The sequence below is a fragment of the Arachis hypogaea genome, chromosome 16 (assembly GCF_003086295.3).
Source record: "Arachis hypogaea cultivar Tifrunner chromosome 16, arahy.Tifrunner.gnm2.J5K5, whole genome shotgun sequence".
In the NCBI taxonomy this organism is placed as follows: Eukaryota; Viridiplantae; Streptophyta; class Magnoliopsida; order Fabales; family Fabaceae; genus Arachis; species Arachis hypogaea.
Genome location: NC_092051.1, coordinates 139,452,277 through 139,524,365, shown reverse-complemented (window position 1 = coordinate 139,524,365; position 72,089 = coordinate 139,452,277). Strand labels below are relative to the sequence as shown.

The 72,089-nt window shown below is 37.2% G+C and overlaps 1 protein-coding gene across 8 annotated transcripts; it reads left to right on the top strand.

The window, feature by feature from the left end:
• The first annotated feature begins 20,364 nt into the window (after positions 1 to 20,364).
• Positions 20,365 to 44,286, top strand: LOC112755296 (probable helicase CHR10). 8 transcript variants are annotated; one of them, XM_072221317.1, is made up of 17 exons: positions 22,745 to 22,854; positions 22,959 to 23,020; positions 23,249 to 23,327; positions 23,432 to 23,589; positions 23,708 to 23,836; positions 24,309 to 24,489; positions 24,879 to 25,014; positions 29,491 to 29,608; positions 32,692 to 32,781; positions 33,263 to 33,370; positions 33,455 to 33,658; positions 38,970 to 39,095; positions 39,174 to 39,823; positions 41,121 to 41,266; positions 42,281 to 42,445; positions 43,722 to 43,836; positions 43,963 to 44,286. In XM_072221317.1, the coding sequence occupies exons 3-17, from the start codon at positions 23,249 to 23,251 to the stop codon at positions 43,985 to 43,987; spliced, it is 2,430 nt and encodes an 809-aa protein (XP_072077418.1). In that variant the 5' UTR covers positions 22,745 to 22,854; positions 22,959 to 23,020; the 3' UTR covers positions 43,988 to 44,286. The 8 variants fall into 8 exon arrangements, with proteins under 8 accessions (XP_025659070.1, XP_072077420.1, XP_072077421.1 ...); XM_025803285.3 differs by lacking the exons at positions 22,745 to 22,854; positions 22,959 to 23,020 and adding an exon at positions 20,365 to 20,726; XM_072221320.1 differs by lacking the exons at positions 22,745 to 22,854; positions 22,959 to 23,020 and adding an exon at positions 20,387 to 20,737 and having other exon boundaries at positions 23,246 to 23,327.
• Positions 44,287 to 72,089: the final 27,803 nt, after the last annotated feature.

Below are 72,089 nucleotides of genomic sequence, written 5' to 3'. Positions count from 1 at the left end.
TATTAAGAGTTTGGAGCTTGCTGGTGCTTGTTGGAGCTACAATAGTGGTTGGATTTTGGTTGAAAGCTCATTTGGTTCATAAAAAGAATCGGCCAAGGTATGGTTTCGATTTCCTCTATGTAGTATATAATATTCATGGACACTTAGGCTAGTGACCCATAGGATAGGATTGGATTTGAATGGTTGATGAGTTGTTGGATGTTATTGTATGATGATGCTTGATGAAATGATGATTTCTGGAGTTTGATATTGATGATTAATAGTGATATGATGAGGATGATTGATTTGTGAAGTTGAGGAGTGAATTATGTTGATAAATGTGATATTGGTGTTGATTGATTGGTAATGTAGTTGGAAAATTGTTAATGAAGTTTGATATATGAGATATATTGATATTGGTGTTGTGGATGAGGAAAAGTGTGGTAATTTTGGTAAAGTATGACATAGAGGGTTGATTTTGATGAAAAGTGGAGTTTGGAATGGTTTGGTTTGGTTTTGGTTGTGTTTTGCAAAACAATTGTGGAAATTGGGATTTTGGGTAAAAGTTGTTTTTTTTATGAACTTTGTCGGATCATAACTTTTATCTCGGTTTTCAAAATTGGTTGAAACTAGTTTAGAATTAAAGATCATTGAAAATCCTTTAAAACAATATAATATTTGTGAAATTTGAAATTTCGTAGAGGGAATTATGATCATTCGAAGTTGGTGTTGAAAATTTGAAATTTTGCAAAGTTACAGAATTCTGAGTTTTCTGGTATGTGCGCACGCACACTCTGCGAAAATTATGACCTGTGCACACGCACAAACCTGTGCATCTGCACACGCAGAGGCAGGCAGTCTGCTTGCAGTGCTGGCACAGCTTGTGTGCGCGCACACCAGTGGGAAATTGCAACCTGTGCGTATGCACAAACCTGTGCGGACGCACACGTTGGGAAGGCTAGTCTGTTGGGGGCGCTGGCACAGGTCGTGTGAGTAAACAGACCATTCTGAGTTTTGACACCCGTGCGTACGCACACCCCTGTGTGTACTGGTGCACAAAATTGTGATCTCTGGTAATGGCTCCAAAAACTTGGTGCTCTAATCTCAATTCATAATTTGTCACAACTTCGATACAACTAACCAGCAAGTGCACTGGGTCGTCCAAGTAATAAACCTTACGTGAGTAAGGGTCGATCCCACGGAGATTGTTGGTATGAAGCAAGCTATGGTCACCTTGTAAATCTTAGTCAGGCAGATAATAATTGATTATGGAGTTTTCGAAAATAGTACTAATTAAACAGAAAATAAGGATAGAAACACTTATGTAATTCATTGGTGAGAATTTCAGATAAGCATATAGAGATGCTTTCATTCCTCTGAATCTCTACTTTCCTGCTGCCTTCATCCAATCAATCCTACTCCTTTCCATGGCTGGCTTTATGCAAGGGCATCACCGTTGTCAATGGTTACATCCCCTCCTCTAGTGAAAATGGTCCAAATGCTCTGTCACAGCACGGCTAATCATCTGAGGTTCCCGATCATGCTGGAATAGGATTCACCCTCCTTTTGCGTCTGTCACTACACCCAGCAATCGCGAGTTTGAAGCTTGTCACAGTCATTCAATCATTGAATTCTACTCGGAATACCACAGACAATGTTTAGACTTTCCGGATTCTCTTGAATGCCGCCATCAATCTAGCTTACACCACGAAGATTCTGATTAAGAGATCTAAGAGATACTCATTCAATCTAAGGTAGAACGGAAGTGGTTGTCAGGCACGCGTTCATAAGGAATGATGATGATTGTCACGTTTATCACATTTAGGTTGAAGTGCGAATGAATATCTTAGAAGCGGAACAAGTTGAATTGAATAGAAAAACAGTAGTACTTTGCATTAATCTTTGAGGAACAGCAGAGCTCCACACCTTAATCTATGGAGTGTAGAAACTCTACCGTTGAAAATACATAAGTGAAAGGTCCAGGCATGGCCGAATGGCCAGCCCCCATGATCTAAGAACCAGACATCCAAAGATGTCTAATACAATAGTAAAAGATCCTATTTATAATAAACTAGCTACTAGGGTTTACAGAAGTAAGTAATTGATGCATAAATCCACTTTCGGGGCCCACTTGGTGTGTGCTTGGGCTGAGCTTGAAGTCTACACGTGAAGAGGTCATTCTTGGAGTTGAACGCCAGCTTTTGTGCCAGTTTGGGCGTTGAACTCCACTTTGCAACTTGTTTCTGGCGCTGGATGCCAGAATTAGGCAGAGAGCTGGCGTTGAATGCCAGTTTGCATCATCTAAACTTGGACAAAGTATGGACTATTATATATTTCTGGAAAGCCCTGGATGTCTACTTTCCAACGCAATTGGAAGGGCGCCATTTTGAGTTCTGTAGCTCCATAAAATCCATTTTGAGTGCAGGGAGGTCAGAATCCAACAGCATCAGTAATCCTTCTTTAACCTCTGGATCTGATTTTTGCTCAAGTCCCTCAATTTCAGCCAGAAAATACCTGAAATCATAGAAAAATACACAAACTCATAGTAAAGTCCAGAAATGTGAATTTAACATAAAAACTAATGAAAACATCCCTAAAAATAACCAGATTCTACTAAAAACATACTAAAAACAATGCCAAAAAGCGTATAAATTATCCGCTCATCACAACACCAAACTTAAATTGTTGCTTGTCCCCAAGCAACTGAAAATCAAATAGGATAAAAAGAAGAGAATATACTATAAATTCCAAACTATCAATGAAACATAGCTCCAATCAGATGAGCGGGACTTGTAGCTTTTTGCCTCTTGAATAGTTTTGGCATCTCACTTTATCCATTGAAGTTCAGAATGATTGGCTTCTATAGGAACTCAGAGTTTAGATAGTGTTATTGATTCTCCTAGTTCAGTATGATGATTCTTGAACACAGCTATTTTATGAGTCTTGGCCGTGGCCCTAAGCACTTTGTTTTCCAGTATTACCACCGGATACATAAATGCCACAGACACATAATTGGGTGAACCTTTTTAGATTGTGACTCAGCTTTGCTAAAGTCCCCAATTAGAGGTGTCCAGGGTTCTTAAGCACACTCTTTTTTTGCTTTGGACCTTGACTTTAACCTCAGTCTCAAGTTTTCACTTGACACCTTCACGCCACAAGCACATGGTTAGGGACAGCTTGGTTTAGCCGCTTAGACCAGGATTTTATTCCTTTAGGCCCTCCTATCCACTGATGCTCAAAGCCTTGGGATCCTTTTTATTTGCCCTTGCCTTTTGGTTTTAAGGGTTATTGGCTTTTTGCTCTTGCCTCTTGGTTTTAAGAGCTTTTGGCTTTTTTGCTTGCTTTTTCTTTTTTTCTTTCTATTTTTTTTCGCCTATTTTTTTTTCTGCAAGCTTTGTTCTTTGTTGCTTTTTCTTGCTTCAAGAATCATTTTTATGATTTTTCAGATTATCAAATAACATGTCTCCTTGTCATCATTCTTTCAAGAGCCAACATATTTAACATTCATAAACAACAACTTCAAAAGACATATGCACTGTTTAAGCATACATTCAGAAAACAAGAAGCATTGTCACCACATCAATATAATTAAACTAAGTTCAAGGATAAATTCGAAACTCATGTACTTCTTGTTCTTTTGAATTAAAACATTTTTCATTTAAGAGAGGTGATGGATTCATAGGACATTCATAACTTTAAGACATAGTTACTAACTACTAATGATCATGTAATGAAGACACAAACATAGATAAGCACTTAACATAGAGAAAATGAAAAACAGAGAAAGTAAGAACAAGGAAGGAGTCCACCTTAGTGATGGTGGCGTTTCCTTCTTGAGGAACCAATGATGTCCTTGAGCTCTTCTATGTCTCTTCCTTGTCTTTGTTGCTCCTCCCTCATTGCTTTTTGATCTTTTCTTATTTCATGAAGGATGATGGAGTGCTCTTGATGTTCCACCCTTAATTGTCCCATGTTGGAACTTAATTCTCCTAGGGAGGTGTTGATTTACTCCCAATAGTTTTGTGGAGGAAAATGCATCCCTTGAGGTATCTCAGGGGGTTCTTGATGATGAGCTTCTTCATGTGCCTGTTGAGATCCATGAATGTGCTCTCTTGTTTGCTCTATCCTTTTCTTAGTGATGGGCTTGTGAGATAAATCTTTCCATCTCCCATGGCTCAGAGGTGGAAGCAATTGTCTTTCCTTTCCTCTTCTTGAGGTTTCTCTGGCCTTAGGTGCCATTAATGGTAATGGAAAAACAAAAAGCTTATGCTTTTACCACACCAAACTTAGAATATTGCTCGCCCTCGAGCAAGAGAAGAAAGAATAGATGAAGAAGAAGAAGATATGGAGGAGAGGGAGAAGGGTTGTGTTTCGGCCAAGAAGGGGAAGAGAGGGTTATGTTGTGTGAAAATGAGGAAGAATATAGGGCTTTATATAGGGAAGGGAGGGTGGGTTAGGTTCGGCCATTTAGGGTTGGATTGGGTGGGTAAAGAGATGTTGAATTTTGAAGGTAGGTGGGTGTATGGATGTGAGTGGTGAAGTAGTGATAGGGAAGAGTGTTTATGGGATGGTGTGAAAGAGGGGTGAGAAGAGGTGAGTGGAGGTAGGTGGGGATCCTGTGGGGTCCACAGATCCTGAGATGATCCTGTGGGGTCCACAGGTCCTGAGGTGTTCAAGGATTTACAATCTTGCACCAAATTAGGCATGTAAAATGCCCTTGCACACAACTCTGGGCGTTCAGTGCCAGGTTGGTGCCCATTTTGGGCGTTCAACGCCCATTTGTTGCCCATTTCTGGCGTTGAACGCCAGAACCATGCTTGTTCTGGGCGTTCAGCGCCAGCTCTTCTCCAGGGTGCAATTCTGGCGTTCAGCGCCCAGATGCTGCCCATTTTGGGCGTTCAGCGCCCAGATACTGCCCATTTTCGGCATTCAGCGCCAGAACCATGCTCTGTTCTGGCGTTGAACGCCAGACAGGTGCTTCCTCTAGGGTGTGATTTTTCTTCTGCTGTTTTTGATTCTGTTTCTAAATTTTTCGTTTATTTTGTGACTCCACATGATCATGAACCTAAGAAAACATGAAAAACAAAAACAAAAATAAAATTAGATAAATAAACATTGGGTTGCCTCCCAACAAACGCTTCTTTAATGTCAATAGCTTGACAGTGGGCTCTCATGGAGCCTCACAGATGTGCGGAGCTTTGTTGAGACCTCCCAACACCAAACTTAGAGTTTGGATATGGGGGTTTGACACCAAACTTAGAGTTTGACTGTGGGGGCTTTGGTTGACTCTGCTTTGAGAGAAGCTTTTCATGCTTCCTCTCCATGGTTGCAGAGGAATGACCTTGAGTTTTAAACACAAGGGGGTTCTCATTCCATTGAAGGACTAGTTCACCTCTGTCAACATCAATCACAGCTCTTGCTGTGGCTAGGAAGGGTCTTCCAAGGATGATGGATTCATCATCATTCTTCCCAGTATCTAGGACTATGAAATCAGCAAGGATGTAAAGGCCTTCAACCTTTACTAACATGTCCTCTACTTGTCCATAAGCCTGTTTTCTTGAATTATCTGCCATCTCTAATGAGATTTTAGCAGCTTGCACCCCATAGATTTCCAGTTTCTCTATTACAGGGAGGGGCATGAGGTTTATCCCTGAGCCAAGGTCACACAGAGCCTTTTCAAAGATCATGGTGCCTATGGTACAGGGTATTGTGAACTTTCCAGGATCCTGTTTCTTCTGAGGCAATGTCAGTTGATCCAGATCACTTAGTTCATTGATGAACAAGGGAGGTTCATCTTCCCAAGTCTCAATGCCAAATAATTTGGCATTCAGCTTCATGATTGCACCAAGGTACTTGGTAACTTGCTCTTCAGTAACATCCTCATTCTCTTCAGAAGAAGAATACTCATCAGAGCTCATGAAGGGCATAAGGAGGTTTAATGGAATCTCTATGGTCTCTAGATGAGTCTCAGATTCCTTTGGTTCCTCAGAGGGAAGCTCCTTATTGATCACTGGACGTCCCAGGAGGTCTTCCTCACTGGGATTCACGTCCTCTCCTTCCCTTACAGGTTTGGCCATGGTGATCAATTCAATGGCCTTGCACTCTCCTTTTGGATTTTCTTCTGTATTGCTTGGGAGAGTACTAGGAGGGATTTCAGTGATCCTTTCACTCAGCTGGCCCACTTGTGCCTCCAAATTTCTAATGGAGGACCTTGTTTCATTCATGAAACTCACAGTGGCCTTAGATAGATCAGAGACTAAGTTTGCTAAGCTAGATGAATTCTGCTCAGAATTCTCTGTCTGTTGCTGAGTGAATGATGGAAAAGGTTTACTATTGTTAAACCTATTTCTTCCACCATTATTAAAGCCTTGTTGAGGCTTTTGATCCTTCCATGAGAAATTTGGATGATTTCTCCATGATGAGTTATAGGTGTTTCCATAAGGTTCACCTAAGTAATTCACCTCTGCTATTGCAGGGTTCTCAGGATCATAAGCGTCTTCTTCAGAAGATGCCTCTTGAGTACTGTTGGATGCAGCTTGCATTCCATTCAAACTCTGAGAAATCATATTGACTTGCTGAGTCAATATTTTGTTCTGAGCCAATATGGCATTCAGAGTATCAATTTCAAGAACTCCCTTCTTCATAGGCGTCCCATTATTCACAGGATTCCTCTCAGAAGTGTACATGAACTGGTTATTAGCAACCATGTCAATGAGTTCTTGAGCTTCTGCAGGCATTTTCTTTAGGTGAATGGATCCACCTGCAGAAGTATCCAATGACATCTTTGATAGCTCAGATAAACCATCATAGAATATATCCAGGATGGTCCATTCTGAAAGCATGTCAGAATGACACTTTTTGGTCAGCTGCTTGTATCTTTCCCAAGCTTCATAGAGGGATTCACCTTCTTTCTGTCTGAAGGTTTGAACATCAGCTTTAAGCTTGCTCAGCTTTTGAGGAGGAAAGAACTTGGCTAAGAAAGCCGTGACCAGCTTATCCCAAGAGTTCAGGCTGTCTTTGGGTTGAGAGTCCAACCATATTCTAGCTCTGTCTCTTACAGCAAAAGGGAAAAGCATGAGCCTGTAGACTTCAGGATCTACTCCATTAGTCTTAACAGTATCACAGATCTACAAGAATTCAGTTAAGAACTGAAAAGGATCTTCCGATGGAAGTCCATGAAACTTGCAGTTCTGCTGCATCAGAGAAACTAGTTGAGGTTTCAGCTCAAAGTTGTTTGCTCCAATGGTAGGAATGGAGATGCTCCTTCCATGTAAATTGGAATTTGGTGCAGTAAAGTCACCAAGCATTCTCCTTGCATTTTTGTTGTTGGGTTCGGCTGCCATCTCCTTTACTTGTTCGAAATTTTCAATAAGGTTGTCTCTGGATTGTTGTAATTTAGCTTCTCTTAGTTTCCTCTTCAGAGTCCTTTCAGGTTCTGGATCAGCTTCAACAAGAATGCCTTTTTCTTTGTCCCTGCTCATAAGAAAGAGAAGAGAAAAAAAGAAAAGAAGAGGAATCCTCTATGTCACAGTAAAGAGGTTCCTTATTGTTAGTAGAAGAAGAAAAGAAGAGAAAAAATTCGAACACAGATAGAAGAAGGGGTTCGAATTTGGTGAGTGATGTGAGGAAGAGATGTTAGTAGATGAATAAATAAATAGAATAAGATGAGGGGGGAAGAGAAATTTCGAAAATTATTTTTTTTTTAAAGAGTTAGTGATTTTCGAAAATAGTTTTTGAAAAAGGTTAGTGGTTTTCGAAAATTAAAATCAAAAAGTAAAATAATTAGTTAATTAAAAAGAAATTTTTGAAAAAGAGAGAAGATATTTTCGAAAATTAGAGAGAGAGAGAGTTAGTTAGGTAGTTTTGAAAAAGGTAAGAAACAAACAAAAAGTTAGTTAGTTAGTTGAAACCAATTTGAAAATCAATTTTGAAAAGATAAGAAGTTAGGAAGTTAGAAAAGATATTTTAAAATCAATTTTTTTTTTGAAAAAGATAAGAAGATATTTTTGAAAAGATATGATTGAAATTAGTTTTGAAAAAGATTTTATTTTTAAAATGATAATTAATGACTTGATTCACAAGAAATCACAAGATATGATTCTAGAACTTAAAGTTTGAATCTTTCTTAACAAGCAAGTAACAAACTTAAAATTTTCGAATCAAAACATTAATTGTTATTGTTATTTTCGAAAATTTGATATAAAAATAAGAAAAATATTTTTGAAAAATATTTTTAAAAATTTCGAAAATAACTAAGAAAAAATGAAAAAGATTTTATTTTTGAAAAAGATTTTTGAAAAAGATGAGATTTTTAAATTGAAAACTTGATTTGACTCATAAAAACAACTAGATTTTTAAAATTTTTTGAAAGAGTCAAATTTAATTTTCGAATTTATGAGAGAAAAAGGGAAAGATATTTTTTTTATTTTTTTGAATTTTTATGATGAGAGAGAAAAACACTAAAAATGCTCAATGCATGAAAATTTTTAGATCAAAACAATGAATGCATGCAAGAATGCTATGAATGTCAAGATGAACACCAAGAACACTATGAAGATCATGATGAACATCAAGAATTTATTTTTGAAAATTTTATATGCAAAGAAAACATGCAAGACACCAAACTTAGAAATCTTTAATGCTTAGACACTAAGATTTCAAGAATGCATATGAAAAACACCATACAACAAAAAACACTAAAATATCAAGATCAAACAAGAAGACTTACCAAGAACAACTTGAAGATCATGAAAAACACTATGAATGCATGAATTTTTCGAAAAATGCAAGATGAATATGCAATTGACACCAAACTTATAACATGACTCAAGACTCAAACAAGAAACATGAAATATTTTTTTATTTTTTTGATTTTTTTGATTTTTTTGTATTTATTTTTTTTTTTGAAAATTATTATGAAAAAGAAAAATAAGGATTCCAAAATTTTTAATATGAATTCCAGGAATCTTATACTCTAAAGCTCCAATCAAAGGGTCAGGCATGGCTTAATAGCCAGCCAAGCTTTAGTATGTAATTCAGACATGACACGCCTAACATGCCCTACAGTCATGGCTTTACAGCCAGCCAGGCTTCAATGTGCTTTATGAAACACTAGAATTCATTCTTAAAAATTCTGAAGAAAATTATATTTTTGAAAACATTTTTTTTTAATTTTTTCGAAAACAAAGGAGAAGTTTTTAAAATTTTTTTGAAAATTTTTTTCAAAAGAAAACAAAAAGAAAGTTACCTAATCTGAGCAACAAGATGAACCGTCAATTGTCCAAACTCGAACAATCCCGGCAACGGCGCCAAAAACTTGGTGCACGAAATTGTGATCTCTGGTAATGGCTCCAAAAACTTGGTGCTCTAATCTCAATTCATAATTTGTCACAACTTCGATACAACTAACCAGCAAGTGCACTGGGTCGTCCAAGTAATAAACCTTACGTGAGTAAGGGTCGATCCCACGGAGATTGTTGGTATGAAGCAAGCTATGGTCACCTTGTAAATCTTAGTCAGGCGGATAATAATTGATTATGGAGTTTTCGAAAATAGTACTAATTAAACAGAAAATAAGGATAGAAACACTTATGTAATTCATTGGTGAGAATTTCAGATAAGCATATAGAGATGCTTTCATTCCTCTGAATCTCTACTTTCCTGCTGCCTTCATCCAATCAATCCTACTCCTTTCCATGGCTGGCTTTATGCAAGGGCATCACCGTTGTCAATGGTTACATCCCCTCCTCTAGTGAAAATGGTCCAAATGCTCTGTCACAGCACGGCTAATCATCTGAGGTTCCCGATCATGCTGGAATAGGATTCACCCTCCTTTTGCGTCTGTCACTACGCCCAGCAATCGCGAGTTTGAAGCTTGTCACAGTCATTCAATCATTGAATTCTACTCGGAATACCATAGACAATGTTTAGACTTTCCGGATTCTCTTGAATGCCGCCATCAATCTAGCTTACACCACGAAGATTCTGATTAAGAGATCTAAGAGATACTCATTCAATCTAAGGTAGAACGGAAGTGGTTGTCAGGCACGCGTTCATAAGGAATGATGATGATTGTCACGTTCATCACATTTAGGTTGAAGTGTGAATGAATATCTTAGAAGCGGAACAAGTTGAATTGAATAGAAAAACAGTAGTACTTTGCATTAATCTTTGAGGAACAGCAGAGCTCCACACCTTAGTCTATGGAGTGTAGAAACTCTACCGTTGAAAATACATAAGTGAAAGGTCCAGGCATGTCCGAATGGCCAGCCCCCATGATCTAAGAACCAGACATCCAAAGATGTCTAATACAATAGTAAAAGATCCTATTTATAATAAACTAGCTACTAGGGTTTACAGAAGTAAGTAATTGATGCATAAATCCACTTTTGGGGCCCACTTGGTGTGTGCTTGGGCTGAGCTTGAAGTCTACACGTGAAGAGGTCATTCTTGGAGTTGAACGCCAGCTTTTGTGCCAGTTTGGGAGTTGAACTCCACTTTGCAACTTGTTTCTGGCGCTGGATGCCAGAATTGGGCAGAGAGCTGGCGTTGAACGCCAGTTTGCGTCATCTAAACTTGGGCAAAGTATGGACTATTATATATTTCTGGAAAGCCCTGGATGTCTACTTTCCAACGCAATTGGAAGGGCGCCATTTTGAGTTCTGTAGCTCCAGAAAATCCATTTTGAGTGCAAGGAGGTCAGAATCCAACAGCATCAGCAGTCCTTCTTCAACATCTGGATCTGATTTTTGCTCAAGTTCCTCAATTTCAGCCAGAAAATACCTGAAATCACAGAAAAACACACAAACTCATAGTAAAGTCCAGAAATGTGAATTTAACATAAAAACTAATGAAAACATCCCTAAAAGTAACCAGATTCTACTAAAAACATACTAAAAACAATGCCAAAACGTGTATAAATTATCCGCTCATCATGTACGCACACTTTTAAAAATTTCCTGGGCGTGCGCACGCACACCCCTGTGTGGACGCACACGCCCTGTTTCTCAAATTTTGCCTTGTTTTCAACTATTTCACCTTCCCGACGAGGTTGTAAGCTTCCATAACACTTTTTTAAGACCTTTGGGCATATTTTTGGATATTCAAACAAGGAAAAAGATTTAAGGGTTTTGGATGCTATTATTTGGAAAAAGTTAGCAAATGGAGTACTAGGTTTCTGTGGTATTGGGGAAGGGTGGATGATGTGTGATGAATGGTTGATGAATGAGATGCGAAAATCAAGGAACTGAAATGTGAATGAACAGTGGTTGAACAGAGTCGAGGATTTTGAATGAAGTGATGGATCCATCTTGTACTGAAAATGTTTTTGAAAACCATTGCACTACTTTTTCATTGAGATTATGAGACGCTATGCGCCCGGAAGGGGCCGAGGTTGGATCCCGCCTGTCGAGGTAGCGGCGGCGGCGTAAGGGTGGTGGTTCGTCCCGCTTGCGCTTAGATGTGAGGTCGGTGGCAATAGATCCCGCTCACATCCCTTCGGATCATCAGAGCGTACAGATGCAAAACCCTGGATAGTGATCTGAGCACTATATGTCGGGGGTTCCCACACCATGATTTCGAAGGACAACATCTCCATGGAGATGTGTCGGGTTGGCAGTTGAACCGACAATGTGATATCACAGCCAATAGGACAGACATTCATCATGTGTATTTTCTATCTGTTTGTATGCTTTGCCGACTTGATACTGTTTTCCTATCTGTATAACATGTCTAATTGCTATTTGACTTAATTGTTACATATGCTTCTATCTGTGTTTTACTTGTATTGTATATAATTGTGTTTTTCACTGGGATTGAGGAGGTTCGGAAGGTGGAGGCGAGGGGATCGCATGGAGGGTAGGCTGGTGAAAGTTGTGGGACAGCGGTGTTGGTTTAGATTAGAAACTCCCCTAAGATGTAGTACCCGGTTTATTTATGTTAAGGTTTTGTATAATTATGCTTAATTGTTTTAGTATGCCTTAAGTTTGAATCTTGTGATGGATATGGAGCTTAGGATTGCCTTTGGCATCCCGGAGTCTTATATCCTACATCACTGGGCACTGTTACCATACTGAGAACTTCCGGTTCTCATACCATATTTCTGTTGTATTTTTCAGATGCAGGTCGCAACCCACCTCAGTGAGTTGTTTTGGATGGTGACAGAAGCAGAGGATCTTGGATTCTTTTGTATTTTTGGTTTATTTTGTTTATATGTCTCTCACTTTTGTATTCTTGGTTTTGCCTAGAGGCTTGTATTTGAGAGAACAAAACTGTATAAGCTGTTTTTACTGTCAGGTTTTTGTATGGTCTGTATATGGCTAGCCGGCTTAAACTCCGCGAGTCGTGGCTAGATTTCTTATGATATTACACTATTATACTATTATCTTTGTTTATATCACACCTGTTTCTTGTGCTTTAAGTTAGATGCTTCGTAGTACGTTTTGCACTTTTAAATCCTAACTTTGAGCTATATCTTTCATCGGGCTTCTAAATTATATTATTCCTTATATATATATATGAGCTTAGAACTGTCGTAAGCTCTGATTAACCTTTGCTTTACGACGCGAGGTAAAGTTTAGGCTAATTAGGGTGTTACATGCTTCGCCATCCACACCTTTCTGTAGGAGAGTTTGAAGTGATAGCTCTGTCGGACCGCACCTTGCAGGACAGGAATACTGATGGATGCGTTGGACTGTATCAACGGCAGGGTGACCTTGTAGATGAGACTACTATCCAACTGTCGATAGTGCTGGGACATGGTGGGTGCTAAATAAGTGTGCGCTCCACCAACCCTACGGACCTCCCTAACAAAATAAAGCAGCCATTGTTGAAAACTACTTAATATATAGCAACCATAAATGAATAAGTATGCCTCAATTAAACTTGAACTCACCAGTATCCAAGGTTTTGTCGAAGGGCAAGATATAGATTCCATAGACACCCATTTGCAGCTTGACGACAATGCACATGGTACTTTAATCGGTCCGATTCGATCACCCGGTACTCAGCACTCCTGCGAATACTGTAGTTCTTCACACCCTGCATCACTGCATCTCAGCATTTGAATCTGTGTTTGACCCAAAACTCTATACCGCCGTTTAGGTTGTAATCCTCTTTCCCCTTGTTGGAAAACAGAATTCTTTCATCCATGACATCCAAATCCAATGTATGATAGTGACTTAGTACATCTGATAGCACTGGAATTGGGTGGGAGAGGGAGGCAAAACATGGCCCACCACTGTCTCGACGGGTGTCTCCGGTACAAACTTATTCTCATCGCCCCCTTCAAAGGAATCACTATCGGCACTATCGGCACTATCGGCAACGTACTCTTCGTCGGAGTCTTCCTCACTCACCTCTATGTCTTCCACTATAAGGACGACATGAATGGGTGGTGGTACGAGAGGTCGGTCGTCCTGCACATAGGTCGAGTGTACAGAATCACCGCCACCAACATCTCCAACCTCGGTATACAGCTCCATCACTTGATCTACACTCAAATATCACCCCACTGTCGCAATTTCTCATACGACAATTGGGGTAAACACACACAACTATGTATACGCTATTACTGGATATTTTTCCTTCTTTTTGTGAGAAAAATGGAAGAGAAAAAGATATGAAATGTATGTGGAGAATGTCAAGAGTTGCACATTTTTTATAGCTGCTGAAAATTTGTCTTATTGTATCTCGTTTACACTGTAAACACATTGATTTAACACGTATCTTGTTTACAATATAAACGATATAACTTTACACGTATCTCGTTTACACTCTAAACGAGATATACACGTATCACGTGCATGTGTCTTATCTCGTTTACACTGTAAACAAGATACGGTTAACGGCTTGAAACAGATTTTGGTAATAATTTTTAAAATTATTTATTTCAGTAATTAATATATTTATTTAATTTATTTAAAAAAATTGATATTTTTTGGTGCATGTAGCCAATTTCATGGACTATTTTGGAATTGAACTCGTATTTATAGTATTAAAACTTATAATTTGTACTTATATTTACGATAATTTTGCACAAATATCAATATAGTTTGTATTTACATTTTTAAAAGTTTGTACATATTAATTAGTAAATTTACTTATTAAAGACATTTTAGTATTTGTATTAGTCAATAATAACCAAAAATACTAAAAAATTGATGATTCCAAAATTTTTTTATTTATTATTTATGAGTCTTGTTATCTTAATTAAAAAGTAATTACAAATTAAAGTCTAATTTTATCATTTTAAAAGAACTTAATCCAATAAAAACCTAATAATTCTTAATAAAAACATAAAGAAATTTTAGATAATAATAGTTTTTTAACTTTTTGATATATTTAATTCATCGAAGTATAAAATAATTATTTTTAAATGATTTTTAATAAAATATTTAGATACAATTCTTTAATTTCTCAATTATGCAACATCATCACGAATATTAAATTGGTAGAAACTCAGGTGTAGTCAATTTCATATGAAATTGATAATTAAGAGTTATTAAATAATTTGACTGATTTAACTAAATTTTCAAATAATGGCTCTCACTTATCAACTTCACATGAAGTTGCCTGCATTTGAATTTTTATCTATTATGGTCCAATTTGGATAAACAGCTTAATTAAGTTCCTTTTGAAAAAATATTTTAAACAATAAATAGTTATATTAAAAGTAATTTATAATTAAATTATTTTGTATTTGAATTTTTAATTTTAAAAGTATTTGTTTTATAAAAATATAATAAAAAATAATAGTATTATAAAAAAAATCATTTTTTTAACTTCTCTATAAACTCTTAAAACTTCTTTAAAAATTATAATTTAATTTTAAAAATTACACTAAATATTAATACTACTACTTTTCATTGGTCAAAAGCTTAAAAAATGTTATAAAATAACTAAATAAGGAAGATAAAATAAAGAAGTGTAAATGAAAGACTCTAGTATTAATATTCACTAATAATGATAATTTATATATTAATATTGTATTTGTAGTATATGAAAAGAGAAAGAGAAAGAAAGTTTTATATTGTACGTAGAGAGAGAAGAAATGCTTTATTGATGTGTGAATTTCTTTTGCCTCGTTCATGCTTTTATAGGCAAACAAATTCTACTTTTCAAACTTCATTAATTGTGCTTTGTCATGAGAATTGTTCCTTTCAGCATAGGAAAACTAAGCCTTACATGGTCATCCATTTCATTCTTATCGTAACACTCCCCCTTGGATGACCATTTAGGATTATTACCTCGTTAAAACCTTACTAAAGAAAGATCCAGTGGGAAAAAAACCTTAGTGAAGGAAAAAGAGTACAATATCCTTTAGTGATGGGGACTGCCTCATTAAAAACATTGTCAAGAAAAATCTGATGGAAAAAAATCTGACCAAGGGAAAAAGAGTACAATCTCCCCCTCTTGTCGATATCAGTTGATGTCTCGAAATCGGCGCATCCCAATCTCATGTACCAATCTTTCAAAAGAGGATTTTGGGAGTGACTTTGTGAACAAATCTGCCAGATTGTCACTTGAGCGGATCTGTTGGACATCAATTGTCCCCTGATTTTGAAGATCATGAGTGAAGAAGAATTTGGGAGAAATATGCTTTGTTCTATCACCTTTGATATATCCGCCTTTAAGTTGAGCAATACATGCTGTATTATTTTCAAACAGGACAGTTGGAGCTATCTTATGGTCAATCAGTCCACATGATGACAGGATATATTGGATCACTCTCCTTAGCCAAAAACACTCGCAACTAGCTTCATGTATCGCTAGTATTTCAGCATGATTAGAGGATGTTGCTGCAATCGTCTGTTTTGTGGACCTCCATGATATAGCTGTACCACCATATGTGAATATGTATCCTGTTTGAGATCTCCCTTTATATGGATCAGACAAATATCCAGCATCTGCATAGCCAACTAATTGTGACTTGGATCCATAGGGATAAACAATCCCATATCAACCGTTCCATGAAAATATCGAAAGATTTATTTGATTCCACTCCAATGTCTTCTGGTTGGAGAGGAACTATATCTTGCTAGTAAATTCACAGCAAATGATATATCGGGTCGCGTATTATTAGCAAGATACATTAGTGCTCCAATGGCACTAAGATATGGTACTTCAGGACCAAGGATATCTTCATTTTCTTCCTTAGGACAGAATTGATCCTTTTCCACATCCAAAGATCTTACGATCATTGGAGTACTCAAGGGATGTGACTTATCCATATAAAATCTTTTCAAGATCTTCTCTGTGTATGTCGTTTGATGAATAAAGATCCCATTTTTCGTATGCTCGATCTACAGGCCGAGACAAAATTTAGTCTTTCCAAGATCTTTTATCTCAAACTCTTCTTTTAGAGTTTTTATAATCGTTGGAATCTCTTCAGGAGTCCCAATGATATTTAAATCATCAACGTACACAGCAATTATAATGAATCCATATGTAGATTTCTTTATGAAAACACATGGGCAAATATCATCATTTTTGAATCTATTTTTGGCCAGATACTCAGTAAGACGATTATACCATATTCGTCCAGATTGTTTCAAACCATATAAAGATCTTTGCAATTTGACTGAGTATAACCCTTGCGAATATTCATTGGATGATTTAGATATCTTTAGTCCTTCAGGGACTTTCGTATAGATATCCCGATCTAATGAGCCATATAAGTAGGCTGTTACCACATCCATTAAATGCATATGCAGTTTATGATATGCAGATAAACTGACCAAATAACGCAATGTTATTGCATCCACTACAGGGGAATACGTTTCTTCATAATCTATACCGGGCCTTTGTGAAAAACCTTGTGCCACAAGTCGGACTTTATAGCGCACAACTTCATTTTTCTCATTTCGTTTTCTCACAAATACCCATCGGTATCCAACAGGTTTTACATCTTCAGGTGTACGGACTACAGGTCCAAAGACTTCACGTTTTGCAAGTGAGTCTAATTCAGCCTTCATGGCTGCTTCCCATTTTGGCCAATCATTTCTTTGTCGACATTCTTCGACTGATCTTGGCTCAAGATCCTTACTTTCATGCATGATATTCAATGCCACATTATATGCAAATATTTCATTGACAATTGTCTTATTTCGGTCCCATTTCTCTCCTGTAAAGACATAATTTATCGAGATCTCGTCATTTTCACAATTTTCAGGTACCTGAACGTCTTCTGGCGTTAAAACTATATCAGAATTTTGGACAACTGCAGGTGTCTTTACTGTGTCTTTTTCAACAGGAATCGTATTTACCTCTTTTCTCTTTCGAGGATTTTTATCTTTGGAATCGACAGGCCTGCCACGCTTCTGGCGTGTATTTGTTTCAGTGGCTATTTGTCCTACTGGGACATCAATTCGAATTTGGGCATTTTCCGCCCTGCCACGCTTCTGGCGTGAATTTGCTTCAGTGGCTACTTGTCCTACTGGGACATCAATTCGAATTGGGGCATTTTTCACTGGTATATAAGATTTGGTTATCCTCTTTGTATCGGAAAATACATCAGGCAATTCATTTGCTATTCTTTGCAAATGTATAATCTTTTGAACTTCTAGTTCGCATTGCCCTGATCGAGGATCTAAATGCATCAACAATGATGCATTCCAATTAAGTTCCTTTTCAGGAAGCTTATTCTCTCCCCATAATGTTGAAAATTTTGATTCATCAAAATGACAATCCGCAAATCGGGCTTTAAATATATCTCCCGTTTGTATCTCAAGATACCTCACTATAGAGGGAGAATCATATCCAACATATATCCCCAATTTTCTTTGGGGTCCCATTTTGGTGCGATTAGGTGGTGCAATGGGAACATATATCGCACACCCAAATATTCTTAAATGGGAGACATTTGGCTGCTGGCCAAAAGCTAATTGCATATGAGAGAATTGATGGTAACTCGTTGGCCTCAAACGAATAAGTGCTGCGGCATGTAAAATAGCATGCCTCCAAACCGAGGTTGGGAGATTTGTTCTCATAAGCAAGGGTCTAGCAATCAATTGGAGACATTTAATAAGTGATTCTGCTAACCCATTTTGTGTGTGAACATAAGCTACTGGATGTTCAACACTTATTCCGTTAGCCATACAATAAGCATCAAAAGCTTGGGAAGTAAATTCACCAGCATTATCAAGACGAATTGCTTTGATTGGATTTTCTGAAAATTGTGCTTTTAATCGAATAATTTGAGCCAGTAATCTTGCAAACGCCAGGTTGCGAGAAGATAATAAGCACACATATGACCATCTCGAAGATGCGTCTATCAGGACCATAAAATACCTAAAAGATTCACATGGTGGATGAATAGGTCCACATATATCACCTTGAATCCTTTATAGGAATTCAGGGGACTCAAATCCAATCTTTATTGGTAATGGCCTTAAAATTAACTTCCCTTGAGAACATAAAGCACAACAAAATTCACTAGATTTAAGAATCTTCTGATTCTTTAGTGAATGTCCATGAGAGTTTTCAATAATTCTCTTCATCATGGTTGTTCTCGGATGACCCAATCTATCATGCCAAGTTATGAATTCATTTGGGCTAGTAAACTTCTGGTTTACAATGGCATGTGATTCAATTGCACTAATCTTGGTATAATACAATCCAGATGAAAGTGGGGTAACTTTTCTAATATAACATTTTTATTTAAATCATGAGTTGTGATACATAAATACTCATGATTTCCCTCGTTCATTGTTTCAATATGATATCCATTTCGGCGAATATTTTTGAAACTCAACAAGTTCCTCAGAAACTTGGTAGATAATAGTGCATTATTTATTACAAATTTTGTTTCTCTAGGAAACAAAATTATAGCTCTTCCGGAGCCTTCTATCACAATGCCCGAGCCAATAATAGTATTAACATACTCTTCTTCTGGCATAAAATGGGTAAAATATATATCACTTTTAAGAATAGTGTGCGAACTTGCACTATCCGCAAGGCAAATATCTTCAGGATATGTCCTTGTCATTTTTCTTCAAAGACAAATAATAATAATAATAAAATGAGTAGAAGTACATACACAGTAAAATTATTAACATGAATACTTAACAAACACACATATTAAACTATTCTATCATTGATCAAATAGCCAATATTTCCTTCAAGATTCTCAAAGAAATTAGATACATCATAATGAGTGGTGGAATTTTTATCATTTGAAACAAAATTTGTTTCCTTTCCTTTGTCACCCCTTTTCAAGGATGCTTGATAAAAATCAACTAGGTGCCTTGGGGTACGACAGGTACGTGACCAATGGCCCTTTCCACCACAACGGAAGCATTTATCCTCAATTGATTTACTTTGCCCATTGTTTCTTTCTTTATCCCACTTCTGGTGAGATCATTTTTTATGAACATAATTTCTTTTCCTTTCATAATTTTTCTTGTTATCAAAATCTTGCCATTTACCTCTTCTGTGATTATAATTTGCCGCATTTGCTTCAGAAAATAGGGCGGCGCCAGCTGGACGCGCTTCATGATTCTTTAAAAGCAATTTATTGTTGCGTTCAGCAACAAGAAGGAAAGAAATTAACTCAGAATATTTTTAAATTCTTTTTCTCGATTGCTACTAAAGGAGCACATTCGAGGCATGGAAGGTCGAGAAAGTTTTCTCTAACATATCGGGCGTGAGGAAGTATCACCGTCTTTTCATGATTATACCTTTTTTCAAGGTATTTCCACAGATCTGCAGGATCTTTTAATGTGGGATATTCATTTTTCAATCATACTTCAAGATGATGACGAAGGAAAATCATGGATTTGGCTTTATTCTTCTGGGATGTATTATTTTCAGCCTTAATGGTATCTTCAAGATCCATTGAATCAAGATGGATTTTAGTATATAATATCCATGATAAATAATTATTTCTAGATATATCAAAAGCATTATATTCAAGATGAAAGACTTTCGACATAATAAAAATTTGTTACCTGAAGTCTTCCTAAAATTTTGTTAGAGTTTCGTATTGATAACGTGTTATAAAATAACTAAATAAGGAAGATAAAATAAAGAAGTGTAAATAAAAGACTCTAGTATTAATATTCACTAATAACGATAATTTATATATTAATATTGTATTTGTAGTATATGAAAAGAGAAAGAGAAAGAAAGTTTTATATTGTACGTAGAGAGAGAAGAAATGCTTTATTGATGTGTAAATTTCTTTTGCCTCGTTCATACTTTTATAAGCAAACAAATTCTACTTTTCAAACTTCATTAATTGTACTTTGTCACGAGAATTGTTCCTTTCATCAAAGGAAAACTAAACCTTATATGGTCATCCATTTCATTCTTATCATAACAAAAAAAAAAAAATTATTTTTAAAATTTCCGAAACGCCCTAAATTTGATCGACTTTTGGAATTGTAAATTCTAAAAGAAACATGAAATTTCCACACCGCCAAAGGGCAGGGCATGTTTGCTTTCCCTCTCCCTTCGTCTTTCAAAAAAGCCTCCTTCTTCCCCCCCACCCACTCGCTGACTCACTTGCTCAATCTCTCCCAACGGAGTTTCCGAGTTCAGACTCAGCATTATCATGGACTCCATAAATCTGAGCTACGAGCAGAAGCTTAAAGTTGTGGCACGAATCGTAGACGAATACGACGCACGCGTTTGCGACTGGCCGCCCAGTGAGGTAGAGCTTGGGCTTACGGCGACCCTCAAACCCCACCAGGTTGAAGGGGTTTCATGGCTTATATGGAGGTATAAACTCGGGGTCAACGTCGTTCTCGGTGAGATTATTGTATTGCATCCTTCACTAACAGTTTTTTTTGTGTTTAATTTGGTTCCTCTGGAAAGTTCTTATAATTCGAAAGACAAATTGATTTATTGATGGGGCTTTATTGTTCCATGCCCTTCTACTCTGTTAGATATGTTAAACCAAGCTTTATCACGTGACACAAGAACGCATAAGCTTTCTTTATCTTATCAATTTGCCAAGGCACATGGAGCTCACTTTCACGAAGGATAAAAACCGTTATTTGTGACTTCAATTTGATGATATTTATATAAGTAGTCAACTATGAGCTTTGAGATTTTGACCAAAATAAAGCAATGTTTAGACAGTGTTATGTTACTTACATTGTGAATAAAAATAAATGTGTTTTTTGAGTTGGAAAGAAAGTCTCTTGACTCTCTTCCTCAATTCCTCTCCTCATATATGTTATGTGAAGTTACGAGAGAGTTATTTGTGTGAGGGAGTTATCCTAGGCCATTAGCTTGTGGGTTTGGGTTTATATATTCCACTCATATCCCCTTAGATTGTTCCAAACATAGCCTGAAGCCCTGAGGTATCAAGTATCAATTTAATGGTAGTGTGTGAAATGTGGACTAATTATGGCGTGGGCATTTTCAAAGGCCAAAGTCCATATTAGCTTACTGGTTCAACTTTTGTTCAATTCCTTTTATAGTTTTAAGTGATACCCATATGGATGGAATAAACAATATAGTTAGCATGACCAGATTTTTATGTAAAATCAGCCTGAATATATTGATGTTTAAATTTGAATGAATACACGGGCTATTTTACATTTCTTTGTAGCCAAGAAGAGTGAATATTGGGTCGCTGGGTGTTGACAGATTCATTTTTATTATGTTTTGGGTATTTTTTACACTATAATGTGGGTGAGTTTCAATAATATTTATTTATAAATGAATACTGTTAATTATGTTTGTGATCAGAATGTTTCTGTTATTTGCAGGGGATGAGGTACTTTGTCTTCTATTTTGTACCAGAGCCTATGTATTCTGAAAGGCAAAATTCTACTGTTAGTGGTATTTTAGCCATTTGAGTTGATCCTTTACTATGATTAACCGGCAAATTATTCTGTGCATTGTGACAAAAGTTAGGAAGTCTCAACCTCTCAGGCTAAGCTAGGCTTAGAGAAACTACCTTCTGCTAGCTTGATCAACTGTAACTAAGGAGTGAAAAGCCTAGACTACCCCTAGGTAGCTTGTTAGGGATAAGACAGAGTCGAGGCGGAAGCGAGCCAAATAATTTATGTGGAGACTGATGGGATTAATATGCGAACAAAATAGGTCAAGGAAGAGAGAGAGAGTAATACTAATGTTTTAACGTGGAAAAATTCCCAAAGTGAACGGGGCAAAAAATCACAGGCCAACACTCCGAAAAATATCTATTATATTTGAAAGTAGTTACAATATAGTGTATCACAGTAAGACACTCTTATACGATAATTTGTAGTACCTAGTGAGTACTAAAGAGTATAATCAAATTCTAGTGTATAACCCTCACTACACTAAGAATTTTGTCACACTCTCTATAATATTATACTCACTATATTACAAGAGACCTCACTCAAGTTATATATGAAGCTTTGCTTCGTTAAACTTCTTTCCTCAATATTTTGTGTGTTTGTTGTGGTACAATAAGCCTTGCTCCAAGGCTCTATTTATACTAATAGGAGGCTGAGATTGTGCATCAATATATATATTATAATATTGACATAATTGATGCATGATTTCACTTGCTCCATACCTTCATCATTCCTTCAACGAAGTGGAGTGGTTGAAAGGAGACATAATTAAAAAATGCAAGCCATCACTTCACATAGCTTACTTATTGAGAACCTCAAAAATCAAAATTATAATATACATATTCACATAATCTCTCTCTCTCTCTCTCTCTCTCTCTCTCTCTCTCTCTCTCTCTCTCTCTCTCTCTCTCTCTCTCTCAGTTTTCTATTATATTGTCATGTTTTTTATTGATTAATTGAAGGTAAATTTAGTCAAGGCATGTAAAAGATCTCAGCCTTTGGTTTTCTGCTTATGGTCCATAAGAGTTTCTTTATCTGATATATGAAGCTATTGAGATGCTTTGTTGCATAGTTTCTCCCTTAGGTTGGCTGTATATTTTTGTCCCTTTGGTAGAATGTGATTGGAAGTTTAAGGTTCTTTTTAATGAGGATTTCTCATCGTGTTAAGTAATCTTTTCTTCTCTTCAGATAAAGTTACCTTTCAATAAAAAAGAGCTCTTCTTGTGTTTTGGTTGCTTTTGAGCTGCTTGGTTAGTCACTATTCATTCTCTATCCTTTGTTCATATACAAAAAGCAACATTAAACTTAAATTGATTAACTTATAAACAGTGCATTTCTCTTTAAATATTGTTTAGTCTTGAACTTGGCTTATTCAACAGATGCAAAACTGTGAATGAGGTCCATATGCTTCTCCTTTGAATGCAAATGACATTCTAGGTTTATTTATTTTGTTGTATTTCTGTTTAAATTATGAGCAGATGGGACTAGGCAAGACTTTACAAGCTATCGGTTTTCTATGCTATCTAAAAGTGTACCGATTATCACCTGGGCCATTTTGTGAGTGAAGTATATCTTTCTTGATTTGAAATATGATTCTTTTATTTAATATCTATTCACATAGTGCTTAACTTTTTTCCTTGGTTTTGTATTATCATTTACAGTGGTTATATGTCCTCTAAGTGTGACAGATGGTTGGGTGTCAGAGATAGTGAAATTTGCCCCAAAACTAGATGTCTTTAAATATGTTGGTGATAAAGAATACAGGCGCGATCTGCGTATGAAAATATACGAACATGTAAAAGGGCAGCGATCAACAGATGTAAGTGCATTTAACTTCCATGAGCTCATTGAATCTCAGTGACTTTACTTTTAAACTGCAGTCTCTGTTATCATAAGCATGCCTATTGATATTTGATTTAGAAGAAATTTTTTGGCAGGTATTGTTGCCATTTGATGTGCTGTTAACAACTTATGAAATTGCAATGATGGATCAGGACTTCCTTTCTCAAATACCATGGCATTATGCAATTATTGATGAGGCTCAAAGACTTAAAAACCCATCAAGTGTATGTCAAAGATTATGTTACATGCCTGTATAGTATTCAGTTACTTAACAGTATGCTTATCTTTGTTAGACTTGCCTAAATTACTACTCAATTGAATCAATTCTAAGTTGTGGTATATATATTCATATTTCTTTGGTGAAGATCTTATTTGGACGTGACCAGGCACTCTTTACCTGTATGATATAAATAATTGAAAATGAGACAAAAGGCAAATCTGGAAAATCATCTCTGTTGGTGCTGAATGAGTTCATAAATATTTTCTATATTACTTGAAAATATTATCTATATCTATATCTATATTATGTTGTATAATTCTCTTTATCTGTTATCAACTATCCAGATTATATATAATAGATAAATATAAAATAAGAATTTAAGAATGTTTAATGATGAAAACTGAAGTTATTTCAATCATATACCTTTTGAGAGGGTTTGTTCTGGTTGTTGAAACTTAAATCTCAGATCTTTGCAGGTTTTATTTAATGTTCTCAAAGATCACTATATCATGCCAAGACGGTTGTTAATGACTGGCACACCTATTCAGAATAACCTCTCTGAGTTATGGTCCCTGATGCATTTCTGTATGCCTGTTGTCTTTGGTACGCTGGATCAGTTCCTTTCCACTTTCAAGGATATCGGTGAGCTTACATCAGGTCAGTATCATGGTTTTTGTTAGTTTATCATCATTTGCTCTTCTTGAGGTTAATTTTGGCGGTTGGTTTTCTTATAATTTTTTTTTAGTTGTTTTCTTATGGAGGATATCTTATTCTGCTGTCTTTGTATTTCTCTTCATTCATACATCTTTGAATTGTAGAGTTTTGATTCTTGTTAGAAGTGATTGTCTTTGTATTTCCCTTTGTTGTGTAGTAATGTAAATTATTCAAAGACTGCAAAATTATCAAATTTCCTTATTTAGTTTTTGTTTATTTAAGAAATTATAAAAAGATAGTGGCCATAAGTGGAAAGCTTATTATCATGCAGAATTGATTTGTTAAAAGGTAACAAATTAAATTATTTCATTTATCTGTTTCTATTTTTGCAGAAGTTCATAATCCAAGGGCAAAAGAGCAACTTAAAATTCTGAAAGGATTATTGGGAGCCTTTATGCTTCGACGTACCAAATCAAAGCTTGTTGAGAGTGGAAATCTAGTGTTACCACTCCTCACTGAGACAACCATGTAGGTCATAATGCTTTTATTTATTTAATTACTTTTATTAAGATCTTCATATGAACATTTATAATGTCATTTATGCTTAAATATTCTATGAATTCTGTTTAGACAATGATTTAATGTGAAAAGCTTGAGGTTACTGAACTCTTCAGCTCATATATTTATATACACTAATTAATCATTACAATACCTACTAAAGATAAAACACAATTATTCATAATTGATTCTAATCTAACATAAACTAACCTAGTTGACACCTAACAACTAATTGACTGATTATTTGAATATAATATTAACATCCCTCCTCAAGTTGGAGCATATATATTATATGCACCAAGCTTGTTACAAAGTAATTACTACAAGGACCTTTGAGAGATTTTGCGAGAATATCAGCCTATTGTTCACTTGAATTAACAAATTCCGTGACAATTTCTTTAGATATAACCTTTTGCCTTATGAAATGACAATCCACCTCTATGTGTTTAGTTCTTTCATGAAATACTGAATTGGAGGCAATGTAGAGTGCTGCTTGATTATCACAATATAACTTCATTTGGTTAACTGTCCTGAACTTCAACTCTAAAAGGAATTGCTTGACCCATATTAACACACAAGCCACTAATGCCATGGTGCGATACTCAGCTTTTGCACTTGATTGGGCAACAACACTTTGTTTCTGACTTTTCCAGGATATAAGGTTTCCACCAAGAAAGACAATATCCAGAAGTAATTCGTCTATCAATAGGAGAACCTGCCCAATTGGCATCACAATAGCCAATGACTTGGGTATTTCCTTTATCTTTGTATAGTAATCCTTGGCCTGGGGCTTTCTTGATATATTTTACAATTAGTAATCTTCGGGACCCAACCAACTCCCATGTACCACTATACTCTAGAGCATTCATTTCATCAATCATAGCTCGTCTCCACCTTGGATGAGAGAGTGCCTCATTGACACACTTAGGAGTAGGTATATAAGCTAATGTGGAAACAAAAACATAGTATGGTGGGGATGATCGATGAAAGCTCAAGAAATTATAAATTGGAGAGGATTTCTAGTGGTACGATTACCTTTCCAAAGAGCAATCGGAAGCACATCAATAGATACAGTTTGATCCGTAGTAGGGGGAACCAAAGGAGTAGAACATGTGCCACCATCCTCTACCATCTCAGACTGTGAATGATTTGGCCGTGGGCAATGGTGATAGACAATTAATGGTTGTTTTCGTGGACTGGAAGTAATGGTTTGAGGGATGATGACACTATTAGCCTTAGTGGAGGAATTGTTTGTGGTGGTGGTTGGATTTTCTGGTAAGGGGAATAAGGGTGGACCAAAATAAGAATTGGAAGAACTTCTGAGACATTAGAGTCAACATGTGAGGTAAAGTATGGTGTGTCTTCCAAAAAAGTCACATCAGCAGAAACATAGGGACGATGAGTAATAGGGGAGTAACATCTATACCCTTTATGGAGCCTAGAGTACCCAAGAAAAATACATTTAATAGACTGAGCAGATAACTTATCTTGACAAGGAGAGAGATCATGAACAAAACAAGTACACCCAAACACTCAAGGAGGAACATGGTACAATTTATCCTTATGGAACAAAATGGAACGAGGAACTTGGTTGTTCAAAACAGAGGATGGCATATGGTTAATTAAATAACAAGCTGTTAAGACTGCATCTCCCCAAAAGCATATAGGGACATTAAAATGTAACAATAAAGTACGGGTTGTTTCAATGAGATGTCTGTTTTTTCTTTTGGCAACTCCATTTTGTTGTGGTGTATGGGGACATGTAAAATGGTGCAAAATACCATGAGATGTCATAAGAGAAGAAAAAGATTTGGAAAAATATTCTCTAGCATTGTCGTTACGGAGAACCTTAATAGTTTTATCAAACTATGTTTGAATTTTGACAACAAAGGAAGTAAAGATGGAAAATAGTTCGGAACGATCTTTCATTAAGTATAACAAGTACAACGAGAAAAATTATCAATGTAAATAACAAAATACTTAAAGCTTGAAGAAGACACACGACTAGGACCCCATATAACAGAATGAATAAGAGAAAAAGGAGATGACTCGTATTGATCCTTATTGTGATTAACAAAGGAAGACCTAATATGCTTTCCAAGTTGGTAGGATTCACAATTCAAAGACTAACATAGCATAAGTTGGAACCATAGTTTTAAGTTTTGACAGACTTGGACGACCTAACCGATTATAGAGGGGATTAGGTGATACAATAGCCATACAGACCATGGGATGAGTTGACCTAAGATGGTAGAGACCTTGTGACTCATCCTGCACCAATTGTCTTCCTCGTATGACGGTCCTGTATAACAAAGGAATTAGCATCAACGATTAAGAGATCGGGTAAGCTTGCTGGGTGAAATTAAATTGAATGAGCAGTTTTTGACAAATAAAACTGAGGTTAAAGACACATATTGAGTAGGTGAGACACAACCAACTCATGTGGCAACAACTTTGGAGCCATCTGTTAAAGTAATAAACTTAGGAAAGGCAGATGAAGAAAGAGAGGCAAAAAGGGATTTGTTACCAGTAATGTGATCTGAGGCATCCGAATCAATAACCCAAGAACTTGAAGTATTACCAGATTGAGAGATGGATGATGTGGAATGATTCGAGTGAGTAACAGTGGTACCAGGAGATGGATTCTGTTTTGCTGCCTGTAGCTGATGATATTCATTAAATTCTGTTGGAGAAATGGTAATTGGTTGATTGCTAGAACGTGCAGCAATTGTTTTCCCCTCAAATTTGTCGAACCCGGTCTGAACAACATTGACAGTTTTCTCGGGAAATCCATGAAGAGAATAGCATGTAACTTTAGTATGCCCAAGTCGCTTTGCAGTAGGAGCATTGGGTACGACTAGGACGTTGGCCTGCTTGACTTCCACGTCCTCCTTGAGCTCCACGAGTTCCTCGATCACCAGGAAAACATGATGAAATCACCATGGCAGCGGCTTCAATTGAATTTGAGGATGAATTAAAGATTTTTGGTAGAGGAACTAGAGTAGGCGAGTAGTAAGTCTTCCATTGTAGGGACATTCTTGCTAGTAAGGATTTGATCACGAATATGTTCAAAGTTTGGGTGGATTGCACCATCACCATACACAAATTTTCCAGCTTTGATCACGAATATGTTCAGAGTTTCTATGGTGCCGGCTTGTAAAAACAATTTTAACTCCTCCATTGTAGCTTGGGCCTGAGTAACAAAGCTGGTCATATCATGATCAATCTGCTCAAGGGAAGCCAATTTCTGAGCGGAATCATATAGACGCTGAATATTGTTCGCAAATAAGCTGCTAGTCTTTTTCCAAAAGGAAGAACAGGTCTTAAAAGACCTTAAATTAACCAAGATTGCAGGATCAACTGACTGCCATAATAATGCACACAATTGATAGTCAAACCTTTCCCATTGAGTTCTATTTTCCTTTGGAATTTCATGGGCAGATTTAGTGAGGTGGTCTGAGGGACCTTGACCTAAGAACCATAATTCAACAGATGCTGACCACCCAAAGAAGTTTTTACCATTCAATTTTTTAGATTCTATTGTGGGAGTACCAGAAAAGGCACAAGTAATTGGTACAGTATTGGATAGTTTTGGATGAATATTTGGGGTTGTTATACCTTCTGCTGTAGTATTTGCACTAGCAGCGGACATTCTGAATTAAAAAAAAAAAAACCTGAATTTTAAGGTTCATCAGTTGTACAAAAAAGGACTATTTTTTGTAATAGAAGAGGCTAAGGGACGGTTCACAAGGAAGAAAATCAGAGGAATAAAACCAAAATTTAAGAAGAGAGATGAAAACTTAACAGGGGATGAACAGGGGGAAGAATTATGTGAAATTGGGCTGAGAAGGGTTGAACAGGGGCAGTGAAATGGATGGTTTAAAAAGATAATGATGTTTGGTAAAAAAAAAAAAAAAGATAATGATGGAGTGACTTTTGACTGCCACCGGTGCCGGATTTGGAACCAGGGATCGCCTACGAGTTGAACGGCGTTGACAGCACCAGAAACAGAGCTCCGGAAGGTGGCGCGTGGGCTTCACACGCCGGCGGACTGATTGGACAAAAGCATCGCGAGCAGCTCGTTGGAGGTGGGTTTCTGTGAGGTGACTGACTGGAACCTTCTGTGGTTGACTGTGGGCTTGATTTTCCCATATAAGAGCAGCGAACTGATAGAACACCACAGACAGTGGTGGCTGAAAAACCAGAAAAGGGCTGGAAAACAGAAAAGAACCCTATGCTCTAAATACCATGTTTAGACAGTGATTTAATGTGAAAAGCTTGAGGTTACTGAAATCCTCAGCTCATATATTTATATTCACTAATTAATCATTACAATACTTGCTAAAGATAAAACAGAATTATTGATAATTGATTCTAATCTAAATATAATGTCAACAGATTCAAATGCATTGTTGTATTGATTAATGGAATTCTATGCCATGACAGGTTGGTACCCCTTACTAGCCTGCAAAAAAAGGTCTACATGTCAATATTGAGGAAGGAACTTCCAAAGCTACTTGCACTATGTTCTGGAGCTTCAAATCATCAGTCACTACAGAATATTGTTAGTTAGTCTCTTGTCTTGATATTATCTTTGTTTTGGCCCTTTGTTTTGTGGTGTTTATAAATTCTTAAGGGGCATGAAGTAGTTAGCTCTCAATTGGAATTCTCCATAGCATGATTAGGCAATTAAATTGATTGATACAAGCAATCCTCAAACCTTAGGTTCCCCATGATGAATCAATTGTGTCAGGCAAAATGCCGGGGCTGGAATGCAGTAGGCGGTGGTCCTATGAATGGGTTGACAAAGAGAATAGAAAGTCTATGGTTAGGTTAAATAGTATCCAACAAAGACCATAATTACATACCTAACATAGTCATAGCGGAAACTATCAAAACGAGTAAGCTAGGTTGCCTGTGCCTAAAGCATGTCTACTCCTTACATAACATTTTTCTTTTCCCCGCTTATGGCGTCTTACGTATATAAATAGAAGTTGGTTCCCCTATTTGGAAAAGCATGGGGAGATATGGATCCACCAGATACAACTCGACTTTTTTTCAAATAGAGCAAGCAATTCACCAAAAAGAGAATGCAAAGCTCCAACAAAAATAAACCTCATGGGTTTTTGGGAGCACATGCCTCCCGTTGATCTGGAGATCCTTGTAAAAAGAATACAAAAGCTCCGAGAGAGCATTACTTGAGTATCCAGATTAGTCTGTAGCGAAAAGCCTTTCTCAAAGGCAAGGGAGGAGTTGGTGCTATTGTCCATCCGAGTATAGACTAGATACTTGCTTTATATGGTAAACTAAGGAAATCAAGCTAGACCATATATAGGAATGAAGGATGTTGAATTGGACGGAAGGAAAAGGTCCAGGGTGGAATCCTGGAATTAAATTATTGGAGTTAAAGATCCAGATTGAGCATGTCTCTCTTGTGAAAGGGTCTCATGCAGAGGGGATCTGTTCCTGGATTCATTATGCTTTGGTCTACTGAAGTAGGACCATTGGAAAGAGTAAAGCTCACTTTTTAATCAATGTATATATGGTTAGAAATCTTGGATTCGATTTGAATCAATGACCAAAAGTAGGGATTTGATTGATGGAACGCCTTTGTGTAGCCTAGCTTTGTTCTGTGCCCTCCCCTAAAGAAAAAAAAGCTTATATGATATTCTTTTACTAGACCCTTTTTATCCGGGAAGGATCGTAAAAGACTAGATGGAAATCACTAAGAGCCTTGAGTTCTCTCGGGACGGGACCTCAATAGGGCATTCGGGACGAAGATAAGTGAAGTGATCCCTGTGGCCTATACTAGAAGAGAAGAACATACCTGCATCTCCCCTTAAGATGTTGATCGTGAAGTAAGAATTTCCAGTTTGACCCATAAAGCAAGGGGATAAAAATCATAACATACCTTTAGATTGGTTTCTTACTAGTATATCCCATATTGTCTTCCAGTGCTTTTGAAGAACAGTAGTTGAAGAAATTGTTTTGGGATCATTTTTCTGGACTGCCTTAGGAAATGCTCCTTCGGCTACGTGGAAATGTTGTCCTTATTGATAGAAAGACACCTGGGAACTCTTTCCGAGGCAAGCATTTCGATATCTAACCACACTTGCCACTAGTTCTGCTAGAGAACCCTAAGAAAGTGGTAGGATCATTGTACAAACTGAACTTTTTGATCTCCAAATGCACTACCCACCATCGGATGGACTTATTGCTAAGTACCTGCTAACTCTTTAAAAGAAAGTAAATCTCTTTCAGACTTTCATATAGGAGAAAGATGAATTTTCTCTGAGCTGGGGTAACAAACACGAGATCCCTCGAAAATTGGCAATTAATCGATGGAGATAGAGTGGGCATGGAGCGGCCAATGGAGGATTTTTCCCTCCCCCGGATTCATCTTAAACCAACCGATATGTGGAGATGACATCCAGTACGAAGGCAAGGAAAATGATTTTACTCTTATTTCTCGAGGCAGATGCTAGATTGATTTATGCTGAGATTATGGGTTTTAGGTAGGAAAGGAAGATAATGGGGATTGGGATGTTGCTAACTCCATTAAAAGAATCATGGGGACATTGTTAACTCCATTAAAAAAAATCATGATTACCAACATAAGCTGAATCTCGATCTACGAAAGGTTTAATTGTGTATACAAGAAATTGGTTGGAACAAAGATGTGGTTTCAGAGTGTTTATAATAGATGGGAAATCTTGGAAATGTATGATAATATATGACTGAGAAGAAAGCATAGTAGAATAATTGTTCAAAGAGAAAATTAGAGAGAGAGAAATTCTGAGAGACTGAAACTTTTCTTCATTTAACATAATTCTAATATAATTTTAAACACTGCTATTTATACTACTAATTGTTAACTCAACTCTACTAGTTGGCTATGCCCAATTATACATGTTACATGGGGTCACCTAGTTGGTTGAAGACAAAAGTGCTTGGACAATTAATAAGAAAATTATCAAGGCATAAGGAAACATGGACATCAGCAGAAAAGTCATAACAGATAACCCCTAATCAATGGATACAAGCTGTAGCAGTAAGTGTCAATTGTCCTTTTGGGAGCTCAATCACAATTTTCTTTTTGGTACTGACAAAATAGGCCATGGAAGATGGTACCACTCCTTGTATACCATGTCAAGGTTATAAGTCTTGGTTAAGGAAGGAAGATAAAAATACAGGCAGGGAATAATAAGAAAATATATTGATTTGATATGTTCACATGTTTTAAGTGCTATGATTTTTCTGTAGAAAAGTAATTACATACTGAATCGTCAAGAAGTAATTAAGATATTAAGATATCTTTTTACATTTTTAAGATATGATCTAAAAAACTGTATGATATGTGCTGATAATCAGATATTTATGTATTGTAACATGTTTTGAGTGCTATGATTCTTCCCTATTATGGTAACTGAGGTTGAATTTTCAAGAAGGTATTGGATTGGGCTTGAGCTTGGACTTTGTTATTTAATGATTTGAATATTTTGAAGTCGTTCCATTCTGAATATGTATTGTATTTGGGTTTTTATAGATTTATGATTTATTAGTTCTGTTCTTGTCTTCACCAAATCATGCTTTTAACATTTGTTAATGTCACATTTACTTAATGGTAGATCTCTTTGCTTATTTTAGGTGGTACAACTTAGAAAAGCATGCAGCCATCCTTATCTCTTTCCAGGTATCGAGCCTGAACCTTTTGAAGAAGGTGAACATCTCATTCAGGTAACTACTGACTTATGTTTATTTATACCTGATGACTTGGGAATCCTTCTTTGGGAGCTTAAGACACATGACAGCCAAATTATGAAGCTTATTTTTATTTGATCTTGTACTCTAAGGATATTGTCTTGGGACGAAATACAGAGACATAAAAGAAGAAGTCTTTGTATCTTGTTTGGTGAAAATATTTGATACAAGACATTTTTAATATATAAAATATCATTTTTCTAGGAGCGCGGTATCTTCAACCTTTTCTTAACCCTCCAAAACAAAGATTTTATTTTTTAAATTTTGAAGTTACTTAAAAGTTGAAAGAACCGAGATTGTGTTGACATGTTTTTATAAACTATTCTAAAAATATTTTCCAAGCACAAAATATATGTTCAAGAGAGACAAAACACCTTTTCTTGCTGGACGCTATTTGCATACTATACACTTTGCTCTATTCTTGCTTACCACCTTGTATCATTGTTTGCTTTATCAGGCGTGTGGCAAGCTGCTGATTCTGGACCAGCTTCTTCAGAAGCTATACTCTTCTGGACACCGTGTTCTTCTTTTTGCACAGATGACTCATACACTTGATATTTTACAGGTCAGATTTTCTACCAATGTGTTGAATGCATTATTATCTATGCAAATGTATTGGTGAAATAATTTTCAACTTATTCTGAAATAGGATTTTCTGGAGTTAAGGAAGTATTCCTACGAGCGTCTTGATGGTTCAGTTAGGGCTGAGGAGCGTTTTGCTGCAATAAGAAGTTTCAGCAGCTCATCAGCTAATATGGCCTTAAATTCTGATCCTGACAATCATGGAGCTTTTGTTTTCATGATTTCAACAAGAGCTGGGGGAGTTGGGTTGAATCTTGTGGCTGCTGATACTGTAAGCATTGTCAACCTAAACTCTAACCTGTTTTCTAATTCATGTACTTTTTTGCATGAATTAGTACTTGGGAACTTATTTTCTACCTTTTTATTTGACATCTTTCAAAGTTTAAGTTCTCTCGTATCCTTAAATTTTGAGAATCTAGGTGATATGAGAAACAATAAAAAAAGAAAATGGAAGGTGGTAGAAAATGAGAGAGGAAGAGGGAATCCTATGGTTTACATTTTTCTTTGATTTCTCCATTTTTTTAAAATAACTTTGCCTATGCTACATTGTGGTACATAGCTGGTCCCAAGCCCGGATAAAGGAGGAGGGTTGTGTTAGGCCTTTAACAGCCAATATAAAAACTTAGTCGAATCTTCTTGACATGAATTAAAGACGTTATTGCGGTAAAGCCAGGTCGTTAGGTCGTTGCCGGAAGCAACGCGTTGTATGGCTCGCGTATAGTGTGAAATGAGCAAGAGTCGCTGCATTGGTACCCGGATGTAGTGTTAAATAAGCAAAGGTTCTTACGTTTTCATGAACGAACGAGGGTAAATAAGCTAGTTCACAAAGAAAAAGATAAAGATAAAGGTCGGAGCGACAAAAGGTTGAGATTTGGGGCATGTAACATAGGCACTCTAACAGGAAAATTCATGGAGGTGGTGAATAACATGACAAGGAGAAAGATTAACATCATGTGCTTACAAGAAACAAAATGGATCGGTGCGAATGCTAGGGAGTTTGATACCTTTGGGTTCAAACTTCGGTATACAGGAAAGGTGAAAAATAGGAATGAAGTAGGTATTATTGTGGATAAGCAGTGAAAGAAGGATGTAATGGATGTTAAGAGGGTGGGTGATCAGATCTTTATCGAACATGTGGTGGAAGGAGGTACTTTTCATGATTAGCACCTATGCATTGTAAGTGAGTTCGGATAAGCAACACAAGATAAGGTTTTGGAAGGATCTAGAGAGTTTGGTCCAAGACATTTTTAGGAGATAAATTTTTTTTTGGAGGAGATTTAAATGATCTATTGTAAGAGAAGTGACTGGATATGAAAATATTTACGGAGGCCATGGTTTTAGGGTGGTTAATACCGAGGGTAAAACTATTTTGAACTCTTCCTCAACCTTTGACTTTCTTATTACAAATACATGTTTTAAAAAAAGAGACGAACATCTTATAACCTATAGAAGTGGCATAACAAGCTCTCAAATCAACTTTTTGTTGAGGAGAGTCGACCGAAAATTTTGTATTAATTGTAAAATTATTCTGAGAGAGTTTAACAACACAACATAGGATGCTTGTCATGGATTTTTGCGTTAAGTAAAAATTGAGGAAAAGACATCATACGAAGAACCCAAGGACGAGGTGGTGGCGGATAAAAGTTGAGGAACAAAGAAGCTTCCTAAGACGGGTAGGAGAAGAGGCAAAGTGGAAAGGGGATGGAAGCACGGAGGAGATGTGGAGGGAGAAGGGAGAAGTTATTAGAAGAACAACAAAAGAAAGTTTTAGTGAATCTAGAAGGATAGGACTAAGAGGTAAGGAGTCCTGGTGATAGAATGTGAGTGTACAAGAAAAGATAAAGGCGAAAAAGAGGTGCTTTAAAGAGGGGTCTTTGTACCGCAATGCAGATAATTGGAAAAAAATATAAGGCGGTTAAGAAAGAGACAAAAGTGGCTGTAAGTGAAATAAGAACAAAAGTATATGAGGGTCTTCATCAGTCTTTAAGCACGAAGGAAGGAGAAAAATGTATATATAAAATCGTAAAGAGCCGTGAAAGAAAAATGAGAGATTTGAATAAGGTTAAGTGCATAAAGGATAAAGACGGAGAGATTTTGACTCAAGATGAGAAGATCAATGAAAGGTGGAAGAACTACTTTTACGAGTTATTTAATGAAGAACATAAGACTTTTTTGAGCTTTGGTCTGTTAAGCACGAGGGGAGAAGATCAAAACTTCGACTACTATCGAAGGATTTGAGACTTCGAGGTAAAATAGGCTCTAAAGCGGATGAAAAATGGCAGGATAGTAGGACCTGATAATATTCCGATTGAATTTTGGAAGAGCTTTGGTGAGAAAAACATAAGTTGGTTACTAAGTTTTTTAATAAGATTTTAAAGTCAAAGAAGATGCCAAATGAGTGGAGAAAAAACACCTTGGTATCTATTTACAAGAATAAGGGAGGTATACAGAATTGCGAAAACTATAGAGGAATCAAATTCATGAACCATACCATGAAGTTTTAGGAATTGGTCATAGAACGAAGGCTGAGACAAGAGACACAAGTAATAGAGAATTAATTTGGTTTTATGCCAGACAAATCCACCATTGAAGATATATATATGTTTAGAAGGATGATGAAAAGATATCGTAGTAAATTTACATATGGTGTTTATTGATTTAAAAAAAAGCGTACGACAGGATACCAAAGGAGGTCTTATGGAAGGTTTTGGAAAGAAAGAGAGTAAGGATCATATATATTCGTGCAATTAAATGCATGTATGATGGTGCTACAGCTAGTATGAAGACTCAAAGTGGTATAATAGAGGAATTTCCTATTGTTATAGGATTACACTAGGGTTCATCCTTAAAGTACATACATTTTTACATTAGTCTTGGAAAATATCGTCCTTATGGGAGAGTCAAGTAAAGACTTAAATAAGAAGTTGGATTTATGGAGATAGCCTTTAGAAGTATATGGTTTGCACACAAATCAAATCAAGACAGAATATATAGAATGTAAGTTCGACCGCTGAAGGAAAAACCTTAATACAGAGGTGAAGATTGAAGAAAACATCCTACGAAAAGTTAAAAGTTTTAAATATCTTGGGTGCATCATACAGGACAATGGAGAGATTGAACGGAATGTAAATCATAGGATTCAAGCAGATTGGTCAAAATGGCGAAGTGCTTCTGGTTTTATATGTGACAAAAAAATGCTTTTAAAACTTAAAGATAAATTCTAACGCACTGCTATCAGACCGGCTATTCTTTTTAGTACAGAGTATTGGGCGGCCAAATTGGAGTACACACAGAAGTTAAGTGTGACAGAGATGAAGATGTTAAGATGGATAAGTGGTCATACACGATTGGAAAGAATAAAGAATGAAGATATAAAAGAGAGAATTGGAGTAGCACTTATTGTGGAAAAGATGGTAGAATTGCGTCTAAAGTGGTTTGGACATGTGAGAAGAAGACCAACAGATCACCCAGTCAGGAGAGTGGATGAGATGGAAGATGTATAAGAGGTGAAAGGCAGAGGAAGACCTAAGATACCATCCATGAGGTGGTCAAACGAGATCTATATGTAAATGGTCTCTTTGTAGATATGATACATGATAAAGCTCAATAGCGTCGTTTGATCCATGTAGTCGACCCCACTTAGTGGGACAATGCTTTGTTGTTGTTGTTATTTCTCCATTTTCTTAAATAATACACCCAAGATATGTAAATCACTCTACTTGCGGTTGGGTGTTTTTCCAAATTTCACTTCTATGTTAGTATTTCCCTCCTTATGGCAAACTTACATTCTATAGATTTCGCTTATTGTGGTTTATGCGCAAACTATACACTCTCTGCAAATCTAACTAATGAGTTAAATCACTTTACTTGTGGTTGGGTGTTTATCCAAATTTCACTTCTATGTTAGTAAAAAATATGCACTATAGTATGGGCTTTTGGATATACTCGATAAACAAAAGATATGGTATTAGAGGTGACCCTTAGTATTGTCCTACACCACTGTGAAATTTCTCTGTCATACCACTTGGAGTCTTCACACTATTATAACCCCATTGTACGTGTCCTTAATTGAACGTATATATATAATTCTTATTCTTTTCTTTTCTAAAACCTTCCATAAGACCTTTATTTGTATTCTATTGTATGCCTTTTCTAAGACAATAAACACTATGTAGATCCTTCTTGTTATTCCGATAATCATTCTTTTTAACAAATACATAGTCTCAATGGTGGTTCTACCTGGTATAAGACCAAATTGATTCTTTGAAACTTGTGTATCCAGTCTCAATCTCCATTCTATTACCCTCTTCGATAACATCACAGTATAACTCATGAGCTTGATCCTTCTGTAGTTTCCATAATTTTGTATATCCCTCTTATTCTTATAGATAGGGACTAAGATGCTTTTATCCATTCATTTGGCATCTTGTTAGACATTAATATTTCAAACCAACTTTCTAGCATATTTCCTTTAGTTTAATTCGTTTTGTTGGTAGTAATCTTAAAGAAATTCGAGCTTTAGGGCCTCCTTTAATTGAAAATCTTATTTGACATTGAACTTGAGCCATACAAGGGAGAGAGTTGGAGTAGCACCCATTGTGGAAAAGATGGTTGAATCGCGTCTCAGGTGGTTTGGACATGTGAGAAGAAGACCGATAGAACATCCAGTCAGGAGGGTGGATGAGATGGAAAATGGACAAAGGGCGAAAGGCAGAGGAAGACCTAAGAAGACCATCTATGAGGTGGTCAAACGAGATCTACATGTAAACGGTCTCTCTGTAGACATGATACATGACAGAGCACAATGGCGTCGTTTGATTCATGTAGCCGACCCCACTTAGTGGGACAAGGCTTTGTTGTTGTTGTTGAACTTGAGCCATACAACATGTTGCTTCTGGAAAACAGCCTAGCTTTATGTTCACTGTCGAGAGTCTAACACCATCCTCCCCCTTTATCCAAGCTTGGAACCAGCTATAACATAGGCAGAGTTACCTAACGTCAAATCAAAGAGTAAATTTTTTATCTAAGGGGTTACAAGTTACAAATTACAATACAGTCGTATAATGGCTTTAGAATCATTGGTAAGAGATTTTACTTAAACTAATTCAGATCTAACAACCTAAATGTCAAGTGAACTAATGTTGACATCTTAGCCCGGTGGAGTGGCCACCTGGACTTGTTGCTCACTGATGCGCTCTAACAGGCCCATGTAAACTTATATTGATGTCTGATTTCATCTTTAGATCTAAGCCGTTTGGCCCGTTTGATAACTGTCTCATGAAACTACGAAGACATTGACATATACAAACTTGTTTGGTGAGGTATGCAAAGTATCCCTTTCTTGTGACAAAATTTGGCCATTTTTTGTCCGCCTAAACACTGGAAACAAAGACAAAGATAGAGAACCAATTTTTCTGTTTTGTTTCGGTCCTAATGTCTATTTTTTTTAGCTTTTGTTTTTATTTTTTTTTGTTTTGTTTTCTTCTCTCTCTCTCTAGATGCTTACCAAACACGACAATAGTTTTTCCTGTATAAATTTGAATACATATTTTGATAATGTAATGTTAAATGTCATTTTCTAGGTTATATTCTACGAGCAAGATTGGAATCCTCAGGTGGACAAGCAAGCTTTGCAGAGAGCACATAGAATTGGCCAGTTGAACCATGTTTTATGTATAAACCTTGTCACAGAGCATACAGTGGAGGAAGTATGTTTCTATTATATGTAAAGTTTATCTATGGATACTATTTACATATAATGCAGAAGCTTGATTGTTGAACTGTAGGTAATTATGCGTAGAGCAGAGAAAAAATTACGGCTAAGCCTCAATGTTATAGGTGAAAATGTCGTGGATCATGAAGAAAATGAAGCATCTGGAGTTGGAATTAGTGATTTGAAATCCATCATATTTGGGTTACACCCCACTGAGATGAATGACAGAAAACATGGGGACATTAGCGTACAAGAACTAAATGCTATGGCTGAAAAGGTGATTGCTATGCGTGATGAACAAAATTCTGACAAGGATGACAGGAAACTTGAGGTCAATGCAAGAAACCTTTTGAAAGGACATGAAGATACAGAAGTTTCTGGTTCGCTATCTTGTGATCTTGGTCTTGATGAGGCTTCATATCTCTCTTGGGTTAAAAATTTTGAGGAAGTGTCTAAAACAAGTTGTGATACGATGTTGGATTCAAGGAGCAGAAGGAGTTCAGATGAGGATAAGAGTTCAAAAATTGAGTCTGCAAAGAAGAAGGCAGAGGAAAAGAAGTTGTCCAAGTGGAAATCTGTTGGATACCATTCACTGACTGTTGACGACCCTATCTGTCCACAAGATGGTGATATTATATCAGCTGCAGGATCTGTTCATTTTGTGCATGGAGATTGTACAGCTCCGTCAAATGTTTCTCTGTCTGAACCTGCTATGGTATTCAGGTATAATTATTTGCCCCACTGCAGCTTTGCTCTGAAGCGTTGTGTTTTAAATTTTAAAGACTGTAATCGATTTTCTGTTCCAGCTTTAGTTTCAAGCAATAGCATTCTGTTTCTGTGTTGCTTGCATGATATTTGGGAGCTCTAATAATATTTACACGTATACAACCGATCTCCTAAACGTAATGATGCTAGAAAGTTTTAACAGAAACTTACATGTTACGGAAGTTAGATTGTTTTGCTTCAACTTGAATCCGTTCAACTTGGCTTTGATAATGGTAAAAGAATTTGGTCTAGAATATTTTGGATGTGATGTTCTGTAAATCTTATGTTCAGGTCTTGGCCAAATTCCCTTATCTAATCTTCTTTGGACAAATCCTTCTGGAAATCTGATTCTGTCCCTAATGGTGAAATCCTTTGTTTGGGTTTCTGCTCTTGGCAAGAATGCTGGAAAAGCAAAGGCCTGCCAGTGCTTTGTCTCCTCATATGTCTGTTATACGTAGGGGTGAACGCAGATCGGATCGGATATGGCCAAAATCTAGATCCGATCCGCACTAAAATCATCGGATCGGATCGGATCCAATATCAAGCTTGGATCTGATCCGCACATTTGCGGATCGGATCGGATTTTGAATATATCTTTGCAAAACATAAAAATATTTTAAAAAGCTTATTTTCATTAAAAAATTATCAATAAAATCCCTTTTTTTCATTCTTTTAAACATGTTTACTCTTAAAATATTATTAAACATACTTTCTTAAATAATAAAAATAAAATAATACAACATATATAATAATTATTAGTTGAAATAAAACATAAAAATAATATTTACTTATTTATTTATTTTTGCGGATCCGCGGATATGCGGATACCTACATGAAATCCGCAATCCGATCATGTTAATGTGCGGATCCGATCCGATAGCCTTGCGGATCGGATCAATATCCGCAATTTTTTTATCGAATTCGGATAAACACCGCGGATATGTGGATCCGATTCGATCCATGAACACCCCTAGTTATATGGTTTATGCTATTTTACTTTGAAAACCTACTTCTTTGTTATTGTTGTCTCCTAATAAGTGTTTGGAGAACCCTTTCTACATGGGCTAATTTTTTAGGCGCAATTAGGCCTATTCAATTCTAATAGAAACCACAAATAAACTTCTTTCTTTGCAACATATTATTGCCAGTTGTCTAGTTGATGAAACTTTGTGACCATGATACAGAATCAGGTGGTCCTTGTTGTCTATGTCATTGATTTATTGTTAACTTTGAATATTTAAATCTGGTTTTACAGCTGCGTTGATACCTCTGGACGCTGGGGTCATGGTGGAATGTTTGATTCACTGACCAGACTTTCTACAAGTATTGGTTATGCATATGAATGGGCTTCTGAAAATGAGGACCTGCATCTTGGTGATCTCCATCTTATAAAATTAGAAGGTGTGCACTGATACTAGTTAGCAATAATTTATTGGTCTATATAGAAGCTGAACCTCACACCTATAAGGTAGTTCGTCAGTGCCAATTCTATAATCATTATGCTATCCTTGACCAATAGCAGGTAGCCTTATCTCCTTGCAATATCTCAGTTACTATGACACTGTCTTCTGATGTCATCAATAAGCAGAAACAACAATTATTCCAACTTGAAGATGTTATGTTATTATCTGCTATAGCATGTTAGATTGATAAAGTCCCTTTTATTTGTCTTGATATATTATTTATCACGAACATAGTTCCAGCAAATTGATGGTCGATAACAATTGGCCTCATAAATTAATAATGCTAAATACCTCCACTGTTTACTATTTCTTAAATGGTTGTGCAATTTTGCATGAAAGTGCACAAAATTGCAAAAAATTGCAGAGGCCAAACTGATCACTTTCAAGATATATAAAATGAATAAAAAAGATGGGCTAGCTCATACATTTACTGTGCAGTAATAACTGCAATAGCTACTTGCAAAACTGGTCATTTTTAAGGAAGGAAGCTAGAATCTGGATGGATGCCTTCATATATCATATCCACAGGGTTTGGTGTTATCCATGTTGATCAGTCGGGCTATATAGTTCCTATTCTATGTTGCAGTATAATACAATGAAGAGACCTGCTAAGCTGATACAGCATTGGAGGTTTGCTTGGCTAGCCTCATAATTCTCTGTGAGCTGTGAGGTGAATGCTGTGGGAAGCTGCCCGGAGTGTTGGGCAGGGTAGAATGGGTCATCCCGTCATTTCTGTACCCTTAGACATAAATTACTTGAAGATCTAGAGCGATTTGTTGCTTAAATCCAAACCTTCACCTTTTTCTTGCCTTGGCTTCAGTTTTTGTTGATGATTTAATTTTTTTTCGAAATATTAAAACATAAAATGGTCATTCGCTTATTATTTGATTCTGTTGAATATTTACATACTGTTCATGCCTCTTTTTGTTCACACATTCTTCATGTCATGTAGATGGCCATGATGAACAAAACATGGACACAAATACTGTCAAATGGGTTGCTTTAGCTGTGGTTCAGTCATACAATCCAAGGCGTAAAGTCCCCCGAAGTGATATCTCACTTCTCCACTTGGAGAAATGCTTAGCAAAGACAGCATTCTCAGCTGCTCAAAATTCTGGTAATGACTCTACATTTATTCAGGGCATGATTGATGCAATAAAAAATTTACTGATCATATCATCCCTCATAATGCAAGGGATTGCGGCATTCCAACAAATTAATATTCGATAGCATGATGCATTATATTAAGGGTAAATTGCACATGATTTGATGGTCTCCATGTTTCACAAATTCTCATCTATAAATATTTTATTGCACATTGTGACTTCATAATATGTGTATGTATGTGCATTGTGTGCATGTTCAAGTCTTGTAATTTTTTATATTTGGTGTTTTTCATGTGTGTCCATTTCTTGTCATTCCAGTCATCCATATCAGTACTCGTTCTTATAAACATACTTCATCGTATAACAGGTGTTGTTTGAACATGCAGCTGACTTTGCCTAGTTAGAGTTTTTATTTTTGGGTATATTATACTTACATTGCTTGATATTTATCAAAATTATAGATATCATCATTCTAGTTCACCAGGATACACTCACCTCCCTTGAATAGTTGAATTAAATCACTGTGCATGTAAACATGACACTTAGGCTGCGTTTGTTTCCTGGGATTGGGACCGAGACTGGAGGATTGGGAGTCTGGGACTAAGTATTGTGTTTGGTGATCAGAGACTGAAACTAAAATTTCAGTTTCGTGACACAAAATTTCAGTCATTTTAGTACCTCCAGATAGGGGAAACACAAGCGACTAAAATTTTCAAGGACTGAAACTTTTATAATATTTCTTTCCAAAAACACTCTCATTTAACTGTTGAAATTCTAAATCTATCACTCAATCTCCATATTTATCTTAAATCAAACATGATACTGAGACATAATTCAATCTAGTATATTTTACAACAAACACAATACACATAATTTAGTTTTTATCTCTCAGTTTCTGTCTCTCGGTCATCTCCCTTCCAAACACGGCCTTAGATCCTTTGCTTTAATCCAACTAATGGATCTTTATGCATGTGCCTCTCACGTGTATATAGAAGGGTGATCTATATAGTTTTGATAAACCAAAGGGGATGTGAATGTAATTCACGTTTTACCTGTGCATGTATCTGCTATTCACATTTTATCCTTTTTCTTTCTGTAAGAAAAGCTTCTTGAAAAACAGAGATAGTATTTATAGACTAGGTGTACATTAAGTAATGAGGTGTAGTATGTTGGATAGTTATAAGCATTCAGCTGTTGCTTTCTGTAGAAGAAATTAATGTGTACGATTATTATTTTGAATTGGCAATCAAAACTAATGCATAATTCTTTTGATCATTTTGCAAAAAGCATCAATCCACATGCCACGCATTGGTTATCAAGATGGTTCTGAGCGTTCTGAGTGGTACACCATTGAGCGGCTACTAAGAAAATATGCCTCCATTTACAACATAAATATATATGTGTAATGCTTTTTATCCCTCAACATTCATCCACGCATCACTGTTAGATTTGTTTACAGAAACTCATTTGGATAGTTATGATGTGTCTGTCGCCAACATTTATATTGACTTTCTACAAAATTTTGCAGATACTATTATCGAAGAGTGCGCTAAGACTCCGGGCTCAGATAACTTCCTCGTGTTGTTTTGCTGAATGTAATATCAAGTATAGTTTGAGTGTTCGATCCTATGTATATAACTAAGATGGTGTAGACAAGTATAGAACATGTTATGTGAGTTTCCCAAGATGAACTAGAATATAGGTATTAAGAACCTCTGACTGAGAAGTACTAACTATTAGTGAACTGCAAACTTTAGAACTTGAGAATGAGAAACTTGGGAACTCCGAGATTAAGATGTACTAAGAATGTTTTTTTTTTTTCAAAACATTTGTACACTTTTGGTTCTGGATCCTCTTCTTGCTTCGTTACTTCTCTCTCCTTATATAGAAAGAGATAGAGGTATTTGTGAGTGTAGTAGCTTCAATAATTGATGCTTATAGTGGATTGAAAGTTTGGAACAGTTCCTGGGAGTAGGTAGACTTGTGTGGGTGCCTTTTTAATGACCAGTTCCAGTGTCTTCCACTTCGGTGACCAGTTAATGACCGGTTCACCCGATCACTAGCTATTGCTTATTACAAGCAGCCTCTTAAGGCTAATCTTAGTTTTCCCATACCCTCTTAAACTTAAACTATCACAGACCATTAATGGGTAAAATTTGATCTTTTCTAAGGAACACTCAAATATTTCTTTTCACACTAAAAAAATATTAGAAGCGATGAATTTCTAGGTGAAGATGATATTTTTAATGAAACAAGAGATCTCTTTGAGCTTCATAAACTGGAAGAAGCAAGAGTCATGAACTTCAAAACATTTAAATTTACATGCTCGAGTCATGTCTTTGCTTCTAGGCTCTGGTTAATTGATACAATGAAATGTAGACATAGACATAGATATAGATACATAGACATTAGAGATAGATGTAAATATTGTCTCTATATGGCAAAATTAATGAACAAAATATACAAATATTCAAAAAGATTATATTTTTTTTATTCAACCGTTAGCTCCACCACCAACAGCACTGTCACCGTTGCCAAAATTACTACCATTGATTTTTTTAAGAATCAATTCCATCAATTCTCATTCTATCTACTTGTTTCGTCACGGCTCAACTCTAGATTCTAGCAATCAACATGGTCATCAACTCATCTTCATTAAACTATAATTTCAACAACCGTCTAATCCTTAGATCACTATATAAACCACATGCAATCATGCAAACAATTATATATCGCCTTAAATATTGTAGTTATTAGAATCGAATTGGTAATTAAATCGATCAAATTATTGGATAATTAGATTATTAGTTCAACATGTGAGTCACAATTGAACTGTTGACTCAGTCATCATTATGTAATTATATAAAATCTTTTTTTTTATTCTTCTCATAATACGTGTCTTTTTTAGTTTTATTTTTGTATCAAATTAATTGTTGTTTTTAAATTTTAATAATTCATCAATTAGTTTGTATTCTTATTATATTTTTCAAGTATTTAGTGAAAAGAGAATTAATAAAAGGGATATTCGTTTTCTTTTAAATTTTTATGTATTAATTTAATTTTGGTCATGTAATGTAATTTAAAGAAATATTTATACAAAATGCAGTTTAGCTTGATGGTTGGTGATGCGCTGTTTCCATGATGATGATGTGGGTTTGAACCCCATTGCCTACCATTTTGCAACATATAACATAATAAAACAGGCCCTGAACGCGCTGACTCATGTGACCCGCGATTCAATTGGTCCAGGTCTGATCAGTATTACTGAATTTGACCGATTATAATCGGCTAAAGGTTCGATTTACCAATTTTTTTAGCGGATAGGCTGGAGGTAGGGCTGGCAATGGGTAGGGTAGGATAGGGTTTGGACCCTACCCTAACCCTACCCGCGGGTTGAGAATCTCTCAACCCTAACCCTGCCCGCATCCTAAAATTCGAAACCCTATCCTACTCGCAAAAATATCAAATTTTTTCAAAGTAAATATAAAATTCAATCATTTCGAATTTTATACATATTAATAACATAAAAAATAAAAAACTAATGCTCTAAATTACTAAATTAACTAACTAGTTTTAGTGGTTGTTCATTTATTGTAAGTCATTACATAAAGGAGGTTGTGGGTTCAACTTTCACTTCCTTCACTATATACCTAATTTTTATAAAGTATGTATTACATATGAGGTGCGGGTAGGGTAGGATAGGGTACACCCTAAACCCGTACCCTACCCTACCCGCAGACATACCCGGACCGTACCCTACCCTACCCGAACGAGTTGGACCGGGTTGGGTACCCGCGAGTAGGGTATGAATTGCCAGCCCTAGCTGGAGGTCTGGTTTATTGGTTTTTGATAAAATCGGCTGGTCTGATCCAAGTTTAATGACACTGCTAAACATTACATGCATTTATTTATAATTAATTAATATAGAGAATCCGACTTGTCTATGAGGCAAATATGAACTTTGTTGATAGAGATGGTGGTGGGCTGGTGGCTCGGTGGTGTAGTAGCAACGGCAATAGCAACAATTCCTCTTCATTTTCTTCCTTATGATGGTCACTGAGAAGTGGTGGTGTTGGTGAAATCGGAGAGTTTCTCTCATTCCTTTGTATATTTATAGCCAAATGTGAGTGGAAGGTTTGACATGTATTACCAAGTGCCCTTCACTTATCTTACACTGTTTTTTTTTTACTATTTCACACGTTTTTTGGTAAAAAAAAATTAACATTTCATTTTGATCTATTAGCTATAACCTGACTCAATTATATATATATAAACTGAAATATGAGCAAAATAAAATAAACATGTGCCTAGTTAAAAGGAACAAACTTCCTTTTCTAACGAAATTCATCCGCACAGAGTCAAATACCACTCAAAAGCAGTTACCACAAAATCAGGCCGATATACTTAACGGTTAGCTGGATACGAATAACCATCTATAGTACAATAACTTTAAATAAGAAAATCTAAATAAAAAAAATGTACGCTATTCACTCTGAACATTTGGCGAGTTATACATTGGGACCGGCTATCTACACAGGAACATTTGGCGTCCACCGTGGGGTTCGATTTACTTAACACCACTTTCATTTTTTCTGTCCGATTATTTACCCTCTTTTGTAGGACGTAACTTATGGCAGACGAACCAAGCAATCTCCCTCCTTCCCCTCTCAAGTTGAACTATTGGCCATCAACGAATCCCTGCGAGTAGAGAATAAAAAAATGGCCGATCTATTATGTCAGAAGCAAAACAACCAAAGTAAGGGGAGGAGAGCACAAGAACACTGAGAACAAAGATGACCAAGACGAACACTCGTCGGAAGCCAAGCCTATAATAACAACCTCCACGGAGCCAACGGTGAAGAGGACCAACCCTTTTTCAAAAGACATCATGAGCTTTCAGATGCCCAAAAACTTTACCTTACCAATGACACTAAAACCTTATGAATGAATTGACGATCCCAACATACATGTCACCAAATTTTACATAATGATATTCATGAACGATGCATCCGATCCAATACTCTGCTGCACATTCCCTACCTTTTTAGATGGTGCTACCTTGATCTGGTTTTTAATTTGCCTGCAGGTCTATATCAAGTTTTGACGAGCTGGACGATCTCTTCGTCAACAATTTTGCCGCATCAAAGATCTATGTGCATGACTCAGACTACCTCAACACTATAAAGCAAGGAAATATGAAAGCCTTAAAGACTACATGACGAGGTTCGCCAAGGCAACTATGGAGGTACCCAACCTCAACCCTGAAGTCCACTTGCATGCCCTGAAAAGTGGACCCCGCCCTGGAAAATTCCAGGAAATCATAATTGTAATGAAACTGAAGACATTGGCCGAGTTTTGGGAAAAGGCAACAAGTCAGATCGAAATAGAAGAGCTCCAACAAATCTAGAAAGCAAAGAGGCCTAACCCTAACAGAGAGAAGGAAAAGCGAAACAAGTACCCGAACAATAAAATATATCAAAAGCCCTTCAAACTAATGCTAAAATTTGATATGTACACCCCTTTCAACACCAAGAAAGAAGAAATTATCAAAGGCATCTTACATTTAAAGTTGATCAAACCCCCAAACAAAGCAGGGACATACCAAGATCAGCGATAGTGGACAAGTCCAAATATTGCACCTTTAATAAAAGATATGGACATAACATAGACGACTGCGTTATAGCAAAGGACCTCCTCGAAAAGCTAGCTCGCCAAGGCCTGTTAAACAAATACATTGACAGCCGAGGACACTGACAAAATGCAAAAGACCTCGTCTAACACTCCAAATCGAATGACAATCAAGAGACAAATGAAAAAAGGAAGATAAAAACTCTAACCCACCTTGCAGAATTATTAACTGTATTTCTGGTGGTTTCGCAGGTGGGAGATGTAGCAACTCGGCCAGAAAAAGGTCCTATAGGACCATGATGTCAATCACCAACTCTGCACCGACCTATACTACCCACATGGATGTCCAGACGTCACATTTAGTCTTTCATATTGCAAAATAATAGACAAGAACCTGGACGACCCCGTGGTTATCTCACTTCAAGTCGACGAGCCATTGGTAAAAAAAAGTCCTTATAGACCCAGGCAGCAGCGCCGACGTATTGTTTTATTCTATATACCAAAAAATGAAGCTAAGTGGCAAAGCTCTGTAACCATCTACAGGGGAACTGGTAGGTTTTTCAGGTGAGCGCGTTCCAATCCGAGGTTATACATGGTTACAAACAACACTAGGCAATTATCCTGATTGTAAAACTCTAGACATTCAATACTTGGTCGTGGACTACAAAAGCCCATACAATATCAGTCTAGGTAGACCTTTTTTAAATGCTTTTCATGCTATTGTTTCCACTGTACACTTGTGTGTCAAGGTTTTTTTCACAGGATAACAAAGTCATCACCATCCATGCCGACCAGAAGGAGGCCAGACAATATTATAACGCCAACCTAAAAGAAAACCCTTTGAGACAGGTCGATTAGCAGTATGTACAAGCAGTCTATAACTCGGAGAGTCTGCCTGCCTTGACAGACTTGGATCCTCGGACAAACCAGCAAGACCGCCCTATGCCTACAAACACCTTAACAAAAATAAAATTAACAACTGATGAAGACAAACACACCTATATTGGAGATGCTTTACAAGGGCAAGCAAAGGAACACCTTATCAAACTACTGCAGCAAAACATCAACCTGTTTGCCTGGACTCCGGCAGACATGCCAAGCATTGACCCAAATGTCATTTGCCACAAACTTACCATCAATCCGACCTATAGCCCAGAAAAAGCATCACCTTGGTACCGACAAGAAGGAAGCCTCCTTAGAAGAAACCCAGAAACTACTCAATGCTGGATTCATAATGGAACTCAGATTCACAAGCTGGTTAGCAAATGTAGTCATGGTTAAAAAACACAATGGTAAGTGGAGGATGTGCGTGAACTACACTGATCTCAACAAGGTATGCCCAAAAGACGCATATCCTCTACATTGTATTGACAAATTAGTTGATAGCTCATCTAGTTTTTATTATTTAAGTTTTATGGATGTATATTCTGGCTATAACCAAATACTTATGTATATGGTTGACCAAGATAAAATAGCTTTCATTATTGACCATGGTAATTTTTATTATAAGATTATGCCATTTGGGTTTAAAAATGCAGGTGCAACTTATCAAAGGGTAATGGACAAAATCTTTGCTAACCAAATCAAACAAAATATAGAGGTATATGTAGAGGATATGGTAGCAAAGACCGAATCCACTAATGATCATATCAACGATCTAAAGAAAATATTTCAACAACTCCGAATATACAACATGAAACTAAACCCAGAAAAGTGTGCTATTGGAGTTCACAGCGGCAAATTCCTTAGTTTCATGCTAACCTGCCGAGGTATAGAGGCTAATCTAGAAAAATGCTAAGTTATATTGGAAATGAGGAGCCCCAAATCAATTAAGGAAGTCCAACAACTCACTGACCGATTGGCAGCACTGTCACGATTCCTACCTAGGATTGCACACTGTTCACACCATTTCTTCAAAACATTAAGAAAACAAAAAGAATTCATCTGGTCAGACGAATGCGAACAGGCGTTCACTGAGCTAAAGGACATACTATCCTCACCACTTATACTCCAAAAACCAGAGCATGGTAAACCTCTCTACCTATATTTATTTGTTACTAATCATACTATTAGTTCTGTTTTGGTAACAGAAACAGATAAGAGTAACCACCAATATACTTCGTCAGCAAATTTCTGCATAACGCCGAATTAAGGTACTCAAAGCTAGAAAAACTAAGCCTGGCTCTTGTCACAACAGCAAGACATCTACGACACTATTTTCAAAGCCACACTATCATATTCCGGATAGAATACCCCCTTAGACAAATCCTAACACGACCTAAACTCGCCAGAAGACTAATCAAATGGTCTATAGAGCTCTCAGAGTACGATATCCAATACTAAGCACGAGGAGCCATCAAGTCTCAAGCACTGTCCAATTTCATGGCTGAACTTATACTCGATGAATCCCTTTCACATGACGAGATATGAACATTATACGTCGATAGGGGGCTTCAAACATGCAAGGCTTTAGAGCTGGGATATTACTCAAAAATGGCAAAGGAATGACTATAGAACAATCTCTATAATTCAGTTTTCACGCCAGTAATAACCAAGCAGAATATGAAGCACTTATAGTCTAAAATTAGCTAATACCCTTGGAATAACACACCTCAATGTCAAATGTGATTTTCTATTGGTCGTTGATAAACCACTATTTATGATTTACCTTGTACTCAATTGAGTGGATTTTATCAATCTTTCATACACTTGTTCATACTAATTGCATGGTTTTACTTTTTCCTTCCGGATTTTGTGCTATGATTGAAAACATGCTTCTTTGGCCTTAAATTTCCTATGTTTAATCCTCTCTTATTACTATTCGATGCCATGATATGTGTGTTAAGTGATTTCAGAGTTTATAGGGCAGGAATGACTTAGAGGATGGAAAGAAAGCATGCAAAAGTGGAAGGAATACAAGAAACTGAAGGAACTGCTAAAGTTGTCCAGCCTGACCTCCTGGTACTAAATTGACCATAACTTGAGCTACAGAGGTCCAAATAATGCGGTTCTAGTTGTGTTGGAAAGCTAACATCCCGAGCTTCGCAACAATATATAATTTGCCATAGCTGCTCCAAATCTAGGCGACGCACACGCATGAATCACGCGAACGCATGACCTGGCAAAAACCCAATCCGCGCGAACGCGTGGACGACGCTTCCGCGTCACTTTGCTGCGACCTGTACGTATCAGAAATCACTGGGGGTAATTTCTGGGCTGTTTTTGACCCAGTTTTCGGCCTAGAAAATACAGATTAGAGGCTATAAAGTGGGGGAACGCATCCATTCATCAAGCAACAACAGATCATACATTCATAATACATAATTTTAGGTTTTAGATGTAGTTTTAGAGAGAGAAAGGCTCTCTCCTCTCTCTTAGGATTTAGGATTAGGATTAGGATTTAGGATTTCTATTATGATTAGGCTACTTCTCTTCAATCACAGGTTCAATGTCCTTTTAATTTATGTTTCTCTTCTACCTTTATTTATTCTAATGCTTTTACTTGTATCTGATTTATGTTGCCAAATTGGCTTATGAACTTTTCATGTTAGATTTGAATATTCTATTTAATATAATTTGAGGTATTTCAGATTTATGATTGTTTTATTCTATTTATAATGCTTTCAATTTAATTTAAGATTTATTCCCTTTTTGCTTTGGTTAAGTAATTGGTGAAACTTGAGTTATCAAACTCAGCAGTTGATTGGAAATTGGGATTGCTGATTGATTCGGATCCCTCTAAAGCTAGTCTCTCCATAGGAGTTGACTAGGACTTGAGGATTCAAGTTAATTAGTCCACTTGACTTTCCTCTATTCAGTAAGGGTTAACTAAGTGGGGACAAAATCCAATTCTCATCACACCTGATAAGGATAACTAGGATAGGATTTCCAGTTCTCATACCTTGCCAAGAGTTTTTCTAATTATTAATTTATATTTCTTGTCATTTAAATTACTTGTTCCTTATTTTAAAAATCCAAAACAAAATATACTTTTTCCATAACCAATAATAAATCATACCTCCCTGCAATTCCTTGAGAAGACGACCCGAGGTTTAAATACTTCGGTTACAAATTTTATTGGGTTTTGTTACTTGTGACAACCAAATTTTTGTACGAAAGGATTCTCTGTTGGTTTAGAAACTATACTTACGACGCGATTATTCTCATAAAATTCTAAATTGGCAAAAATCCTAATCGTTAGTCGTGCAACAAGTAACAGGTAATTTCCAGGTAAGAGATACATTATTAAAAAAATATAACTCTATTGTCAACAATCTTATCACTTGTTTTCTAAAATTTGAAATATCCCACATACCTCGAAAGCAAAACTACCGTACTGATATTCTATCCAAACTAGCCACTGTTAGAAGCCTAACTCATCAGCCGAGCTTATCATAACTAACATTGGATGAGTCCAGTGTCCTATTAACAAGTGTGTTGAGTATTTCACAGGAAGAATATTGACAAAAACTATTTATATAATATCTACAAACAGGAATGATACGAGAGAATATCCAAGACAAAAGATAATTCAAAAGGATATCCAACTTCTTTACAATGGTGGGAGCCGAGTTATACAAACGAGGTTTCACAAGACCTTTATTAAAATGCCTAAACAAAGAAGACGCCAACCTTGCCATGGACGAAGTCCATGAAGGTGTATGTGGCACACACGTAAGAGGAAGGAGCTTGGTTTCCAAAATACTAAGAGCTGGGTACTGTTGGCCTACACTACAAAGAGATTGTATGAACAAGGTCAAACACTGCGACCATTGCCAGCATCACGCACCAATCATTCACAACCTGGCCGAGCAATTACACACATCAGAGGTAAGCTGGCTCTACAGTAAGTGGGGGCTAGATATCCTCAGCCCTTTTCCACAAGCACCAGGTCAGGTTAAATTCGTAATTGTTGCTATATATTACTTTACAAAATGGATAGAAGCTATACCTTTAGCAAAAATCAATTCTGAAAATGATATCTTTTATGTGGAACATCATATGTAGATTTGGTATACCTCAGTCTATTACCACAGATAACGGCAGACAATTTATAGACCACAAATTCACAACTTTTTTACAAAACTTTAGAATCATTTATCAATTTTCATTTGTAGAACACCCTCAAACTAATGGTCTAGCTAAAGCTGCCAATAAATTCATATTGTAGGCACTTAGGAAAAAGCTGGACAAGTCTAAAGGACAATGGGTCGAGCTCATTCCAGAAATTATGTGGAGCTATAACACAACAGAACAATCATCAACTAAAGAGACTCCCTTCAGACTCATCTATGGTTGTGATGCCATGATACTAGTTAAAGTATCACACCAATCCAGCCGAACACAAGGAATCACCGACAATGCAAACGCTGAGCTAAGAGTGACCGAGCTCGACCTAGTAGACGAATTCCGAGATAAAGCACTAATTCAACAACGCGCAACCTAACTTGCTATAGCTCAAAAGTACAATAAGAAAATTAAGCCAAGGTCATTCCATGAAGGAAACCTCATGCTAAGAAAAACAGAAGAAGCACAAAGACCACAAGGTCACGGGAAACTAAGCACCAATTAGAAAGGACCTTTCCGTATATCCAAGGTAATTGGAAAAGGAGCATACAAACTGCAAACTTTAGAAGGCATCGATCTCCCAAGTACATGGAATATATCGTCTTTAAAATTCTACTATTATTAGGTCTATAAGTCGGGCCAGGTGATGTACTCTTTTTCCTACTACCAGATTTTATCCCTAAGTTGGGTTTTGCTGGAGAGATTTTAATGAGGCACACCCCTCGCACCTTCAAATCATAAAGGTCTTATCATCATTCAATAACATAATTCTTTACTCACTACAATTCCATGTACAATTACAATTCATAACACAGCTCTATCCGCCGAGCAACAACAATAAACATCTACTATTTATGTACATCAATCTGATACCTGCGGACATAAACAAACCATGTATATCACATTCTAAATTTTTGCAATGTAACTCTAGACAGCAATATACTATCATACCTGTATAGCAACGTCATACACACATTCATACATAAATGTCTTATAACTATAATCATTCACGCCAATATGTCACAAAACATACAAAACTCAGAAGCAAAAAGATGCTTTTACCAAATACTAGTCAAATTTACAAAAACCAACAATAAAGCAGTACTTGGCTGAGTTGCACTTAACTCATCAGTTCTCCAACATATAAATACACGCAAATTAAAAGCAAACCTAATTTACTACTAATTCAATTTTTTCACAAACTGATTTCATGGTGCACCAGGATTCTCGCCTTCTCCTTATTGATCTTGGTCTTCATCCTCTATCAATTCTCCACCAACTATGACCTAGCACGGGTCCATTGCAGTCAAGTCCATGTTCGGAGACTGGAATTTCACTTGCTCTACAACTCTTTTGAATCTAGCAACAAACATCTCTAGACCATGATATTTTTTCCTATTCTCCAATTCCTTCTTTTCAACACCCAATACCACTAACCTAGCATCCAGATTCACCTTCTTTTTTCCCAATTTCTTCACTGTTTCCTCAACTGAACCTACCTTCTCCTCCAATACCTTAACTTTCTCTAATACTTCTCGAAGCTTGTTACCTTTCTCTACATTATCTTGAATCACCTGCTCCATGCTGGCTTTGTAAAAAACATCCCTTGCATGCTTCAACTCCTGAGTATGACCAATAAACATCAACCGCGATCCCATAACCTACAAAACAAACACAAAAACATATAATAAACACAAAAATTGACAAAAATACAAGTGTCTATAAATATTTCTATCTTAACCTGCAAATATTGCGCAACGCCAACATCACCAACATCATGGATGTAACCATCCTACCCCACGAGGTCTGTGATTCCTCATTCTTTACAACGTTAGCTGACGCGTATAGGTTTAAATATATATATATATATATATATAACGAATTAGAATTAAAACGCGTAGCGCTAAAACTTTTTTTTAGTGCTCCCAAATGACGAGTTTTGTTAATTAGATAATTACGCTATAGTTAATTTATTTCTTTTAAAATTAACTACCTCTTAATAATTCTTAAGTAACGAATTAGTAGAGAAATTACCCTAGATGCATTACCAACTACTAACCCAGTTTTTTCTTCCTCCCTTTCAAAGTCACGATTTTCTTTTCTTTCTCCCGATTCAACCAAACCAAGCTTCTCCTAATTAAACCAAACTCAAGGAAACTCTGATTAAACCCATCTTCTCTTCTTCTCTCACCACCGAACGCTACTCCAGGAGGAACCATGGTCACCGCTTCATACAATGAATGCTGTGAAGTGCTGTTGCAAGGGGAGGAAGCCACGAAGTATTGACTCACCAGCTCATCCTTCTCCATCTTCTATACATATATATAGCAGAGCCAAGCCTTTCAATTCCTCCAGAAACCACACGAAGAGGAGAAAGGAAGCAAAAGTGGCGCTGGATCAAGGAAGGGAAGGAGGAGGACGTCAACAGCGTATATCACCATCAAGGAGAAAGAAGAAGATCATCGAAGGAACGGAAACCTAAAGCCAAAGAAGAAACCTACCCTTTCTTCTTTTTGATTCCCTTGGGATTTTTCTCATTAGGTAAGAATCAGTAACTGTGCCTTGTTGTTCTTCCTAATTCAAAGATTTTATCCTTTGTTAAGCTTCAATTTCTATAAATGAGGACCAACCCAATCCAATTCATCCTATCACAAAAGTAAGCCTCCTTCTCTTGCTCCATGTGCAGCTCAACCATTTGGCCTTGTGAACTGACAAAATTCTCTAATTTCGTTTGTTAGGGTTTTCTGAATTAAGGTAGCTAAGGACAGACCTTGGTTTGTGAATTCTCGAAGAAAGGTAAGGATTAGAATTGCATATTAGATATGGGTGATTGTTTAGACATAATTTTTTATGGATGATGATGAGTTAGTATGATTGATGTTGCTGAAATTTTCTTAATTGGTTGAATTGTTGTTGTTAGATGTAGTGCAGATTTTTAATGTTGTGAAAGTGTGATTATATGATGTACATTATGTAAATTTCTTATATATATAAAACTGAGGCTTTTGGACTGAGTTATGATATAATTTATGTAGATATGGTAATGAGTAATGAGAATTATTGATTGGTATAAGTTGGAAGCTTAGAGGACTAAATTTGGTTGTTGAAAGTTAGGGGGCCTTGCTGTAGAAATTTTGAAATAGATTGGACATCAACTTAAAATAAATTGTGGGCGCAATCTGTCCTGTTTTTAGGAGTAAGACTATTTTTCTAGTAAACTTCAAGAGGTTAAGATTCCTCCATAAAAATTTCAGAGAATTTGGCCTAGTGGTTTGGAAGATGTGAATTTTTAAAATTTAGTGTTTGCTGCAGAATTTTCTAATTTTCTAGTTCTGCAGTATCATCTTCCAGCTGCTAGAACTTTTGATTTATTTGGTATTTTGAGTTTCTTCCAAAGGGATTTTAAATATCTATAAGAATATTTTAAGTGAGTACACATTTTGTGTCCATAGCTATTTTGTATAGTTAGTTATGTCTACTGGAAGTTGGGCTGTTCGCAGGAAATTCAGAACCAATTTAAAGAAACAGGGCAGCACTTCCAACTGACATTTAATTGACCAAATGAGGTGCTATGGATCTGAAACTTGTTTGTCCTAAAACTTAGGGGTGTTAAGTGTATTCTGACCAAAATCTAAAAGTATTGGATTAGAATTGGATTTATCATAGATTTATCAAAAACAGAACTGCTTGCTGTATTTTTCCAAAATTCTCTTTAGTGCAGCAGCAGATTTTATTAAATTGGTTATTGATGAGCGGATATTTTATACGCTTTTTGGGGATAATTTCATATAGTTTTGAGTATGTTCTAGTTAGTTTTTAGTTTATTTCCAGTAGTTTTTAGGAAAAATTCATATTTCTGGACTTTACTATGAGTTGTGTGTTTTTCTGTAATTTCAGGTATTTTTCTGGCTGAAATTGAAGGAGCTGAGCAAAAATCTGATTCAGGCTGAAAAAGGACTGCTGATGCTGTTGGATTCTGACCTCCCTGCACTCAAATTGGATTTTCTGGAGCTACAGAACTCGAAATGGCATGCTTCCAATTGCATTGGAAAGTAGACATCTAGGGATTTCCAACAATATATAATAGTCCATACTTTGCACAAGGATAGACGACGTAAACTGGCGTTCAACGCCAGTCCTCTGCCCAATTCTGGCGTCCAGCGCCAGAAAAGGATAAAAAACTGGAGTTGAACGCCCAAACTGGCACAAAAACTGGCGTTCAACTCCACAAATGGCCTCTGCACGTGAATTGCTTAAAGTCTCAGCCCCAGCACACACCAAGTGGGCCCCAGCACACCAAGTGGGCCCCAGAAGTGGATCTCTGCATCATCCATCATAGTCCACTCATATTTTGTAACCCTAGGCTACTGGTTTAGTATTTAAACAACTTTTAGAGACTTATTTTGTATCTCATGACATTTCAGATCTAAACTTTGTATTCTCTGACGGCATGAGTCTCTAAACCCCATTGTTGGGGGTGAGGAGCTCTGCTGTGGCTCGATGAATTAATGCAAGTATTTCTGTTTTCTATTCAAACACGCTTGTTCCTATCTAAGATGTTCATTCGCGCTTAACTGTGATGAAGGTGATGATCAGTGACATTCATCACCTTCCTCAACCCATGAACGTGTGCCTGACAACCACCTCCGTTCTATATCCGATTGAATGAGTATCTCTGAGATCTATTAATCAGAATCTCCGTGGTATAAGCTAGAACTGATGGCAGCATTCATGAGAATCCGAAAGGTCTAAACCTTGTCTGTGGTATTCCGAGTAGGATTCAAGGATTGAATGACTGTGACGAGCTTCAAACTCCTGAAGGATGGGCGTTAGTGACAGATGCAAAAGGATAGTAAATCCTATTCCAACCGGATCGAGAACCAACCGGTGATTAGCCGTGCTGTGACAGAGCGCGTGAGCGTAGTTTTCACTGGAAGGATGGAAGGTAGCCATTGACAACGGTGATCCACCAACACACAGCTTGCCATAGGAGGACGTGCGTGCGTGAATCAGAAGACAGAGGAAAGCAGAGAATCAGAAGACAAAGCATCTCCAAAACTCCAACATATTCTCCATTACTGCATAACAAGTAACCTTTAATTTATGCTCTCTCAGTCATTCACAATTCAACTGATAAACATAATTGACTTCCTGACTAAGATTTACAAGATAACCATAGATTGCTTCAAACCAACAATCTCCGTGGGATTCGACCCTTACTCATGTAAGGTATTACTTGGACGACCCAGTGCACTTGCTGGTTAGTGGTACGCGTTGTGAAAAGTGTGATTCACAATTCGTGCACCAGTTATCAAATTCAATTCTAATCCAAACATGGTAAAACTTGATTTATACCCAAAGGTTACGTCCAAATTTTGGCAGAATGTATGAACTTAGTTAATCAAAGGTTTGTAAGTTGTCCCTAGAAAAATTTTAAATATCAACAGGTGATGCGGAGGTACGTTTAGCTACTTAGTGATGCGGAGGTATGTTTAGCTACTTGGTGATGCGGAAGTATGCCTAAACTGTAAGGTGATGTGGAGGTATACAGAAAAGAAAAGAAAATGAGAAACAATGAATGATATAAAAAGTTGAAAATTGTATGTTGAATGGGCCTTGTGCCAAATTGTTAATGCAAAAGTGTCTGCCTAACTGATAGCCTGAGATTGCTAATGCGAAAATGTTTGCCTAACTGATAGCCTGTTTCTTACCGTGATGCCAATATATCTTGACTGAAATGGGTTCACCCATGATGATAATTGTGCCTGACTGACACGGTAAAAAAACCATATTTAGGGTTCGCCCCGAGTAACATCGGGTTGCGGGTAGACAACCGATGCATGAGCTCATGACTGCGCTAGGATCAAGCATGCATCATCTTGTTTGTGCATATGAACTTTGTGTGAATTATTTATTGCTATTTACTAAATGTTTATGCTATTTACTTGTTGTATGTAAATTTGTGGCTTGTATTTTTGTGTGTTGCTCTTTTCGTTCTCACGACAACTTAGAGACAAAGACCTTAGGTCCCCTTCTTTACCTTGTTGAGAACTCTAGGTTCTCATCTTTCTTTTCTTTTTTTCTCCCTCCCCAGATGGGATCGGCAGAGGAGTCCTTTGAGTTTCAGGTTTCTGTACCTCACCCACGTTTCAATCCTGGCGTGCCGTACGTGTTTCCTCTAGCTGGAGACCATTCCGGAGATTGACCTAGCTGACTTTTACCCTTTTTAAGATCATTAATATTACTTTTCCTTGCTTTAGTAGTTCTTTTTAGAGTGATAGGATCTTTCAATAGAGCAGTTCCAGTTTAGGGAACCCGTGTGAGGGTTGGAACTATCTTTCTTTTTTTTTTTCTATATATATGTATATAACCTAGTGTAGTACTTGGTCTTTTTTATGGATGATATGTATCTCCAAGTTTAACTCATATGTATATTTGTGAATATGTATATATGTATATATTTTCTGCTACCAAGTTTTTATTTGCAATATAACTTTAAGTATTAACCTTGTGATCAGCTGAATGATTTTTCATGATAAATAAGTTAATTACGCTAAATCGATAAAGGCTTATAACATTTGCTTATGAAATCCGAGTCTAGAGCCAAGTAGTTCCTTACGACAAGTAACACCTAAACGATTGACATTGGTCATAAAGTGTCAAAAGTTGGGGTGTTACAATGGACAACCTTCACATCGGCTGGACTCTACCCATATTCATCAGACACTAACATGAATGGGAAGTGACCACTCCATAACGACGTAAGATCTTCGTCACCCTTATACCTGTACAACATCTTCTGGTTCTCAGTAAACCTCTCCACCTGATCCAGATATATTTCTTTCTCAGTGAACTTGTTCTCGGTCAAATCCACAACTTTACTCTTACTGACATCGACCTTTTTCCTTTTTTGATTCACCCTTTTCATCGGAGAGGGCTGATTCACCTCGACCCCCCTTTGTAACACCCTACCACACAGAATCTTATGCTTAAGTCATAAGACAGAGGTGGTGAGGTATTACGACCACTAAAAGTAAAATTATATATATAAATATAGTTGAAAAGAAGTTTTATCTAGGAGCCTTTGAAGAAAAGTTAAAGCAAAGGCGTTAGATCGAAAAGCGCAACACTCACGTCAACGTTAGCGGTAAACGTAAACTGAGAAGGATGCGAATAAACTAAGCAAAGATATATAAATATGCACAAGAGAGTTCCAAGATATGTATAACAAAGCTTCTGACTCAGCTCACGAAGATAAACCGGCCAGAGCACATAGGTATATATACATATATATATACAAGAGAACCCAAAATAAGCCCAAAATATAGTTTACAGAACCTGTTTCTCCAAAATCACTTATAAGAGGCATAAAACATCATATACACAAGTTGTGGAGATAATAAGTAGTTTATGCAATCAGTTAGGCATTCCAAATAAAGCACACCAAACAAACATATAGATGCATATGATGCATGCCTGTCCTACTCATCTGTCGGTTATAAAGCCAACTCGACAAGTCCTGGTAGCTAACCACTGGACTGTCCCTCTGTCGTGCATCCCCAAAACTCAAGTAATTCTCAATCATGATCATATAACACACACACACACACACACACACACACACCAGTATTTATCCACGGGGGCAAGCTCATCCAAAAATTTCATAGTGTCCGACCACACTTACGACATAGGGTTAGTAGAGTATCGAGTCTCAACTCAGAGCACGTGGTGGCAAGTCACTGCTTTCAACCAGGAAAACTCGTATCACAGATATTTGGAAGTGCAACAACCACATTATCAATCAATAATCATACAATCATAATCAGCCATAATTCATTATCAAATATTCGGCTCATAACATAAACAACACTCCCACCACCATCATCAGTAAAATCATATAATCATTATCATCCATAATTTATCATTAATTCACTTCTTTCTTCATCGACATGTTACCTTCCTCACGGCCCTAATTACACTTCACCACTCAATTTCCACCTACCAGGCTTTTAACAAGAGTAAAAATGGTTTTAAAAGCTGGAGGAAAGCATTTAGAATAAAAAATTAAAGTTTTGGAATAAACAGGGGCTCGTGTACGCGACACCTACTCGCGTATGCGAGGAGCGTAATCCGTAGTGCATGATCGCGTCACGTGTCAACTTTCGCATACGCGCCCTGGAAAAATTGGACCTCTCACGTACACGGCACTGGTTCGCATATGCAAGCTGCTCAACCCGAGAGCATTGCTTGCGTCGCGTGCCATGTGGTTGCGTATGCAAGCAAAGAAAAATGCACGTCCACATACAGGATACATATCTCACATACGTGAGCCCTCTGGACAGTGTCCAATGGTTGCGTCGCGTGTGTTCCTCGCGTACGCATGCATAGCAGAAGTTTCAAAAAGCTGCTATGTAAACCCCGCTAAAATCGGTAAATAATTAGTTAATAAATTGAATTTCAATTTGGAAAGCTAAAAATGCAAAACTAATATCGAAATAGGATAGAGCTCGTCGAAACGAGAATTTTGATACCAATTTCAAAAATTTGGCCCAAAATCGGACCGAAAGGGCCGAACCGGTTGAATCGGGGCCCAAACCGGGCCCGTGTGTCCAACCGGACCCAAACATTTAAAGAAAACAGCAGCTCCTTCTTCCCCATTGCATGCAATGAACACAAATAGAATTGGGGAAGGGAGGAGGAGCTCTCAAACCCTCACCACCTTTGATCCACCATAACTCCTCCGTCCGGTCTCCGCCACACCGTTCGCGGCCACGGGCTCAGCGCGTCGAGCTCCACCTTTCTATCAGATCAATTTCACTGGTAAGCCTCATATTTGATTCAGAATCTCTATTCTCCTTTCTTTGGTGAAATTGAAATCCTATAGTAAAATCTTGTCCAATTTTGTGTTTTAGGCTCAAGTTAGCTTCCGGGACTTATGGGCTCAAGCTATTGAGCATATGGGTATGGTAAGGACACCCTAACCCTAGCTCAATCTTGCATTTATAGTGAGAAAACTGAAAACTGAAATTTGTAGAGAGAGTGTGCTAACGAACCTTCGTGACTCGATCTAATCCTTCTTTTGAAACCTATATTGACATTCTATCCAGAGCTCTTCCTAAATGGCTTGATTACCTTTCTAACTTTACTCTTTATGCGCATGAAATTTTTTTCTTCCAGGATGAGTCTAAACTTGTCTTGGTATAAACGCGTAATCCTTGAATCTTGTATGCTCGTTATGACTAAAGTTTCCCTTATTCGCAAACCATGTTCTTCAGAATCAGCTGAGACTTTTTTGACTCTATATTCTATGTTCTTTCTATCAAAGGTCTTTAATTTGAACTCTTTTTTTGAGATGCACCTAGGTTCCTCTCCTTGTGCATTCCATCATTTCGGTATAATCCTGATTAACCGTATACAAGATTTTCTTTCTGACTTATTACGAACACCGTTTGTATTGCTCATTCATTTTTCGAGCTTAATGTCCTTTTGAAAATTAACTCAAGCCTATATTAGTATAACGTATAAATTATAGTTGCAACTGTTGAGATGTTGATTCCTTAAGAGCAGGACTTTTGGACTCGGAAGATGAAGCATGTAAGCGTGCGCCGTCAAAAAGAGTTTTGGAGCTTTAAATTCTTGCCGACCACAAAGCCTATGATTAGTTTAACGCGCTAGAAATATACCGGTTATATGGATACCCGAATATGAAGAGAGCTTTCGAACTCTAAGAGAAGGATTAACCCCAAATCCAGTAATCAGGATACCCGAACTTATTTAACAACTCAGAATAGGTGCAATACATTACCAGAGGGGTTTAGGATGCGTGTAAATACAACATCGTGAAGTGGCAACGGATGCCCTGAGTAAGAAGTTTTTGGGGAAATGCTTGAATATAAATTTCAGAGTGAGGAAGGATAGGTAAGTTGGAACTTTAAAATTGGATATCAAGGATATAGCTAAAGGAGTCAAATTAAACCTATTACAGTCTTAAAACGTAGCAAGGACGAAATGCAGGAAGCATAAGAAGACGATAAAGATCTACCGAGGCTGTTGAAGTCTAGTAAACAAGAGGGAACTAAGAAGAGATTTATAAGCCTAATGCCGAAATAGAGATCGTAGAGTCAAGGACTTTAGGAGTGCGATAACAGCGATAAGGAGCTACTAAAAGTGCTGAAGCCGGTTGAATCAAGAAGATACCAAGAGAGGATTTTCGAATTTACCTTAAGATTTCTAAAACCTACCATAAATCCAAGAAGATATTTTAAGCAAGCCAAAAGTGAAGAACGAAGGAGAAATCTATATGATCACAAGTTTGACGTATGAGAAAGAAATGAGAGACCACCGGAAGCCGTTCGAAATGCCACAACCGTCAAAGGTTCTACATTAAAGGTAAAAGGGAATAGCTATCGATTTCGTAATAGATTGCCAAGGTCTAGGACAAAAGGTGATACTCTTAGGAACTCGTGGATCAAGTGATCAAGTCCGTTTTGCCCATCGGAGCAGACTACTTATTGGGGATATCAACGAGACTATGCATCAGAGAGAAGGTGAGACTCTACAGTACGCTAAACACCTCTGAATTAATTGGAAACTGGAACATCAGACGTCTTAATTTCTAAATTTGATAGTCGAGACAACAGAGAAAAAGTTACTCAAAATTGACCTAGGATTCTCATTGTGGAAGCCGACAAAAGAGATAGGCAGATCTAGGAAGAAGACTTCTCAAGTTGGAAGGAAGAAGATACCTATTTCTGAGTATTACTTCAATAAACTAGAATCGGACGAGCAATCAAAAAATAAGAAGTTAAACCCCGCTAAGTTATCCCATTTCAATTATTGGAGAGTATTGATGGTCAATGACGTGCCAAATAGTTTTTCTTCTGTACCTTTCGAACCTATCCAACGGACACTCCACACTTCGTAACTCCTGAAACACGCTTCTAAAATAAATTCATGCCTTACAATCTAATCCTGTCTAAGTGAAAGGAGATGGATGTTTCAAGTATCGAGGTCGGCTTTAAGAAACTCGGGATATGCCGAAGGACTATCCACACCTCTTTTCAGATAACTAACTTTGAATTTTGAGGACAACATTCTTAATTAGCTGGGTAGGATGTAAATCCTGCTAAAATCAGTAAATAATTAGTTAATAAATTAAATTTTAATTAGGAAATCTAAAAATGAAAAACTAATATCGAAATAGGATAGAACTCATCGAAACGAGAATTTTGATACCAATTTCAAAAATTTGGCCCAAAATCGGATCGGAAGGGCCGAACCGGTTTAATCAGGGCCCAAACCGAGCCCGTGGGTCCAACCGGACCCAAACATTTAAAGAAAACAGCAGCTCCTTCTTCCCCATTGCATGCAACGAACACAAACAGAATTGGGGAAGGGAGGAGGAGCTCTCAAACCCTCACCACCTTTGATCCACCATAACTCCTCTGTCCGAGCTCCGATCACCGCACCGTTCGTGGCCACGCGCTCAGCGCGTCGAGCTCTATCTTTCTATCTGATCAATTTTACTGGTAAGTCTCATATTTGATTCAGAATCTCTATTTCCCTTTCTTTGGTGAAATTAAAATCCTATAGTGAAATCTTGTCCAATTTTATGTTTTAGGCTCAAGTTAGCTTCTGGGACTTATGGGCTCAAGCTATTGAGCATATGGGTATGGTAAGGACACCCTAACCCTAGCTCAATCTTGCATTTATAGTGAGAAAACTAAAATTGGAACATGTATATGAATTAGGTGTAGCTTAAGTGGGTATATATGCATTGGAATTGAATTGGGAGTATTTGGAGGCTTATTGGTGATCAAGGCTTGGTTTGTGGCTGTTTTAATTGAGCTTGGAGGGGCTGTGTTTTGTGTTGTGAGGCTGCCTTGGGTGATGCAAAGTGATCGGCCAAGGTATGGTTTAAGTTTCGCACGTTTAATATTTACGGTGTTGTGAAAACTTAGGTTAGAGGAACCATAGGATAAGTTGAATTGGTTGATTGCATTTAATGATTAGTCTTGTAACGTTGTTGGGATAAATTGTTGGTGAATATGTGTTGGAATTATGAGGTATTGAAGTTATTAATGGTATGCTCTTGGATTTATTTATGATAGGTTGTGTTGATGTTGATATATATTGATGGAATATGGTTGGTGTTGGTTAATAAAGAGTTGTTATATGAGTTGATATGTGTTAATGAAGGGTTGATTTGTTAATGGCATTTAATTGTTATATGTTGATAGAAGGTTGATAAATATATGATGAAGGGTGGTATAAGTGAAGAGTTGATATAAATAAATGAGGGGTTATTGATGTATGAGGAAAATGTTGATAATTATTGTTGATCAAGGTTTGTTGAATTTGTTAAAGGTAACATGGATAATGGTTGTTAATGAAATAGGCTGATATGGTATTAAAATGCAAGTTGTAATGGTAAGGAGCATGAGTTGATGAAAATGAGGTTTGGAAGTATTTTGTAAAAAGTGATTTTGATGAACTTTGGACGTCCATAATTTACTCCACAAATTTTAGATTGAGTTGTGATTTGTTGCAAATGAATGACGGTTCTATGAGCTTTTGATTGATATCAATTTTGTGAAAAACGGAGGTTCATAGAGAAAGTTATGGACGTTGAAAGTTTGGTGTATAAATCTGTGTTACAGGTTGGCAAAACTAGGTGCAGCAAGCTTTCTGGGCATTGTGCCCATTTTTGAGAAAACGTCCATCCACGCGTACGCGTGGCGTGGAATTTTGGCAATGAATGCACGAGAAACATGTGTACGCGTGTGTGCATATTCACACGTACGCATGACTCACGCATACGCGTGGATGCTGGCTGCTGCAAAAGACTGGTTTTTGACTGTTTTAAACCAATTTTCCACTTCTAAACCTCCATTTTCTTCCCTTTAAGGCTTAAAGTATGGTTTTAGGTCTAGTGGATAAAAGGAGCTAGGAAAACAAGATAACTTGAGGGTGACGTAAGATATAAATGGTGGCTTTTATGAAGAAAATAAGAGTGTTAATGAAGTTTAACGCTAAGGCTTGATAATTGATGATGTATTGATAACGAAATTAAAATGGCTTTTGAATAATGATATTTGAGATACGAGTTTCCCTCGGTAAAAATCGTGGCTCGCCACCACGTGTTCCAGGTTGAATCTCGACACTCTGTTGACCCTACATCGTAAGGGTAACCGGGCACGTATAAATTCCCAGGTATGTATAGCCCCCATTGAGCGATTACTTGATGTTGAATGTGAAACCTATGCATAGGCTCTTGGGGCTGCGCGACGGGGGACAGTCTAAGGTTACTTGTTAGGTTGGCTGGATAACTGACAGATGGGCCCCATTAGCCATATATAGAACAAGCATGCATCATATGCATTTGTTTGTTTTGATCGCTATGCATTTCCTGGGTTTGCCTAATCGATATATACCACCTGCTACATGTCGTACTTGCTACTTGTACTATCTGCTCATTACTTGTTCGTGAACTTGTTTGGCTGCTTGTTTCCGTTGCATTATGAATGATGGAGGGATGGAGGAAATGGAGAAACGGTTTGGTGTTAGGTTAGGATTGAAATTGAGTAGTTAGGTAGATTTAGAATACCTACCCCTGTTTATAGTTTCTGTTTAGTAATTAAGTTGGATAACTAAATAACGGAGTTCTAGGATTGCCTATGGCATTCTCAGGACCTTATTTATTATACGCGTGACACTTTTACCATGCTGAGAACCTTTGGTTCTCATTCCGTACTGTGTTGCTATTTTTCAGATGTAGGTCGAGAGGCTCCTTGCTAGGCGGCTGGATCCTTGAAGCGAAGTAGTTCTCGGGTGTATTTTGGATTTCTGTTTGTAAATATGTACATATGTGTCTAGCTTACTCTCCAAGTAACTTGTATATGCTGCTCCTCTTAGAGGTTGAGGGAGAGATAGGAGTTTATTCTGGTATTTTGGTGTACTTTGGGGATACTTGTGTATATTTATATGTATATATATATATATATATATCCTCTCGCCAGCCTTAGCTTCGTAGGCTGAGTCAGGGGCTAGTTATGCTGTTTTCTTGGCTTTTCTTTATTGTTTTGCTTATCTTTATCTTTTTCCGATTAGGTTACTTAGCACGCAAGTAATCCCTTCTTTTGAGCGTTGCGCTTTTCGTTTTTACGATTTTTGCTTACTCATTTTTGTTTCAAGGCTCCTAGTATATTATCCTCTTCTCTATTATGTATTTATTTTGCTGTTTAGAGGTCTGTAACACCACACTACCTCTGTTCTACAACTTAAGCATAAAACTTTGTGTAGTAGGTTGTTACATTATGGTATCAGAGCAATTCGTTCTTATAGAGCCTAAGGGACGAACTGATTATGCCTCTGGGCATACTCTGGGTGTCTATACATGCTATTTAGGATATCTTACTGATATATGTGGCATGAATGCTCATGAGCATGCATTTGGGACTTTGAAATAGTGGACTTGAGATATTGAGACTGATCACCTTGATATCACTTGTTTGGTATGAACAGGAACCAAATGGCGTCTCGTGGGTGCGGTCGTGAGCGTAATCGAGGTCGAGAATAGAGAGCTAATGAGGTGACCATACTGGTAGGTAGTTTGACCGATATCATGACCGCAATGACAAGTGTTGTTGCTGCCATTGGTGTTGTGGCTGCTGCGACCATCCGAGTGATGGATGGGATGGAACCACAAGCTGGAACTGGTAACGATGGTGGTAATGAATATGAAGGTGGACATAATGATCTGAATACAGGAGTATCAGTGGGTTATCCGGAGCAAGTTAACACGGGTCAAGCAATGAGAGAAAGCTCAAGGAGAACTGAAGTAGCAAGGAATAATCGCCGGGAACCCTTCACAAAGAAAAAAGGGACATATTACACCTAGGTACCAAAATTTCAAAAAGAATCGTTTTGTCGCTTCACATTCCCAGCGCCGGAACAATGACCAAAGGAACAACAACTGTTCGGATCCGAATTCAGAAGGGCAAACTAGTGCTTAACCGGATGACTTAAGGTGCTCAAGATGTAAGAAGTACCATCCAAACAGACCATGCAGGGCCGGATTAGGCGTATGTTACAAGTGCGGGAGACCAGAACATATGTCTTGAAAATGCTCATACAGAGAAAGCCGGAATGCAACTGAATCCGATTTTTAGACCCGAGGTAATTATGAACCAGTAGTTGAATTTTTAACTTCCTTGCATACCACTGATATGTAATATTCGTTCGTGACGCATGACAAGTTTCAGTAATCATGAGGTCTAAGTCGATGATTAGTCAAAAACTATTGGTTGTTGAGACATAGTGATACTTAGCTAACTTAGAGGAGTGGTTAGGCTCTTGAAGGTTAAGGATTACGTGACGTAGTGGAAGCAGGTTAGACCATATCTAAGGAATCAGGAGTGTTGAGGGCTACGCGGAGTTATTGTTCGGAATCCAGTGACGGTGAAACTTTGAGGAAGAGGAATAGAGCGAATTCAACATTTAGCTATTAATTGTTAAGAGGTAAGTGAAGATGAAACCAAATCCCCATACGAGAGAGTTTCTAAGACAATTCTTGAAGGTGTGTTAGAACTTCCATTTCAGAGAGAAAGCGAGTTTGCGATAGGCTTAGTACCAGAAGCCAGATTAACTTCAATCGCACCACAAGCAAAGACATTATTATAATCGGTAGATTTTGGAATGAGTGGAAGCGAGTACTAGAAGAGGGAATCATCTAACCAACTATTTCTTTGTGGGAGGCGCCGGTTATGCCGGAGAAGAAGGAAGAGAATGACAGGAAGCCTTATGAAGAGAGAGTGTGCTAATGAACCTTCGCGACTCGATCTAATCCTTCTTTTGAAACCTATATTAACATTCTATCCGGAGCTCTTCCTAAATGGCTTGATTACCTTTCTAACTTTATTCCTTATGCGCATGAATTTTGTTTCTTTCAGGATGAGTCTGAGCTCGTCTTAGTATAAACGCGTAATCCTTGAATCTTGTATGCTCGCTCTGACTAGAGTTGCCCTTATTCGCAAACCATGTTCTTCAGAATCAGCTGAGATTTCTTTGACTCTATATGCTCTGTTCTTTCTACCAAAGGAATTTAATTTGAACTCTTTTTTTGAGATGCACCTAGGTTCTTCTCCTTGTGCATTCCATCATTTTGGTATAATCCTGATTAACCGTATACAAGATTTTCTTTCTGACTTATTACGAACACCGTTTGTATTGCTCATTCATTTTTTGAGCTTAATGTCCTTTTGAAAATTAACTCGAGCCTATATTAGTATAACGTGTAAATTATAGTTGCAACTGTTAAGATGTTGATTCCTTAAGAGCAGGACTTTTGGACATGGAAGATGAAGCATGTAAGCGTGCGCCGTCAAAAAGAGTTTTGGAGCTTTAAATTCTTGCCAACCACAAAGCCTATGATTAGTTTAACGCGCTAGAAATATACCGGTTATATGGATACCCGAATATGAAGAGAGCTTCCGAACTCCAAGAGAAGGATTAACCCCAAATCCAGTAATCAGGATACCCGAACTTATTTAACAACTCAGAATTAGTGCGATACATTACCAGAGGGGTTTAGGATACATGTAAATACAACATCGTGAAGTGGTAACGGACGCCCTGAGTAAGAAGTTTCTGGGGAAATGCTTGAATATAAATTTCGGAGGGAGGAAGGCTAGGTAAGTTGGAACTTTAAAATTGGATATCAAGGGTATAGCTAAAGGTGTCAAACTAAACCTATTACAGTCTTAAAACGTAGCAAGGACGAAATGCAGGAAGGGTAAGAAGACGATAAAGATCTACCGAGGATGTCGAAGTCTAGTAAACAAGAGGGAACTAAGAAGAGATTTATATGCCTAATGCCGAAATAAAGATCGTAGAGTCAAGGACTTAAGAAGTGCAATAACATCGATAAGGAGCTACTAAAAGTGCTGAAGCCGGTTGAATCAAGAAGATACCAAGAGAGGATTTTCAAATTTACCTTAAGATTTCTAAAACCTACCACAAATCCAAGAAGATATTTTGAGCAAGCCAGAAGTGAAGAACGAAGGGGAAATCTATATGATCACAAGTTTGACGTATGAGAAAGAAATGAGAGACCACCAGAAGCCGTTCGAAATGCTACAACCGTCGAAGGTTCTACATTAAAAGTAAAAGGGAATAGCTATCGATTTCGTAATAGATTGCCAAGGTCTAGGACAAAAGGTGATGTTGTTAGGAACTCGTGGATCAAGTGATCAAGTCCGTTTTGCCCATCGGAGCAAACTACTTATTGGGGATATCAACGAGACTATACATCAGGGAGAAGGTGAGACTCCACAGTATGCTAAACACCTCTGAATTAATTGGAAACTGGAACATCGAACGTCTTAATTCCTGAATTTGATAGTCGAGACAACAGAGAAAAAGTTATTCAAAATTGTGATAGGATTCTCATTGTGGAAGCCGACAAAAGAGATAGGCAGATCTAGGAAGAAGACTTCTCAAGTTGGAAGGAAGAAGATACCTATTTCCGAGTATTACTTCAATAAACTAGAATCGGACGAGCAATCAAAAACTAAGAAGTTAAACCCCGCTAAGTTATCCCATTTCAATTATTGGAGAGTATTGATGGTCAATGACGTGCCAAATAGTTTTTCTTCCGTACCTTTCGAACCTATCCAACAGAAACTCCACACTTCGTAACTCCTGAAACACGCTTCTAAAATAAATTCATGCCTTACAATATAAGCCTGTCTAAATTAAAGGAGATGGATGTTTCAAGTATCGAGGTCAGCTTCAAGAAACTCGGGATATGCCGAAGGACTACCCACACCTCTTTTCAGATAACTAACTCTGAATTTTGAGGACAAAATTCTTAATTAGGTGGGTAGGATGTAAACGGGGCTAAAATCGGTAAATAATTAGTTAATAAATTGAATTTTAATTAGAAAAGCTAAAAATGCAAAACTAATATCGAAATAGGATAGAGCTCGTCGAAACGAGAATTTTGATACCAATTTCGAAAATTTGGCCCAAAATTGGACCAGAAGGGCCGAACCGGTTGAATCGGGGCCCAAACCGGACCCAAACATTTAAAGAAAACAGCAGCTCCTTCTTCTCCATTGCATGCAACGAACACAAACAGAATTGGGGAAGGGAGGAGGAGCTCTCAAACCCTCACCACCTTTGATCCACCATAACTCCTTTGTCCGGGCTCCGATCTCCGCACCGTTCGCGGCCATGCGCTCAGCGCATCGAGCTCTACCTTTCTATCCGATCAATTTCACTGGTAAGCCTTATATTTGATTCAAAATCTCTATTCCCCTTTCTTTGGTGAAATTGAAATCCTATAGTGAAATCTTGTCCAATTTTGTGTTTTAGGCTCAAGTTAGCTTCCAGGACTTATGGGCTCAAGCTATTGAGCATATGGGTATGGTAAGGACACCCTAACCCTAGCTCAATTCTGCATTTATAGTGAGAAAACTGAAATTGGAACATGTATATGAATTAGGTGTAGCTTAAGTGGGTATATATGCATTGGAATTGAATTGGGAGTATTTGGAGGCTTATTGGTGATCAAGGCTTGGTTTGTGGCTGTTTTAATTGAGCTTGGAGGGGCTGTGTTTTGTGTTGTGAGGCTGCCTTGGTGAAGCAAAGTGATCGGCCAAGGTATGGTTTAAGTTTCACACGTTTAATTTTTACGGTGTTGTGAAAACTTAGGTTAGAGGAACCATATGATAAGTTGAATTGGTTTATTGTATTTAATAATTAGTCTTGTAATGTTGTTGGAATAAATTGTTGGTGAATATGTGTTGGAATTATGAGGTATTGAAGTTATTAATGGTATGCTCTTGGATTTATTTATGATGGATTGTGTTGATGTTGATATATATTGATGGAATATGGTTGGTGTTGGTTAATAAAGAGTTGTTATATGAGTTGATATGTGTTAATGAAGGGTTGATT

What these genes read in the sequence shown, in the direction of transcription:
- LOC112755296 (XM_072221320.1), top strand. Translation starts at nt 20,531, where the DNA reads ATGGACTCCATAAATCTGAGCTACGAGCAGAAGCTTAAAGTTGTGGCA. An exon ending in CTCCTCACTGAGACAACCAT is followed by an intron (nt 25,015 to 29,490) that starts GTAGGTCATAAT and finishes ATGCCATGACAG; the next exon opens with GTTGGTACCCCTTACTAGCC. An exon ending in CCATCTTATAAAATTAGAAG is followed by an intron (nt 41,267 to 42,280) that starts GTGTGCACTGAT and finishes CATGTCATGTAG; the next exon opens with ATGGCCATGATGAACAAAAC.